Below are 72,089 nucleotides of genomic sequence, written 5' to 3' on the forward strand. Positions count from 1 at the left end.
GAAGAGGTACCACAGCAAACAGGTTGAGACAGTAGCCACCAGGTGAATACTTGACTGTGATTGGTTGTCTATGGCATATACTCATGACGAGTAATGAGTAATTTTATAAACGTTTTATATCCGCACAATTTACCAAAACTTTCTTTCTGAGAGTTAGAAGAGTTCGATTCCACTGTCACATCGGCATTAAGTACAGAGCTGGAGTCAGGACATAGTTAGCTTAGCATAAAGGCTGGAAGCAGGGGGCAACAGCTAGCCTGGCTCAAGTTCAAAAATAAACCTACCAACAGCTTTAAAGCTTACTAATTAACGTTGTATCGTGGACAGACTTTAGCTCCCTCTAGCTTCGCCAGAGTCTCATCGCCAGAGACATTAGCCACTTGCCTGTTCACTCTGCAGTGTATTACTTTCATTTAGTAACTTCACTGTTGGCTACTGGTCCGTCATAACGCATCCCAATCTCTGAACAAACTGCCAGTGGTCGAGTTGCATTGTGGGTAATGAAAGACAAAGATAATGTGTGGAATGAAAAACATCATCGATTTGATTTATTAATTTTTTTTACTGTTTATGAGTCTGACAGTGTCGTAGGAGTGCAATGATAAATTAATGAAGTACTCTTTTGAAACTGATTTTCCTTTAAACTATAGTTTTTTGAAACCTTTTATACAGCAAAAATACACATTTACAAAACAATATGTAACTTTGATAATATTGATGCACTGCTAGTCCTATGATTAAATGATATATTATTACTATGAAACGTGCTGTGAAATACTATTAATGTGTACCAACATCTAGCTCTAATCAAGCTCTCAAAAATATGATTAATTCACAAAGGGTCCTTTAATTACATAAGGACCATATAAAATAATTTCAATGCATATAAGCTCATTAAAAAACATAAATGCAGTACTTTTATGGGGAATAAGTGCATGGAAGGAGGGGAGTGTATCAGTATGCATGCCCGTGTCTTTGTATTTAACATGTGTGTGTATGAATCATAAGCAGGATCCGTCTTTGAATCCCTCCACGTGTGAATCTCCAGTCCTCTGGAGGAGTGCCAAATGAGATCAATTGCTGTGTTGAATTCCTTCACTTCCAGAGACACAAACACGTCAATTACAGCCCACCCCGGCTCTCCTTCTGATCCCTGCCATCCCTCCCTCTTCCCCTCAACTCACAGCGCTCCTCTCCTCGGTCATCTCCCTCTGTCCATCATTTCCACAAGAGGGACCACAGAGAATTAAGCAAACATATGCAAAATGCGCAAACGTATGTGTTCTACCCGCCGCTTTCTATTAAAGGCAGCTTTAAATATGTAAATTAAACATGTAAATGCGAGGGTGGGTAGACATCTGTGCATGTTGAAACATGGCCTGTGGGAGTATCTGCACACTTTAATCTTCAGTTTAAACCTCTTACCATTGTGCGTCTGTTTGTGTGCACATACATTAATCTGTGCTTTAAATACATACATGTATATTTTTACACACTAAATAAACAGAGTACACTTAATAAGCATCATTATGCACTTAGAAATAATCACCAGCATGTCATTTTTTCCACGGTTTACATTGGCATTCAAGAGAGCCATGATCCCTGATGGCCTCCATTCTTCACAGGAGAAATATTAGCAACTCTAGTGATTGTCAGTTGAAAATGTTAGCATGCCCTTCATAATGCTCACCCTGATATTACCACCGCTGCTGATCGAGAAACCACACTCGTATGCAATTACATAGGCGTATATTTCTACACATCCTGTGCTAATAAATGCACTAGATTCATGACTGCTTCAACTCAAGGGACAGACACGCACACAGAATGAGATCTTGAATACAGCGGAGCTGAGGAACCTACTTTTTATCACTGGCCATCCACGTATTGGCTGTATTCGAAACCTACTATACTAGCAGTACGTACTGGTTTGGCCAAAACGTAACATGCAGTATGCAGTATGCAAACAAAAGCAAAATATCCAGTATGCTGAAAATACCTGGATGTCGTACTAACTCATTCTTATTTTCTATCTGCCAATAAAATTAATACATTTGTATGTTGTCAGGAAAGTTGTCAGATTACCTCTGGTAGTATACAGCTGTTTGTCATTCTCTCTCTCCGTGAAGTCTAATAATGTGTCAGGCCATGTTATCAACTGACAGATAGCAATGTGTTTGTTTTATGCCAATAAACTTTAATATTTATTGTAGGTCCACTTTAACAGAATATCATTTGTCCAAATGTGGACATGGCCACATGTTCCCCAAACATTTTTAGCTATTGTACTGATAAGGCTGTAATGAACAGGGGGTACCAGTATACATAAAACACAAAACTGACCTACTAAACAACTGCTCAAGAGCTCCAAATAAGGCACCATTTAAAATGAAAAAACTTTGAGAGCAGAGTTAAACATAATACAACTTATTGTCTATAAGACAAACCACTTAATGGGAGGGGGTATTGTAATATTTGGGTGAAGTAATTGCATCAGCTTGTTACTCTAATATATAGTATATTTTTTAACCAATTTTCTTGTGGTGGTAGAGGAAATACTAAACAGACCAGGGAAGTAAAAGGAGGCCAATGTTGGAGAGGGTGTGCAGCAGACTGACAGCAGTACCATACTATACCTGGCACTTTAATATACATACACACACCCGGACAAGCGCACATGGACATCGCACTGATAAACAACTTGATATTGTAAAACCCAGCTCCTCTCCCCTCCCATCCATGTAAATGATCTCAACTTCTCTCCTCCTCCATACAAATAACCTAAGTCTCCTGTTCTTCCTTCTCTTCCATACAAATAACTCGTCTATTCAAAGGCGCATACTATCACTCCCTTTCTGTCCTTCCTGTGGCCTGCTAATAAAGATAAGAACAGCACTAGTTATTCATCCACACTGTAATACAGCATTTATGGCTCAGAAAAGCTGTTATGGATGTATATGGCTTCATTAGAAACTGGGGTGTTTGCGGTGCATTGAGAGTAAATGTCTATACATAGTACCAGTGGTGTATCAGTGTAGATATACACCATATGGACAAAAGTATTGGGCCACTCCTCTTAATCATTGAATTCAGGTGTTTCATTCAGTCCCATTGCCACAGGTGTATAAAATCAAGCACCTAGCCATGCAGTCTGCCTTTAAAAACATTTGTGAAAGAACGGGTCGTTCTAAAGAGTTCACTGAATTCGAACGTGGTACTGTAATAGGATGCCATCATTGCAACAAGTCAGTTTGTGAAATTTCTTCTCTCCTAGATATTCCATGATCAACTGTAACTGGTATTATTGCCAAGTGGAAACGTTTAGGAACCACAGCAACTAAAGACCACGTAATGTTACAGAGCGGGGTCGCCGAGTGCTGAGGCGCATAGTGTGTAAAAGGCGCCAAAGCTAACTGCAGAGTTCCAAACCAGCTCTGGCATTAATATCAGCACCAAAACTGTGTGCCGGGAGCTTCGTGGCATGGGTTTCCATGGCCGAGCAGCTGCATGCAAGCCTTACATCACCAAGAACAATGCCAAGCGTCGGATGGAGTGGTGTAAAGCCACGCCACTGGACTCTGGAGCCACTGGACTCTGGAGCCACTGGACTCACGCTTCTCTATCTGGCAGTCTGATGGACGAGTCTGGGTTTGGTGAATGCCAGGAGAACGTTACCTGCCTGAATGCATTATGCCAACTGTAAAGTTTGGTGGGGGAGGGATGATGCTATGGGGTTGTTTTTCTGGGGTTGGCCTCGGCCCCTTAGTTCCAGTGAAGGGAAATCTTAATGCTTCATCTTACCAAGTCATTTTGGACAATTCTATGCTTCCAACTTTGTGGAAACAGTTTGGGGAAGGCCCTTTTCTGTTCCAGCATGACTGTGCCCCAGTGCACAAAGCAAGTCCATAAAGGCATGGTTGGATGAGTTTGGTGTGGAAGAACTGGACTGGCCTGCACAGTCCTGACCTCAACCCCTTTGAACACCTTTGGGATGAACTAGAACGGAGATTGCGAGCCAGGCCCTCTCGTCCAACATCAGTGTCTGACCTCACAAATGCTCTTCTGGATGAATGGGCAAAAATTTCCCACAGACACACTCTAAAATCTTGTAGAAAGCCTTCCCAGAAGAGTGGAAGCTGTTATAGCTGCAAAGGGGGGGCCAACTTCATATTAATGCCTATGAATTTGGAATGGGATGTCATAAAAGCTCCTGTAGGTGTAATGTGTAGGTGGCCCAATACTTTTGTCCATATAGTGTATGTTTGTACTTTTTTCACTCCTACACTTTTGCATTTTGTAACGGCTCTAGGCAGGACCGAGACTCAGGTGCAGAGAAAAACACGAGGCAGAGTTAAAAAAAAAAGGCAATACACGGGAGATCAAACAAACCAGGCAGGGAGCAGGCAAAATCCAAAAACTGAGAAACTTGGCAAAGTCCAGAAACCAGAGAAACAATCACAAAGAAATTACTGGAAAGCGATGAACACACGAGGAGAACAAAGACAATCTGACAAGGGAGCGGTGAAACAAGGGGAGTATATAATGGGGTTGACCAAGGCCAAGACCAGGGGCAGGCAAGTGGATGCAGGTGTGGATAATCAGGGGCTGGAGAAACATGAAGGCAGGAACTGAAAGACAGGAGCGGTTAATGTCAAAATAAAACAGGAAATACAACAGACAAAGACTAACGGCTGTTACAAAAACATGTGATCATCTTATAAAGTTATAGATTAAATAACCCATTTGTATATTAACTAGTTGGAATTAGCGAACCATGGCGTCATCAGAGCACAGATCTGATGTTTTCAGCTCTTCAGTAATGTTTAAGTCACATGCTACATGTACGCCATCATATATTCACTCCACCCATCAACTTACCCCTAACCCTTCAACAAGAGAAAAAATGTTTTTGCAGAATTATTTCTCAGGTTTTTTTTAATGCAAATTAAAAATGTGCATAAAACAGGTTGGAAGCACACTAAACTAGAGACCATCTCGCGATGGGGTCACAGCAGCCAGGACGCCCGTCAACATGTTGAGGTTTCGAACAATGAGAACTCAGAATTCATTATATCGTAATGCATGAGTACTCAGCAGTCATTACTGCATTATTACATGAGTACTCAGCAGTCATAACGGCACTATTACATGAGTACTCAGCAGTCATTACTGTACTCAGCAGTCATTACTGCATTATTGCATGAGTACTCAGCAGTCATTGCTGCATTATTACATGAGTACTCAGCAGTCATTGCTGCATTAGTACATGAGTACTCAGCAGTCATTACTGCATTAGTACATGAGTACTCAGCAGTCATTACTGCATTATTACATGAGTACTCAGTACTCGTGGGTCGGACCACAGCCACACGCTGTCACGGCTGGTAATAAAATAAAACCCTCCCTTTCTGTGTCATCCTAACATATTTTGTATCAAGATGGAGGACATTTAAAGGAGAAGTAGTGAAAGAGTTAAACAAAAAATTCAACATGGAATAAACTCTGCAGGCACCACTAGCATGTGCACACACTTTCTTTCCTTTGTTCAGTTTCTGGTATATAAATCTGTGTCTTTGTTTTTGTTCCATGTAAGACAATGTGTGTATGGCCTGGTGTGTTCAAAGGAAATGAAATGACAAATGGAAAAAAATTGACTTTGTCTGTGACAGCGGACTGCATGCAGCGTTGTCATGTTCTACAGCAGAGACTCTGTGATTCTCCTTTGATCATCTCTGGGAGGGAGCACGTCTTACTGAGAGAATCAGAGTGGTGGTCTACCTCAGTGTGGCTGATTTGTGTAAACGTGTGTGTGAGTCTGTGTGTGTGTGTGTGTGTGTGTGTGTGTGTGTGTGTGTGTGTGGCAACACTACATTACAAATGACATGGAATTCACCCTCCAGCACAGAAATGTACTAATCCTGTGGCACTATTTCTGCCTTTGCCTACCCACCCACTCTCCTACACACTCACACACACACACACACACACACACACACACACACACACAGATATATATACCCAGAGCAGATTGAACAAAACAAGGGAAGCATGCAGTTTTCATACAATTGACCGCACACTGGGATTGGACGACTGGTGTCCACTTCTTAAAACCATATTAAAGGACCCTACCTGTTGTTTTGCATGTTTTGTCAAGTCCTACTTAATGCAATGCAATGCATTCATTGATTGTTGGCCTCTTGGCGCAATGACACAACACTGACATATTATCACCTTATAAAGTTCATGTATTAAGCTTGCTTCATGCTTTCCACGTCTGCATGTAAATGTCGTTATCTGCCAATGTCCACAGGGACATCCGAACCTTCTGGTGAGCTGCATGGTATCATTAACATGATGACATCAGTTTTATTGCTTTAGAAAAAAAACCCATTACATTTCATTTCATACGTGAAAGTTGGGGAACAACTTTGTGACATTTAGTAACAACAACAGCAGCAGCAACACGAACAGAAAGGATTTTAGTAATGAGACGATGGCAAGTTCAGGTGGTTTCAGGATGATCAGTTTTGTTTTCTGGAAGTCTCACATTCTGCTTCTTCACCGAACTACATCGTTGCTGTAATTATGTAGAAAGAATCTATTAGACTATTCCAGCTTTTTCTTTTCTCAGGCCATCAAGATGGTGAACTCTGACCCCGCCGCAGCCCCACCGATGCATTCTCCCACTGCTTGTGGCATCAGAAATAATGGAAAAGCAACATTATAAAAGATAATCAGCATTTAAGGGGCGGATTTTAGCATTTGTTTTTCAAAAGTGGCAAACCATATTTTGTAATTAAGCACTTAAACTTCACATGCCATTTATTTCTCCTAATTATTACGTAACTACAATGTGCACCTGAACAATATGTGTATTTATGTGTCAATAGTTGCCATTTAGCTCATTTTAAGTAGCAGCGCCTGGAATTATGGTCTATATTTTAATTTTACTCACAGCTTATACTCAGTCGACATCCACTGTTCTTTGAAGTGTAAGCCAACAAGCCTGATATGACACCTCTCTGATGTGGTTTACAGAATATGGATGCAGTAGTGTTAGTGATAGGCACTATCTTTGTCCCTGCAGATTAAATATGTGCTGCATGTGTGTGCTGCATGGGTTTCCTCTAGTGTCTTTGTTTTCTCTGTGCAGGAGTGTGTGTGTGTGTGTGTGCTTTCCTTATATATGTATGTGTGTGTGTATCTCCCCACACTTTGATCAGCTGTGGCAGCAGCGAGCTGACAGGCCAACAGAGGCTTGCACACACTGCTGCTGACATCGTTGTCAACTCAGCAGGAGACACATTTACACACCACCAAAACACACGCTCTGGGTGTGTGTGTGTGTGCGTGTGCATGTCACTGACACTCTTATTCTGGTGCGTGCTGATGTGCAGTTGAAAGCATGTTCATGTACACACATGCAACAGAATGTGTGTGTGTGTGGTGGCATAATAATGGCAGTAATGTCCATATTGCATCTCGTGATTTACTGCCAACATTCAGTGCCATTGCAGGAAGTAGTGTGCTCTTGATGTAGTGATAGTAGTGAAGTAAGGCTGTGGAGATCTGGGTGGTGGATGGGTGTGTGGTGCTACTGATGCCCTGTCCCAGACCTGCACCATCTAATGATGCAGCCATCATGAATGTTTTTAGCTCCGCCTATTATTTACTTGTACAAAGCAAAATGTCTGCTGGTTACATGTCAAGGCTGTTGAAGTTCTTCTGTCTCCTATTGACCACAAATATGCACCTCTGTCTGTCTATCTGTCTGGCTGTGTCTGTATCTCTATGTCTCTCTCTCTGTCTAATAATATATGTAATATTATAAAGAGTACGGTCTAAACCTGCTCTATATGTAAAGTGTCCATGGGATGACTTTTGCTGTGATTTGGCGCTATATGAATATAATTGAATTAAAATAACTTAAGTCGCGGATGATGGAGGAATCCAGGACGTGCCAGCAGGGCACCCAGATGGGCTCCTCAGGGCTGTATCCTTCCCAATCAACGAGGTATTGGAACCCTCGCCCTCGGTGGCGCACATCCAGCAGCTGCCGGACAGTGTAGGACAGGTGGTCGTCGATTGTGCGGCGGAGCAGCAGCAGCAGCAGCCGGGGGAGACAGCTGACTGGTGGACACAGGTTTAATCTGGCTTGAGATCTCTGGAGCCTGGATGGTAGGTGAGGGTGAAAAAACAAATCCAAATAAGAACAATTAAAGAAGACCCTTTTGGTCAAATTTCTTCAGATTTTGTGACCCTGCATTCTGAGCACCGGGTTTATTTAACTCACTTGTTTCTAAAAATGGCCCTGATTGTGCTGCCATAAGAAAACCAAAGAAAATGTAGGTGTTAAACTCTAACAAATGACTTGAGTCTGTGAAAAGTGACACAGACCCAAGATTAAGGGACTAAAGGACAATGTGGCCGACTGATCTGACCTGCAGACACTGAGATGAATGGGCTGAAAGCACAACATAGACTGCACCAGTATTGTAACATTTTTCTACAAACAAAAACGTGTCAGAATGATTTGAAAGATGTAAACATAAAACTTCTGCAAAAAGAGACTTTAAGAAACAGTTCCCTGATCATTTTGGAGATGTGGCTAGTAGCACTGATGCAGTATGTACTTTGACGCTAATCAGCTCAACCTGTAAAAAAGCAGACAAGATAGTTTTTTATGGGCTCTGAGATGAATAAATCCTTCAGCCTTTATGTCGACTCTCAAACCTTCCACACTCGAAAGTGGAACCTTAAAGCAAAGTGACTTTGAGGTCAGAGTCAGAGACCTCCAGCGCTTCGGCTGAACAGGCTGCGACCGATAATCATTGAACTAGCAGGAGAGAAAAGCACAATGTCTTACAGAGTGAGAAAACTCACTTCTGAGGCAGATGAGATAAATAAAGAGTAAAGGGAAGGTCGTCGAGATGTAGATTGAAGAGGATTTTGCAATGAAGTGGAATGTTGTTTAAAGGTTTACACCTCACACACTCCAGCTGCTGTATTCAGCTGACAGAATCCTTCACCTTTGGACCAAGATGTCAACGCAGCAAACAAGATACAAACACTTACATAGCGTTCTGGCAGATGAACCAACATACTCGTGCCATGAAGCAGTATGTTTGGGTGCCAAGTGTTGATAACAATGAATGAAGGAACAAGTAGAAGGTTTTGAGGAGTTCATTGTAAATTGAAAACACACACACACACAGTCCTTGTACTCAGCTGGCTGGATTGATTCGGCTGCACTGGTGAGCACAGAGGAAAGTTTGTCACTGCTGCTGCTACAGTGAGCGGGGGTGGCCTCGCTCCGGTGGGTCCAGCAGCAGCACGGCTCTCCTCCTCATCCATATTAATGCTGAGTGTTGTCATCTGTGACACTGGACCCTGTGGTTTGGTTGGAGTGGAAAGTGCTTGTTCCTGTAATCTCAGCCCTTTGGTGAGTATTGATATTTCTCTCTCTCTCTCTCTCTTACATCCTCTTGTGTGGTTCGGCCTCTGAAGCTCCTGTTACAGCCTGACCTGCACAACATGGAACACTAGTGAGGCCTGATATGTTATTGTGTTTGTGTGTTAAACCAGAATATTCATCATTACCACGGGGCACAGAATATGGAGATCTCATATTTATAACTGAAGGTGAGGTATATATATTAATCTTACAAGCAGTGCAGGGCTGTGACATCCTCAGCCTGATTTACTTACCAACTTACCGAAAAATCAAAGTAGTTAATTTAGAGATTTTCTTTTTGTATGCCTTGGGGGGGGTGGGGGCAGTGAGGTGTTTCATGACTTCAGTATAAGTACAGGCCCTTGTTATTTTTACCAACACTGTAAACACTTCAAAATGTATTAACAATACACTTGTTGCACTTTTGAGAGATACTTGCCGAGCTAACGTGTATTCTGACACATAGACACACTGTCATCCTTTAGTGAAGAGGAAATGGGACAGGCTTTAGTTCCACTGTGGAGAACTATGAAGAACAGTTAGTACTGCTTGACTTTGCTGGAGGGTCCCTCTGGAAGGTCCCCTCTAACAAGAAGGGCACCTGAATGTGAAAATCGGTGAATGGTACTTGTAGGAGAGCATCATTGGATTGACTCACTCTGTTCAATGGGATGCCCATCAAGGAAAGATGAAATAAAAGAAAAGATATATTTATATCTACGTTATATTGATGTAATTTTCAGCATTTATGTTGAACTTACACCACAGCTTTTATGCGACAGATTCAGGCAGGCCTGCAGGTTTATTTACTTTGCACAATGTCATTGGACTCCCACACACTTCATAGCTTCAGAGAATGGTTATAATAAATTTTAAAGGTTACAGAGTTTATGCAGAAAAATGTTAATATGTATGCAGTTTGTATTTGTTACTGCCATGAAATGTGTCTTTAAATGTCATTTTGAAGGTATTTCTGACCAGAATTGATGGACCACCGTCACCTTACTGCCCCCAGACATAACTGACCGTGGGAGGGCATCCTGCTCCAAGAGGGGGGCCCATTGAAGATAGATTACATATAAAATATGTGTTATCTAATTAATGTTTTTTAATCTATTTTTGTGGACTCACCGAAGCCATTGTTGGATACCTGTTTGATGGTTTCTTCAAAAATAAAATAAAATTTCAACAGTTTGTGCTCCAATACAAGGAGGGTGAGGCCATTGTTTTAAGGAAATTAAAATATGTTTATCTGGGGGGCAACTGTCTAAAAATTAGGGCATTTACAAAACTGGTCGTTTGCAGCTGCCAACTTCACTGCAGGTGCAGGATTGCCTGGTCTCTGCCAGTCAGGTATCGTAACAGCAGCGTAGTGTGAACAACAGCACTGTGTGTGTGTGTGTGTGTGTTAAAGACGGAAACGGAAATTAAATTAACTGAACAAAAATACAAATGATGGTGCAATGTAGGACGAGGATAAATCTTGGATCACGGTTTTGTCATTCTGAGATCTCTCCGTTACTTTCGGACGCTGGTTGTTACATTTGAGCCAGTAACATTTGAAGTCTACAATAAGGCGACAGTAGAGCGAAATGAACCTATTGTCTAGTGTATTTTCCTGGTTTTAAAGGCTGCATCACAGTGAAATGTTGAATTATTTTCAACCTATTAGACAGTTGTAGCTGAGTGAAATGAATATTAAATGGCTCTACCAATTTTAGTTCTGTAAAACCTTCTGAAAGCACTGTTAGAGCAGGAAACAGAGCGAGGACACATCAGATAAGAGACTTGGGATGTATTCAGTATCATGAACAACCAATACAGCAGCCTCTGCAAACTGCAACTGAACATTGTGTTTTTATGAAGGAACGAGGCAGGAGGAAGATCATGATAGCTTTGTACGGATTTATTGATTAATGACCTTCTGTCTGTGCGGTGATAATGCTAACCATTGTACCACTGTGCTGCCCTCAGATGTATTCATTCTTGTTCCAGTCGTGTTTCAGGGGTGGTATTTCAGTGTCTCCAGGGTCGGTCGAGCCTCTGGGCTCTTGACCAGACAGCTCTTTAGAAAACCCTGGCAGTCTGAATAGCGAACAGGAACCACATTTTAATACCAACGCTGTGCTCCATGAGTGTGCTTGATTTTACTGTTAGGTGTGTGTTTATGACTTACCGAAGGAAAGGCCGTCTCTGATGTCAGGATCGTCGGAGATGATCCCAGTGATGTTCCTGAAGGGGAGACGTCTATGCAGCATCCCAAACAGCACTACACCCAGCTGCCACACTGTAATTGGTTCCGCCCTGTACCACCCTTTCTGGAACCACTCAGGGGTGGTGTACTCAAAGGTTCCTACAATACACACAGCCACTCAGAGTTTAGTTTAATGGCCAGGTGGAGGACAGAGACAGCAAGAACACTGGGTTGGCTCAGAGAACAGGACTATAAGAAAGACGGCATACCTTGTTCCATAATGTATGTCTCCTCTGTCAGAAATGTGCCACAGCCAAAGTCGATAAGTCTGGTTTCAATTCAAATGTTTTCCAGCTTGATGTCCCTGTGGAACACACCTTTTGAGTGGACCTCAATGAGAGCATCCACCAGCTGTTTTGTTATGATCTGAGGGAGAGAGAAAGAGACATGTAGACTGTATGACATGGTGGGCATGGACACACACACACACACAGAAACACACATGCCATGAGATACTTACTTTAGCCTCATGCTCCTGCAGGAAGGACCGTCTAGAGTTCATGTAATCTATCAGGTCCATGCAGGGGACTGGTCTCTCTTGGACGAGAATCAGCTCATCGTCCAGATCGTACCAGTCCAGGAGAGTCACTGCTGCACTGGTCCCTGCTGCTGCTGGTTTGACTTTCAGCAGCAGCGCCACCTCCAGAGGGACCATGGTAATTTTCTCATCCAGAAGCTGTATACATAGAGTGAAAGAGGAAAACAAATAACACAACCTTCATGTATACATATATACGAGGTACAAGAGGAACATGTGCACATGTTCCCTTTGTTTTGTACTCAGATTGTTTAAATAATGTAGATGCTTGTTGGGTATTAGGAGGAAGAACAAATCTCTTACTATTGATATGCGCTCAATGTCAAACTGGGGGATATGTTTTATGGCCACCTACAGGACAGAAACACAGACATTTGGTTAGCGGATACTTCTTTTTTGGGGGGAGTTTTTCCCTCCTTCTAATCGAGGGTCTAAGGACAGAGGGTGTCGAGTGTGATCTGTGGCTAAATAAATAAAACTGACTAGACCTGACTATAGCATGTGTATGAGTCTTACAGGCAGATTGTTGTCTCTGCGGTGGCCAGCAAAGACTGACCCGAAGCCTCCTGAACCCAGCAGTTCTTCCTCCTTATATTTGGCCTCAAAGGCAGCTGCAGAAACAAAATACAAACACAAGCAGTTTGATCAAACTTGTTCCGAACTTTCATTCATTACACTTATAAACGTACCCCCTGATACTAACTTGTACCTGTAACATCTAATCTTCTAGCAAGAAAGCAAATACATGTATTTCCCAAAAACTACTAATTTTTTTCATTTCTTTCATTAAGTTGTGGGACTCACAAGAGACACATTAAAAAACGAATGGTACCAACGGACCAGACCGGCACATACAGGCACACCCCCGCGAAACGTCCCCTTTACCTCTTTTTTTGCAAGATAGAAAACTGAAGATTCTATAGATGTCAATGATATTTGACATGTTTGAATTACAATTTTGTTTACAAAGTTTGTTTGCATTCCTTTCGTGTTAAACAAACCTTTGCTTTATAGACATGTCTAATAATTATTTTGCAACTTCGCAATACCCTGAAAAATTAAGGATGATCTGTCAGCCAACAAGGTTTTATAAGTCTGGATCCTACACACTGTTTTATAAATGAGACCCCTGGGGTCTAAATGTCCATTTCTTTTAAACACTATGATGACATAATTAGGGTTAGGACATCCTCCACCGCCTGAGTAGAAGTCATCATGAAGATGAACTCAAGTACTTCTATCTCATCTTACCTCTGCTGTCAGGTGGGGCAGTGTTTGCTGACAAGGAGGTGGCAGGTTTGTCACTGGAGGAGACATCAGTGGTGGCTGGGTGGCTGTGGTCCGTCTTTCTGCTCCCCTTCCTGGGTCCCCCTGTCTCCTCGGACTTCCTCTTTTCGCTCTTCCTCCCTTCAGCTTCAGTACGGATGCTGACAATGGCCGGTGTGGATGTCCCAGCATCCTCAGTGGATGAAGACCTGATGAAGGTCTGAGTGTGGTCCTCAGCTGGACTAGATGTCCCTCTGCTTCTCTTCCTTGGACCCTCTTCACGCTCATCAGTGGTGGACTTCCTTTTTCTGCTCTGGGTTTCTTCTGAGCCAGCGTAACAATCAACAAAAAATAGAAAAAGCCAAGAAACATAATAAGCATGTTAGCTTTCTCCTGTAGCTGGATTCAGAGTCTCGAGTGTGAGGAGTTAATACTGTGCATGCTGGTACTCAGACCAATCAGACACATTTATCTGTGAATCACTCAGACCTCTAAAACATTCAGGTGATTTCAATAACCTAAATATTTCATCCCGTCATTAAGTTCAGCGCAAGTCTGATTTCAGATAACTTTGTAAAATATGTTTTAACTTTACTGAGAACAAAGTTTAAGGAGTCAACTCCAGTTGCTGACTCTCAATATGGCCTTTGGACAAACAACAAAATACCCTCTAACTAAGGTCTGACTGAATCTCCCCTTAAAGTTTAACATTTACTCAATAGAACAAAGATATAATGAATCTGTCTATCAGTATCTAACCTGTCCTATCAGATGGGCCAGTGTATGCTGAGACAGTACTTGATGAAGGCCTGCTGAAAGTCTGGCTGCAGCCCTCAGAGGGACTTGGACTTGTCCTGCTCCTCTTGCTGGCTCTTTCAGGACTCTTCTCAGAGTTTCTCTTGGAGGTCTTCTTTGTTTCATTTGATCTGCAGTCTTTTATCTGCATAGTTGACATTGCGTAGTTGACGGGATCAGTGTGGCGTCCTGCGAGAACAGGAAAATATGTGCTGAATGTAATCTACTATATGATTTACTGTCTGAGTGACTTAAGTAAAAACTCACATTAGTAATCATTAGCCGAACAGCTAAATCATATGGATTAACAAATAAGAGAGACTGCAGTTTTTATGCAGAATGTCAAATCTAAACCAATAAACACATTGAATCAAACATAAACACATTATGTACCTTCATTCTTCATTCATATCCAAACATGGGGGCAACTCTTACGATCTGTCTACATTATAATAGCCAATGAACAGGTTGAATTTAAGTCTTTAAGTTGAAAAAATGGCATTTATGTTTGTTTCATGTATGACATTAATGTGAGGAAGGTCACAGTCTCCTCATCCCTCCACACAGATCTGACGTTTTCATCTATTTTTCATCTCTTCGGTAGGCATTTAAGTCACTTCACGTACATCATGATTTATTTGCTTAGTCTGTTTCCATTATAAACATTTTGCTTTTATCGAAACACCAACTTTTCCACGTCAGCCAAGCGTAAAAACCTTTTTTAAGATATTTTGATATTGTTCCACTTCGATTTATATATACGCAAATGGAAAATGCAGATAAAAACTGGTGGACGGAAACCCACCTACTGAGAGACTTATGACCACCTCTGCAGACATGCAGAAAGACTCTTTCCCAGGTGTATTACAAGAGAGGACAGAGGGTGTGATGTGATGAGAACTTGTGGGTTGAGCAGCACTCTTGTATTTCTGTATCTGTAGCTCTACTATACCAGTATGTATAGTGAATATGTATAGTTGTGTATTTCACTTGAATTACTCTAGTTTCATTTTGTGCAACATTTCTGATTCATTTCTGTGACATTTACTGTGAGGCAAATGAGAAATACTTCAAAGACAATAATGATACATATTGTAATGCTGCCTGTTAGTGATGTTTATGGTCATTGTGTAATGGGTGACAAAGCGTTACTGTTAAAACAACATGCGTTAGAGTACTAGTTAGTGCCAAAAGTAACAGATCCTGTAACGAGTTACTGTGGCTATGTGTTGTATGTGTGTAGTAAATGTTATTTATTAGTGCCAGCACTTGTGAGCAGTGGGGATTGAGAATCTGTGACTTGTTTTTTAGGAAAAGTGTGTTTCCTCACAAAAATATGTAATGAGCAATGTGTAATGAGCTGATGATACTTGGCTCTGTCATCGCCAACAACTGAGACTATATTGGATTCACACTAATAGACTTGGTTTTATCTTGCGACAAATTAAAGCGATGCCAACATCTCTTACAATTAAGACTCTAACTTTTAAATACAAACATTTATAAATTTCAATTTTTAAAATTTGTGCATGTAACTTTAAGGGTTGGCAAGGATTTCACAAACTAAATTCAATGCGATTTCCAGAACCTTTTCTCTGCTGTTAAAGCGCTGTGAGACAAGCTGTTCACAATGTGTTTTCACTTGGCTGGGTTTGTTTCTCTCTCTGGTGAGAGAGAACATTTCCCCCGCAAGACACGATGCATAGACAATGAGCTGATGCTTTTTCATGAGCAGTTTGATAAATGATGTCTCATCTTTAAATCAACAGATGAAGCACTTTGTGTGTATATATATATATAATCACTGTAGTGGTTTCAATAGAAAGATTTCTCAGAGAAGAGACAAATAGACAAAATGTAATGGATGCTTTTTATTGTAAATAAACTGAAATTGTAACAACCCAAGTTTTTTATTAACAGATAGATGAAACAGAATTTTTGTTACGTAGCAGAACCGACTGTGAGCATCTGGTTTAGCTCAGCCTAGCTTAGCACTGAAGGCAGGGGGCAGCTAACTAACAGCCTGGCTTTGTCCAAATGTAACATATATAATATACCCATTAACACCTCTAAAGATCACAGATTAACATGTTGTAGCTTGTTTGTTTAATCTGTAATGTGAAAATTATAATTTATGGTTTTAGGGGGCATTAATAGCTGGAAGTATTTCTTGACAAACAACAGCGTATCCACCCACCATTATTTCTGTGCAGTGTCTCCGGCTATAGTGCCGTCAGTTAGCAGTGCAGCCGCCAGGCAGTAAGATTAATCTGAATCCGTTTTATCAATCTGTGATCCGCAACTGGAAGTTACAAGATAGAGCACCTGGCAATACACAGGAAAAGCTTTGTACAGCAAGCAGGACATACCTTCCCACCTCATCTGAGTGTGAGAGGGGGTTTTCTGCCGTTAATGATACTGACAGCAAGACCGACAATAGGCTGCGTGAAAACAGCCTCTCATCACTCCTTTTTGTGGATCTTAATAGCCCCCCTCTAGAGAGATTTGACCCAACGCCCTTTATCACATTTGGATAAAATCAGGTCATCGCCAGTCCATATCATGGGCCTCTGAACAAACAGCAAAGCCAGCTGATCCCAGGTCTGTGTGGTCTCTTCTGTTTTAAGGGCTATTCCTAATTAACTGTAGCCTATTATTCACTGTTAGCAGTAACTGTATTGTATGTGATGGGTGTTGATGAGGAGTGGATCCCTTGTAGTCAGCCCTGCCTATTTTTGTTGGTATTTACAATGCTCATGCATGTATGTGTCATAGGCTGGTTTGTTGATAAGTGAACCTCGCATTTGATGTCTTAATTGTACAGAGCTTCTGCTGTGCTCAGGGCTCAGAGGCGTCTCCCTGCCCCTCTGCAGGCTTCTGACTCTCTATATTTACGATGGATGTATTATATTTACGCGCTCAAATGGCCTGACGCGAACTTCCTGGACGTGAATCATGTGACAATCGAGCATTCTGATGCGACTCTGTCTCTACGTGGCTCTGCTGCAGCCACGGCAGTAGCCTCCTCCGTCACTACGGTTGCTCTCCATTAGCTCTGGCAAACCAATCCTTGGTGGTTGACGTAAAACGTATCGCTACTGGTGCACCAGCGCAGGAATGTCGCCACAGACACCAGATTTAAAAACTCCGGTATACTGTGACATACAGACATTAACCTGGCGGTGATAGGGTTAATCAGCATTGTGTGACGTCGCTTGGCAACGGCTTGAATGTAACGGACATTCATTGATCACGGGACATTCATTCAGTGATCTCTCCGTCACTGAAGTGGCCAGACAGGTGAGATCTATACCGTGCTCTCACTGGAGTGCCTTTCACTGGGTTGACCTGGTTAAGAAACAACACAAAGACCCAGAATTTAGTTCTCTCAGTTGACATGTTTTTCACTAAGATGGAGGTAAGTGGCAGCTGGCTGTCCAAGTTCTGAATCTGTTTTTTTTTTCATTGATTTTTTTTTATGTTCTTTCTCTGCGTCTCATTTGATTTGTTACTGTATAAAGAGAGATAACATTTTATTTCAAAGGACTGAGCTTGTTTTCCAATGGCATACGAGGATGACAGAACAGAGGAGAAGCTGGTGGAGACAGGGAGGAAAATAACAGGTATGATAGCAACTGTCAATCATGTTGCATGCTTGGTATTTATCATACTGCCAGAGCCCAGCCGTAAACCTGATGTCTGCAGGAGACAAATACACACACCAGAGTACAGACAAACACACACTAATACATACTCTTTTTTTATTATACACAATATAACCACAGGTTCCCTTCTTTCTTTCACAACAGGACACACAACAGCACTTATGCACAACAGCATTTAAACGTAACAGCACTTATACACAACAGCATTCACAACAGCACTTATGCACAACAGCATTCACAACAGCACCTATCAAGAGTAAAGTGGAGCAGCTCAGTGCCTCCATGATGTGTTCTGCTGAGAGTTTACAGAGAAACTTAAAAATGTTTGAACTATTTAATTAAATACTGTTTGTTTTCATAGATCTGTAGATTACGTCCCCATTGTCTAGTACACATGTCCAGACTTTTCATATCAGGGGCCACATGGAGAATAACGTCTATAGTCCTGAGTCATGAATCTTTTACTTCATCTTAATGAGTGAGTTTAAAACACTGTGCTGCACACTTTAATCTGCAGTAAGAAGATTTTATCACTATTAACGTTCACTCTGCTGTAAATATCACTCCTAATGGGAACAGTGATGTTAGGCCTTGGACTGAAGAATTACTGTCAGGTCAGCTGGAAGTCTTGGAGTGGAGACATCACAGGGGTGACTGTCAGACGTCTTGGACTTCAGTCTGTTTTTGTTCAGTGTCATCAGCAGTGGGAGCTGCTGTTGGAGACTTCAGAGTATAATCACATTACATTTCAATAAGCTCCAACTCCATGTCCTCCTGTACTCCTTCCACATCAACAGATTCATGTCCTTCTCAATGGCAGCGAAATCTGTGGTGAGAGCACAGTCACATATTTCGCCATTTTCACAGAAATGTTGACGTTTGGGAATTTCAATTTCAGATCACAGAGCATATAACCGCTCCAGAACTGTCCCACGACTAAGCCAGCGCACATCTGAGTGGTAGATTATGCCATTTTTTTGACAGGAAAGCCTGAAACTCCTGGTGATTAAGCGCTCTTGGTTGGATGAGATCAATAGTTTTCACCAAGGTACTCATCACATCACCCAGCTGTCATGGCCAGAGCGCTATTAACAGGGGGGATGGCCCAATGGGAGCACCCCTCTGCCCCCACACCACCAACCAACACACACCCATGTACACCTCCCAAAGGACATTGTTGCAGGACACCTTGACCATAGTCATGTCTCCCCTGTTTTATTACAGAGGTGGTTTGGTCTGGGGGTGTATTTTCAGCAGCACAGATGCTACTGAATGATCATAGGAATATTCTGGGAATACTACAGGCAGCAGTGTGTCTCCACGATCCTCTCGCTCTTCCACTTGTTCGACACGTTGCTACTTCACGTCACTTTGATCATGAAGGTGACACAACTCTATAGAGTATATAGGCTACAATACAGTATAGAATCGGGTATTTATGCTATGTAGTTTAGAGAATATTATAGAGCCAAGATGAAACTGACAAGAGAGAAAAAGGCGCAGTTACAAATCCATCTGCCGCTTCAACACCACGGACAGCGCCATGGATTCATCAATACACAGCACAGTCAGGCTCCTGATGTTTCAGGGCCGTGGTCGGGGCCACAGATTCTAACTTGCAACAACCTCAGTCCGATAAAGGATCAATGAGTCAGGCAGACTAAACTAAAAAAAACCTCTGCCCCTAAGGGATGGCAGGTTAATAAGGGGGATGCATTTTCAAATGACCTACTGGTTTTAACTTCACACAATTTCCACTTTTCACTTTCTTGGTATTGCCACAGTGTGTGGTGTCTGTGACTGGCAAAGCCTCTTTGGTATAGAAACATCTGCATCTACGCGTATGGTGACATCTGGCCTTCACAATAGGAAATGATAAGAAATTAAAGTGTCGGGTCGCAGGTAGCCCTTGGGCCGTACTTTGGACACCTCCAGTCTAGTAAAAAAAGAAAGACTGTCTATGACTCTAGCTCTGCTAAATGCTGGAAAGTAATTTTGTTCCTTTTCAAAGGTCAGTCTCCGACTTTTTTATTATATGTACAACATGGACTTCTATATACTATATACCATATGCAGGTCAATTTGCTAATTATTTAATAATGTAAACCACCCTCATCTCCATATATAAAGAATATAAATTAATATAATATATAAAATAAAAATATATGTTATGTAATCTGCAATTATGGGGTCAGAAACCTAAGAAAAAAGGGGTCTAAAGTGTCTTCTCCAGAGGTTTTCTTAGGGTCAACAGCTAACTACACTGGAGGAAAGAGGTTGGGTAGGGTGAACTGAAGAATTGCTAACACTGAATGTAGACAGCCATGCAATATGCTTCCTGTAAGTCAGTAAGTCTGCAGCATTGGTTGACCTATTACAATCATTTTCTAACAACAAAACATTGACAACAAAATTATTGTTGAATGCTGTACATATTTCATTCTGACCTGTTAATAGTGACCTGTGAACTATGGTTGATATGGGAAGGTAAGACATTTAAGGTCTTCATGGAGTTTACTACCCTCCAGAATGTGGTTGGATTTAACCAGCAGAATATTCATAACACACCCATAATAGGATCACCACACCCAGCCCGTGGACCAGTGCCCACCAGTTTACCACCATGAAACTAATTACATTTGCTTGTATGGGCTGAGCAACATATAGTATGATACAGGGACTGTTGTTTCCTCCATGAGAAGACTGCCTCGACTTACTCCACATTAATATCATACTCATGCTTCAAATAGTTAAGATTTTTGAATTAAGAGCTGCTTCACCTTAACTTCCCTGAAGAAGATACTTAAACAAATAGCAAAGAAACTGAGAAAAAAAATACAAATAAGAGATCTAAACGATCTATAGTGGTTAGAATATCTCAGAGACACACAGATGATACAGGCTGTAAGGCCTCAGGGTTGATACAAACATGAATGACCATATATATACTGCTTGATTTATCTTCATGTCCTTCACAGCTGGATGTTGGTTCTATCATTCAACATATGCGTTTGGGAGGAATGCATTCAGACTCTTTGATGACATCTAGAACCTTGTTCCTATGGAGTCACATTGGACGAAGTTATATACTATTTAATCAATTACAAAATGCATTGAAAGTTTTTTAAGAGAAAAACTTTTTAACAAGCTCCTCAGGAAGCTCCTCTTGTTGGCTCATCATTCTGTGGAGGCACCTGAGCCAGGCTGTGCAGCCTCCTCTTCCTCCACACACACCTGGCTACAACGAGCTGCCACATTCAGGTCCAGGAACAGCCACTGCCATCATGGGCTACATTACCCAAATGTGCAGGGTTTAACCCAACTCGTGAGTCCATCAGTGCAGGAGGCTCAATAGCTGGCTCCCCCCCGATGTCTTCAAGTGGCTGCTGTGGCGTCTCTGATTGTAGAGTGACAGTGAGGTGTGACCCAGTGAACAGGCTTACATGAGTTCCATTGTGTGACATTACAAAAACACACTAAAAGTATAACATCACACTATGCTGAGCACTTACAAATACAAGTTGAGGCTCAAGTGGTGTGACAGTATTCCAGAGGTGCTGGGCAAAAAAAAGAAAATCCCATAGAAGAGAGAAAGAAGCGACTCTTCGACCTCAACACCTTATTATGCAAAAATAACTCATTCATGACCAAGGCAATACATTCAGATTCCTTTTGTCTTTTGATTATAGTTTAAATCTGTGTTAACTGTTGGTCTGATTAACAAAACAATACACAACTTGCATTAGAAAGTTTTTTCTCTTCATGATCTGTTATTTCCCCTTTTAATCTGAGTCATGGACAACGTTCTTCTTTCAGAGAATCACTGCATCAGGTAGAAGTAGTTTGATGTGAGAAATATTTACATAATTTCCACTTTGTCTGAAACATTTGGGCTGATAAATCATTTTACAAATGCTGAGACATTCCAATCATAACCTGGATTACTGAATAATGAATAAAAGCAAATGCAAATTATTATAACATTTAAGAAACACGGTTCACATGCGTTCAGCATCTATTGACACACTGTGGTTGGACTGATCTGAGAACAGTATAAATCAGGAATGCGCCGATCCAACTTTGGGTATTGGCCGATACCGAGTAGGCCAACCGATCTGATACCAGTATTTAATTAATAATCTGTGTACCATAAATGTAAACATTGAATTAAATTGAATAGAACAGCCCATTGTCATGATACCCAATCCAGCTATTTGAGTCAGTATCAGACCGATATCTGATATCAGTACCGGATCGGTGCATCCCTAGTATAAATACAGAATGCAGCTTTTGAATAAATATGCAGATGTTTGCTACTGTTTAATTGTAAGGAGAACCACTGCTGTGCATCCCTATTTGTATTTGGACATGGCAGAAATATGCAAATAACTCCAAACCATCACAGTCGACTGACAGCTGATCGTTGTTTCCTCTTCTCCTGCATCTTTTCTTCATCTCTCCTCGAGTCTTCAGTGGGAGGGGCTAAGATTCAAGCAACAGACACATGTTGGGGGAAACGTTGATTGAGATGGACTCAAGGTGCACGTAAAGGCACACTCACAGTCAACTCCACCCTCAACACCTCACACAGTGTGAAACACTGAGACATTTGTCTCTCAGTGAAGTAAAAGACAGTGTCAAAGATACATGACATCTCACCCAAATAAATAAAACATATTCTAACATGTTTTTCTCTCTCTTGGTCTTATTAACACTGTTGATCTCGTTCTCTCACCTTCAGATATAACCGAGCTGTGAAGTCATCGAGTTCACACACCATCTTGTTATAAAGAGAAAACTCAGGAAGCCACTAATTAAAGTTGAGGAAGGCAGTTTCCTGTGATGCTTCCATCTGCCTACTCTAAACTAGCATCCATGGTGTTCAAGTGTCCAGCATCATGGCAAAGTGCTGCATTTAGAGCTTTGAATGGGACTAAGTCAGCACTGTAGCATGTAGAGGGCCCAGCCAATATCAGGCGTCTGCAGCCTGCATGAGATTTATGCTGAGGGTGGCAACGGAAAAGTTTGTCCTGATGCTGCGAATTTGCTGCAGGACTGTGAGTCAGATAACTAACTCCTCCACCCACATCCACAAATGTAACTTGATTCCAAACTTCTCTGTCAATTTCCCTCCCCTCTGCACAGGACTGCAGCATATTAACAAGCAAGACACTGATCTCAAATTGTCCCTGAGGGTCAGCATCTTGCATGGCAGCTTGCTACCATCGGTGTGTGAGAGGCTTTAGATAAAAATATACATGCAGCCATGACTGTATGCAAACAACAACAATGACTGAAGCTGTGTACAAACTGTGTACAGACATATGTGCACACAGTGGTTTGTTATTTATTCTTGAAGTAGAGAGAGGTTTTGAGAACGACATATTTCTGACAATTTTGATAGATATGCTTAAGTGTTTGGTTAGTTTAACAAACTGAGAAGAAAATACAGAACACAGGATGTGCAAAAGCCTGTTGCTTTAGTGTTGAAGGTCTTACATGTCAATTGATTCAGCAGACCTTCACTGAAGCTGCACTAATCAATATTTTTATATTAACAATGGATCACATGACTGTGTGATGTGAAAGACGTCCCTTAGGCGTAGTGATGAACCTGCAGAGAATTATCAACAACTGTGCACTTCCCCTCAGCTCTGCAGAGCATTTTAGCCTCTTTCAGCTCATTGTTTTGGATTTACAGCCCGAAAATCTACTGTTTTGGTTCACTCTCACAGCTCTCATCAACCTGGTTTCCAGCAGCAGCAGGCAGCTGTTTTCTGATAAACCCACTGTACACTACCTGCTTGAGCTTGTAGCAGCTGAAGAGACAGACATCTTTTTCAGGAGGTGGTGGAGACCAAAAACAGAGCTCAAAGAGAGTGAAGGAGCTTGAGAGAGACAGATTTTAAAAAGAATGGCCAAAAGTGGCTCAACAGACATCAAGATATCCTGACTTGTAGTGCATAGTATGAGTAAACAACGTTTCCCATAAAAAACTATATTTCCTGCTTGGGAAATACATGTCCCTTTCAAATGCAGGCTGCAATATTAGAAGTCTGTCATTTCCACTGGTGAGAGAAAGTCGTTCTTTTGCCAGTCACAAGTGAGTCTCAAGTCTTGGCTATAAGGTCCTGAGTCAAGTCACGACCAACAAGTCCAACTTTGTGTTGCAAGTCCCAAACAACTCTGCCAACTTTCCCTCCTGCTCACGTTATGAGACTGGCTGCTGTCGGACTTCGGAAGATATCAAGTCATTCCAGTCATGAGTCATGGGTGTTAAAGTCAAGTTACAACTTTCTTTCGATCGTCAAGTTGAGTCTAAAGTCACCAGATTTATAAATCGAGTCTGAATGAGATCCAAATCATGTGACTCATGTCCACACCTCTAGTTATCCCCAAGGCCCAGCTGAGATTACTCATGTGATGTCATTTGAGTAACTGAATGAAGCCCAGGATGAGTAGTACTCCCTGTGACTGGGAAATTCACTTCATGTGTAAAACTGGAGGTGTGTTTTCTTGAAAACAACCAAAAGTTCTGTTTATATTCAGCGTTACTCTGCAAAACACACCGTGCCACACGCCTTGAGGCCTGACAAACATGTTGAATGCATTTCCATCTTCATAAAACAATTTTCAAATTGCATTGTCTACATCCACATTTGCCATCATGCAGTCTTCTTCGTCACTGCTTTTGCTGGAGCACTGCTGTGTGTCTTGGCACATTGGCATCACCTGCAGATAATTGAAATAGTGTGAAACCATTGGCAGGAATGTGTATTGAGTCTGTTCCATGCACGAGACAAACACAAGGGGGACCCACTTGTAAAAAGCTAAATCAGTTGTATTAGTGTCAATTTTGGCTGTTGTTTATGTTGAAATGCTGACAATTTTCCACAGTCTTTAAATGTAGCTTAGCTTGATTGTAAATTCAATATATTATACATCCCCACTGGAAACTATATTATGTTGTTTACCCACACTTGCTATAATTAACACTATGTAAGTTGAAGTCCTCCTTCATCGCTCTCAGATTTTTATAAACATTTGGGGATGAGGCCAGAGGAGACAGAAACTTAGAGACACATGGAGAAAGATTTAAAGTAAGGGATGAAAGAGGAAACACCGATGGTTTGGTTTTGTTATTATTATATTACAAACATTAATATATAATAACGACCATAGGTGTTTGGTTTTTGAGATACAGACCGTCATGTTCATCCATCACAACCCCTCTGTGACAGAGTAGCTGAGGAAGGGGCTTACCACCACAGCCCACAACAGCACACGCTCTCCAGCCGGCACTCACTCAAAGCAGTGCCTTTGCCAGATGGTTTATGTTTATTCCCAATCTGTTTTTGTTCTGCTTGTGGGGGGGCATCCCTTTCTGTCTCTTGAAATGTGACTGCCTCCCCTGTAACAACTGTATTTTCATCACTGACCAAGTAAAGATTGGCTGTCCTCCTCCATCTGTGCCTCTCTGCATTTGAGTCTTCATTCCTGTGCTAGTTTACTGAGCTCTCTCAGAGGGTTACACATCCACGTGCTACCAGCTTGTAATTTCCACTGTGAAGTCAGGGAGAACTGTTGATATCAAGAAAACATCTGGAAGACCATGAAAAGTCTGGAAGGCAGAAGAAAAGAACACTCTGCCAACTGGTGAGCTGGGGGCTGGATCTGTTAGGCTGTGAGGTAGAACTGTGAGAGCAGAATGATGAATGGAAAGTAAGTTTCAATGCTTCCTGAAAGCTGAAGAGGCTAGGTGTTACAACAGAAGAATCAATCCTAAAGTACTCAAACCAAAGTTTGAAGGTTGTACTGCGGCCTTCACAGTTAGCCCTCAGGCTTGAATAGTTTTGAAAAGTGTGCCACTGTCTTCCTGACTGGAGAGCAGTTTCTGATCTACCCCCACTGGTGAAGGGCCTCCAAAAGTCCACACAGAGCACATCATTTGAGACTGTCAACGCTTTCCAGGCTGCTGCAGCACAGGAGATGACTTCAAGATGACAACTGGAGACCAAGGTATGCATTATTGCAGCTGCCATTGACCCAAGATTTCACAAACTAAAGTTCCTGCCAGCAGAGAAGAGCCTAAGTCAGCCTAAGTTCAAGCTCTTGTACTGCAAGCAAAAAGAAGGGAGAGGGAGGAAACACAGCAACGTCACAGTGCGGAACAAGATTACTCAACAAGTGCCAAACCACCAGTTTCAGAGAGTGTCTCTGCTGGACACTTTGCTTGGTTGTTAAAGATGATGCTAACACTGAAATGGTGAGGAATGAGGTACTGATATACTTTGGAGAATCGCCTATCCCAAAGGATGAGAACACACTCAAATGGTGGAAGGAAAATGAAGCAAGGGTCCCACCATCCTGACAAAGTCATACTTATCTGTCCCTGCGACATCAACCCCATTCGAACGCATCTTCTCAGCTGTAATGCTAACTGAACTCTTGCTGTCCCGTTTGTATTGAGAAATGTTCAATACTGAGATTAGTGCACAGTGCTTCTTTAAAGTGAATGATGGCCTAAAATATCTTTTGCACAATTCATGTTGGGCTGAATTTATGTCGGACATAACGATAAACATTCTTGTCAAAAAATGGTTTTAGATTAAAAAGATTAATGGTAGAAGTTAAGGTTATTATTTATTGGTACGTTTACCAAAGGATTAATCAACCAATCGGAAAATAATCGATAGAATAATCAAAAAAATAATCGTTAGATGCAGCAGCCTTTGTCTTGGAGAATCTATTTTTTGGGCTTTTGCCTTTAATGGACAGGTACAGATGAGAGAGACAGGAAAGGTGGGAGATAGAGAGGAGACGACATTCAGCAAAGGGCTCGGACCGCAATCGAACCCGAGCCGCTGCAGTAAGGATCTGTCTTTCTTTTTTCTTTTTAAATGGCTGTAATGGCTTATATAGCATGCCTTGTGTTCACCCATTCACACACACACACACACACACACACTGATGGCAGTGAGCTGGTTCAACTGTCAGGAGCAATTTCAGTGTGTTCAGTGTCTCGCCGAGGGACACAGTCAATATGTGAGCGGAGGGAGCTGGGGATCGGACCGCCGACCCTGCGATTGGTGGATGACCTAATCTACCTGCTGAGACAAAGCCCTCTTCCTTTTCTGGTGGTGGACCCCATTGAAGGCAGTAAAAGCACACAGAGAAAGATAGATGTGACAAAGAGAGGATGGTGGGTGTAGGTAGAGGCAAACAGATGGAGAGAGTGAGTAAGCACTACTCCTCAGGCCTGACAGCAACACAGCAATCCTCACATGGTGGTAGTTCCCTGCCTCATAAAGTTTGCACTAGGAACCAAAAACAGCAACAACCAAACAACACCATCACTCAGAGGATCTCTGCTGCACTGCAGTCCCAACACAAACCATAAAGCAGATTTATTGACATGTCGGGCAAAAGTAATCTCTTTAATCAGAGCAATCTTATCGCCTGATGAGGAAGTGGCGGCGCACAAAGCAGAATCGTTTATCCTGCCGTTGTGTGGGCCCCGAGCTGCTGATGGGGGAAGCCAGGAGTAAAATTGAATTGGGAATAGAGCTGGGATAATAAAGCTGATTATAATGCATGGAATAAAGCACTTAGATGTTGACATTATTACAATACCCGCTACTAATTAATTACATCCTAGGGAAAACTTTATATTGTCAGAGGAGCACACTCACACACGTACTAAACGTCTCTAAACAGATTCAGAGATACTGTACAGCAAAGAAGCAAGGAACCATTTATTAGGATAAAACATGTCTTATGTAACACATGACATCGCATCTCCTTTTACAGCCGGACAAACAGTTTAGAGACATTCTGGATATGAATGTAGATGAACTTATGCCAAAAGTTATAAGTAACAAAATAAATCAGAATTTTGAGACAAACATTCAAGACCGTAACCAAGCAAGCTCATATTTTATGTGCTCTGGCAGATGCATCCGGCCCCCCTCCTGCTCAAACAGTTTTCCAGCCAACCTGGCCCGGGTCGGGCCAATCACAACCATTTGCCTAATATGGGGCAGGACTGACTGACAGAGGAGCGCTGCTGATGTGGAGGGCTCTGATAAATCTGCTATCGCGTCAGTATTAAACAAACTGGACGGTATGTTTCCTCTAAAATTAAGTTCGATTAAACATTTAGCTTATTCATAGAAAAGCTTCTATAATAAATAAAAGAGAACTAAACAACAAAAGTTTTTTAAATTGGAGGAAAATAAAATCTGATGCTTAGATTCTACTGAACAACACAAACTAGTGATGGGAAGTTCGGCTCTTTTCCGAGAGCCGACTCTTTTGACTCGGCTCCCAAAGAAGAGCCGTCTCTTTCGACTCCCGAACGGCTCTTTATTTAGGATCTTTTGTAGGCTGTATTTTACCTTAACTTTGCAAAAAAATCATGGTTTATGTGTTGAAAACCCTTTTGCTTTCAGTGTTTTTATGAGAGACCTTATAATTGCCTAATTCTGTGCATTTATTCTGTGACAAAACCACTCTTACATTTGTTTATTTCAATTAAACTTTTTTATTGCACAAATTAACAATAAATTTCAAACAAATCCACAGAACAGAACCAAACTCAAGCTAACATTAATAATGTCCTCAATTAAACTTTTTTATTGGACAAATGAACAGAAAAACTACACACAAATCAACAGAACAGAACCAAAACCAGAACCAAACTCCAGCAAACAGCATTAGTCCTCAGGGCAGGTTGGCATTCAGGAAGATCAGATGCCTCAGCTTGGATGGGCTGATACGATTTCGCCTCTCCGTGAGTATCTGCCCTGTTGTTCCCAATATCTTTAAACTGCAGCCAGATGCTGCTTCGCTTTCTAGTGTCACTCATAGTTAAACTACACGACAATGCAAGACGCACACACGCTCAAGTGGAGTGTCTGCCCCGCCCCCCTCTCTGTTTACACATCCTTGATTCTCACGTGAATGCCACATGCTGGTCGCCATGCTGGCCAATCATAGCAAAGCTCTGTCGTAGCCAGAGCTGGGACTGAGCACTGAAAGTGAAACCTAAACAGCGAATGGAAAAAAACTGGGAGCCGGCTCTCACTCGATGCGAGCCGGCTCTTCTGATTCACTACAAAGAGCCACGTTCACATATCCAATCAGTACATTTCTTTAAAAAAAAAAAATAATAATAATAATAAAAGGACTCCCTCTTTATGGTTCCGTCTGCAAATTCACTTTATACACAAAAACAGGAAAATAATCCATTTTCTCCCTATGGATGAATCATGAATAATGATTGATGGTACAGCCATAAAAAAAAAAACAAGTGATAATAAAACTTAACTGCACTTTTCTGAACACACTGACAAAGCGACACTCGCCGTTTCCACTCTGACTCTTGTCTGCTTGACGTCACAAAACTCGGCTGTAGATCCAAAATAGTTAACGCCAAGTCCTGCAAAGAGCGGCTGAGTGAATGTGGTCTGGACTTTGTGGAGGCGGGTGGTAGTTTCAGAGACGTCGTAGAATGACAGAATGCCTGCCCTGTGATCCAGGAACACTCCTACTCTGGAGGACTGAGGGCCTGGGATGAGGATTTTTTTACGGTTGTGTATGAAATTATAATTTTTTGCCAAACACTGTAATACCCAAGACTTGTCGTTGTTTCCAAATACACTGTCATCTCCTGTTCTGGCGATATCCTTGTATGCGACTGCCACTGAAACTCCTAATCCACTCCACTGCACTTCCCAGTAACAACGTCCAGTCAGACCTTTTCTGCTCAGGACCTGAGACCTGGACATGAACCTGTCTGGGTGACTGGAGTGGAACAGGTGATGATTCACTGAGGCCGCTTTCCTGTTCTCTTCAGATAACACCACCTGCCTGTTTGCTGTGTTCGGATCCAGCTGGAAATGATTCTTGTGGACTGCATATTGGGAAAGTTCCGCTTTCGTCTTGGGGTCTTGTGGCAGTAAAACATCCACTTCGGTCACCGTCATTAAGATCTTTTCCCATTCCTTTCCACAACTGTCCTTTAGTTTGTCGGCGGCCTCTGACACAGCTGCTGTCGCATCCTCAAAGTATCGCAAAGGGCCGCTTTTGATCTTGCGGAAAATGGTAGATTTAATGGGACGTGACAGCGAGACGGAATTGTTGAGAAACTGGATTTGAACGTCTGTGTGCGAGAGCTTCTCCAGATCAGCGTCCCTCCCCCTCAGCTCAGCGAGCTCCTGCTCCAACTTCCTCTGAAGCTCTGTGGCTCGACCTGCTTCACTCTCCTGCTGGGATCTGATCTTACTCTTTACACCAGAGCTTCTTTTCTCAATGAGACGGACTAGCTTGGTGGACATCTTCTCGCTGTCCCTCACTGCTTTATCAGCGGAGCGGTTGATCGCCTCCACCTCCTGCCGGAGCACCCCCACGTCTTTCTCTCTGTCCTGGATTCTCTGCTGGATCTTTTTGCGACTCACCCCGAGCTCCTTCTGCCTCTTGGTCCATTCTGCTGCAGCTGAAACTGTGTCGTGGCCTTTGTGTTCATCCATGGAGCACAGATAACAGATGCAGTGCTTATCGGTGCGGCAGAAAATCTTCATCACCTCACTGTGACGAGTGCAGATGTTCTCCTGAAGCTTCTTGGAGGGGTCGACCAGCTTGTGTTTTTTAAAGGCGGGGGATTCGTAGTGAGGCTGGAGGTGCTGCTCACAGTAAGAGACCAGACACTGCAGGCAGGACTTGGACGCTTTCCGCTTTCTGTCTTTGCAGGAATCACAGGCCACATCCCCAGGTCCGGCATAGCAGCGATCGGCTGGAGCTGAATCTCTTAACATGGTGTTTTTAGCCAGGAAAGTGCCTGCACTGAGGACAGTTGTAGTTTTTCTTCTGATCCTCCCAGTGGATTCTAATACAGAATAGTCACTGGATCCTTCAGTAGATCCAGACAGATCGAACAGCAAAAATTTTTCCCGGTTGAGCTGATCTACTTGCTGCGCTATTTCACCTCTGACTGTGTTTGTGAATAACAACGCCCTGGCCAAGAGGGAGTGGTTTTCAGGTTGTGCTTTATTCCAGAGAGAGGAGGGGTTAGAAACACCAGGTGTCGGTTGCCCATTTACATTGGAGCCTTTGTCATAGAGAAAAAAGCCTTCCTATAAGAGGCTGTGACAGTCACTGACTCAGAAAAAGCTGTGGCTACAGTCTGTTTTGGAAAAGTGCCACTGACCAGTCTCTGAGGGACACCTCGGGTAGGAAAAGTTCGGCAGGGGTATTTCCTTCAGGATGACCTCTTACTTAGGAAGTGGGCTTCTCGTGGAGAAGCATTCCGTGGCGATCCTACTGCGCAAATTGTGCTGCCTTCCAAATGTAGGCATCAGTGATTCAGACAGCTCACGGTAACGTTGCAGGACATATGGGTGTAAAAACATCTGCACACGTGTTTCTGCGTGTCACGCTTGCATCCAGTACCTGCAGCGTGTCAGCCGTTGTTAACTGGTGATTAACAAAAAGGAAAGGTGCAGTTTGAACTTTGGTATTACAGCAACAATACAAAAATGTGACAAACAGAGGAACTATGCAGGAGGGGGGGGGGGGTCTGTAGATTGACTTATATAAGAATTTGAAATAGTCACCTCACACCTCAGCAGCTGCACCATTAACAATTATTTGGTTTTGCACGAATTGAAGGAGAAGTTGCTTTTAGTGCACCACAACTTAAAGCTGCCTCTCTCTTGTGGTAACAGTTGTCACTAAATCAGGCTAACCACTGTGGTGTTGTCTGCAAGGATCCATCGCCTATGAGCAGCGATCCTCAAGATGTTGTAAGACAAAGGAAACAGCATCACCCACAGAGGACTAAAACTTTACGTGCAATGTTGTTGCACATGAAAGCTTCGACAACACGTCGTCATCGCAGACGTCAGAGCAGCTGGTCAGAAACCGTCGTGTCGCTGATCAGGTGCCAATAAGTCCGTTCCACACACACACACACACACACACACACATTCACGTCTTCGTGGGAAAGGCCACGTGTGGCTGACACCAGACAGTGTTAGCACGTCACTTGTTTATTTTGATTCTGGTTTGTAATATTGACATTATGTTTGTCAGAGCGGTGAGAGATGTGTTAATGTGGTGTACCTGGTTTTCTCTTTGTTTCTCCGCATGCTGCTGCTGCTGAGTCGTCTGCCCAAAACATGAGCTGAAGGTTTGAGGCAGCCTTTTATGCCAAAAACTGGAAGTGGAAGAAGCCAACGACCGGTGCTGGGTTGGGGGGGGGGGCTCTGGACTGCACAAGACATTCTTAAAGAACGGCAGCCTGTGGATACTTCTTTTGGGTTTGTTGGTATTTTCAGTATTTATAGTAACTGTTTGTTTTATGTGTACTGTGCCATGTGTGGTTGTTGGGTTTATCTTTAATTGTATGGAGTTATGTCCCCCCCCCCCTTTTGTGTTTGAGTAGGCTGGCCTATGGGTATATATACCCCTCTTTTTGTGTCATTCGTTAGGTCAGGTTTGTTCGCCTCTACTAGTGATGGGAAGTTCGGCTCTTTTCCGAGAGCCGACTCTTTTGACTCGGCTCCCAAAGAAGAGCCGGCTCTTTTGACTCCCGACCGGCTCTTTATTTAGGATCTTTTGTAGCCTGTATTTTACCTTAACTTTGCAAAAAAATCATGGTTTATGTGTTGAAAACCCTTTTGCTTTCAGTGTTTTTATGAGAGACCTTATAATTGCCTAATTCTGTGCATTTATTCTGTGACAAAACCACTCTTACATTTGTTTATTTCAATTAAACTTTTTTATTGGACAAATTAACAATAAACTTCAAACAAATCCACAGAACAGAACCACAGACCACACTCCAGTATGTGCTGTATAGAAATAATAATAATTGCAAAAATGTTTCAGTAACACTTTCTATGAAGACCACATCTGTAGTGCGTTATGGGGGCATTCATAGTGAATTATAATGCAATCATATATACCTGAATGTTCCATTCATACAGCAGATAAAGTTTACTTGTAATTCTCTGCATTTTGGCGTCGGACATAATATAACAGAAATGTGACTAATAATAATAATTGTAGCAGCGAACCACAGCCAGGCGTAGGAACCCACAAGACGAGAAAGCACAAAGAGACTCTGAGGAAGATACAAAGCCAGTAACATGCATTAATGGGACATGAAAAATACAGATGAAGAGGGAAAGGAGGACAGAGGAGCTCAGTGCATCATGGGAAGTCCCCCGGCAGTTTAGGCCTATAGCGCCATAAGGATGGGCCAGCCCTAACTATAGGCTTTATCAAAGAGGAAACCTTTAAGCCTGCTCTTAAAAGTAGGGAGTGAATCTGCCTCCAGAACCCAAACTGGGAACTGGTTCCACAAGAGAGCTCTGGGGCTTTTGCAGAGAAGCTAATATGGGAGAAATACGATCTCTTTTCCCGGTTCTTGTCAGTACCGTAGTATTGTAGATCAACTGATACAATATACAGTCTATGGCTGCTACACATGAATGTCATAAGTGTTTATGACATTAAAAAAACTCATCATAAAATGACCTGACAGCCGGATGGAAACAGTGTGCAGCCACTCTCACTGGGATAGGAAGTGCAACTGTGTGTGTGTGTGTGTTTCCTGCCATCTCCTAGCAGGTTCTCTTCACAAGTAAATATGTAATGACTGCCAATGCACTTACACACTGCCCCATCCTCATCACTGGGGCCAGAGTTATCAGTGGCTTCTCTTCCCCTCCGACAGCTCATCAGTATTCTGCTGCCTCACCACCTGATAGGACACCTGATTGCTTTAGACAACATCGTACATTTTGCATGCAACAGCTGCATCATTGCACAGCCTTACTGTCACCGAGTGGTGAGTTCCTGGATTCTTTCATCTTCATACACACAAACATACGGCATAAACACACACACACACACACACACACACACACACCCTAAATTTCACATCATCTGGTACATAATTCACAGTCGGGCAGGATTATCCTGGTGATCCAGGTGAAGTGGGTTCACTGGGATCAGGCTAACCCAATAATCCACAGCAGAAATGGAAATTGTCTTCAGAAGACATCTTCTACAACGGGAGCATTTTCCTACAATTCTTCATTATTTAAATTGATGAATAATAACATGTAATACCATCACACTACTTCTTCCTGTGCTCATAGTTCCTACGGCTGCTAGAAGGCTTTGTCACTTGAATGTAAACAGAAGTCTTTTTGGGGCACTTGCTGAAACGACGAAATACTCTTAATACTAATAATTTCTTAGGAGGACGGTCTCGGCATTGACCACTAACTTTAAGAGAGGGCTCATTCGGTGCTCATTCACTCAGTCAAATAGAGCTCTCTCAGTCCTCTTTCTTTTGTTGGTGTTTTGTTGTCAATCATTTTAGTGTTTTTCTTTATTTTACAATATCTAATCAAGTCGTTTTTTTTGTTTTTCTTTGTTTAGTGTAGAGACACGTGATACCTTGAAATGCATGGGGATCCACCTACCAGTAGGGGTGCAATATGAACATAAAATGTATACGTAGTAGACACGAATTTCTTAGTAAATAAATATTTCTCTGCTTCTGCATCTATCCACTGAGGCACAAATGACTGCACAGACAGAAATGTAGTGAATCAGGACCTGAGAATATGATTAATGTTGAAGCAATAATGGAAAAGCCTTAACTTCTCTTTACAAGTCAGTGTGTTTTCAGCATCAGAGAAGCTTTCCTGAAATTCAGTCCGTCTATGGCGAGTAAGCCATCGGTACGGTGCGAGACAAGGTGACATCACTGTGAGCACATTACATGTTTCAGGAAGTTTGCTGATTGCCTTTGGGAAACCCTGTGCATACGTGTGAGCACCTGTTTAGATGTTGCGTGTGTGAGTGCATGGTTTGAAGGATAGAGCTTTAATGAATAATTGATTCTTACATTCTCCTCTCTGTGCTTCTCTAATTAAAATATCCAGCCTCTGATCCCAGCTGGAAAACTAGGGAGACTGCACCATCCTATCCACAACATCACACAAGGCAGAGAGGGTTAGAGACAAAGAGCGAGAGAGGGAGATGGAAAAAGGACACAAACAAAAGGAACAGATAAAAGAATGGCCAATGGTGGACATCACTTGTCCTTCAGGGAGTCTTCAATGACAAATGTTGATGCATTTGTGAGGCCAGCTAGTCATTGGTTAAATGTACTGATTCATCTTAACCATTTGAAGCCAAATAAATGAAAAACACACAATATATAATCTAACGGGAGTAGATTAAAAGGAGTATACAGCAACATCTGGAAACAAAAGACTCAGTGATTGCTCCCCTCATGTATGGCGAGTACTCAAACTGCATTGAGCAAACACATGATGAAAGAAAAATAGAATATTACAAATTTGAAAAGATAAATGAAATGTTTTGTTGTAGGAGAATCAGCAGAGTTGGGTGTCAGTAAAAGGCTGCTTTTTGACAGTGAGTCAGTTTGAGGCCAGTCAGTCAGCACTGGGTGACCTGAAGGCTCACATAGGAGCATACGTAACTAGAGAATGTGTAGACATTTAGGGAAGTAATGTGCTCCTATTTCCTTAGTCACAGCTGTGCAGCTGAATGGGCTACACACACAAAATACATAAATAATGATTAATCAAAATAACATCACACAACTGAGTATTCTCCCTCGTCTCTGGTGGGAGACAGACCAGTCTGAGGCAGGTGCACTGTTGGAGTGAGATTAGCCAAATAATAAAAACAAAAATAAGAGTTAAATAGGGAGCCAGTTATTTTTGATTTGGATGGACAGCTGAGTCTCATTGATTCTGACCAGTCAACATGAATGCTGCATATATAAAAAAGAAATGACACCAGGCCCAGCGTGTTTACAGCATTTCACTTCTCCTGGTGACAGAGTCCTGCGGGAGCGATGAGGAAAATGATGAGGCAGACATATTAAACACATTAAACCGTTTTCATTATGACAGTAATCTCTGTCCAGATTTAAACTAAATTATGCATACTCTTCCAGTTATTACCTTTGACGAGGGAGGAAATAAATAATGTAACACTCTGGAAATAAGTCATCTGTTTGCAGCCAAAATCATCTGACACTGTGTTGGATGGTTGCCACTGTTCTTATCGTCATATCCCCAGAGCAGAACCCAGAAGACGGAGAAGGGCTCCGTTTGTACTTGGGCAGGCTCAGAGCATTTGTAAGTTTAAGCAAGCAAACTGTTTAATGTCTGTGGTCTGTCACAAGAGGTTCTCTACACCAACAGACTGTCTTATGTGCAGTACAGACCAGGACTAAGAGCCCTAATGTACTCCACAACAAGTAGAGATGTGGACAGCAGCAGAGGACAGTGGAGAGTGGACACAGTTTAAAGGCAGTCGACACCACAGAATGTGGTTTAGGTCCAATACTAAGTATTACTGGGGACCACAATCACCATCATCTATCCAGATACAATACTCACAAAATGAGATCGAACATGACACGGATCTATTTTTCTGGTATCAATCCTCTTATTTTGAGTATTGGTAGTATTTTTAAAAATACGCTAAAATATAAAATACAACTTTGTTACAGTAACGAGAGTACATGTAATTCATTACATATATATAAGTTCATGATTTGAGTTTTTTCTATAGCAAAGAAAACTCTGTTCTGTAATTTGGCAGAATTTAGTCTCAAAGACTAAACAGTCACGTGACATGACTGGGTGTCAGGGCCGGCCCTCGCACTTTTGGAATATATCATAACTCTGCATCCTCTTACTTCCCATGCACACATCGTGCATTGAGAATTAAAAATGATACTGAAACTCCTTGCTTTAGAACACTCTCATTATCCTATATTACTTAAAAATGTTTAAATTAAAAATAAAATACTATTGATTACAAAAAACTAAAGCAACTGTTAAAATGACCAGCACCCAAAAGTATTGCACAAAATAAAATACACGTGATGCCGTTTTACAAATCAATAATCAAACCAACCAGTAATGTGTTAAGGGTCCTGCACTGCAATTTTAGTGACTGGTGGTATAATTTGTGCACCTGCAGTACCTGCAGGCAAAGACAGACATGCATGCGCATAGTTATATACCCATTGTGTATGCTGCTCAGAAATATAAAACATTATTGGTAAATAATACCAGTAAGTATGCAACTGTGATTTGCAATAATAAGAATAACTCAACCCAAGGTCACAATAAACAAACCAAGTTGACTGACTCACCTGCTGCAGGCAGTGATGGAGTAGCAGAAGATGAAGGGTCTGTACTTTGACACCAGATAAACGTCCACTGTGCATTTAATTCATTCAGCCACTGGCCTAAGTCAATCCTGGTCCAATTGCGAAGTGAGCATGCTTGAAGGTTTCAGCAGCCAGAGAACACTCCGTGTTGATTTACATTTGAAAAGACAGAAACACTGTGTATGATCCTGTTTGATCTCAATCTTGAACAGGATTCAATTCGTTCAGCTCTTGGACCCGGTCTTGTCTCAAGCTTGACGGGACCTGACAGTTTGGACTGGACTTGGGCTAGTCTCGATTGCTCTGCCCTCTACACTGGACTCTGTCGTGACAATGGTAGGCCTCATCTCTCCTCATCCTGAATATAACAGCACTGCCGCTGATGGAATGCGTTGTAAACAAGTGAACTTAATGAAATCTCTTATCGGTGGAGCTCACTCGCCACTGGGGACACCCGGCGTCTCATGCAGCAATTAATTCTGCAAATGAGTTATGAGTGAGTTATGCAGGGCAATATTGCCCATTACAGCTGGGCTGATTGCATTATAGCTGGGATATAATTGAGATGCCAGACCCACAGAGGAGAGGCTGCTGAGGCTTCACAGCAGAGGAGGAAACACAGAGACTAAGTCTGTGCTCACAATGCAGCATTCATGCATTTTAGGATCACAGTGAACATCAGCTGTGAGATACAGTCCATGTACAACAAACAGGATAAAGTGACAGCAATGCTGAAAATGACACATCCATCTTTTATGGTGACAGCATAATCCTTCAAGATTCAAAGGCTCACGTCATCCATTTGTCTGTATTTCCACTGTTGTGCCTCATTGTCAATCATGCGAAAGCTGGTTCAGCTAAACAGACATCAGGACATTTATCAGCGGAGAATGACATGAGATTTACTCGCTGCATGTATGTGTCACAGTAAGATCTGGGTAAATATTTTACATTTGTTAGCTGAATGCTGCAGTATTTCTTTATTTCTGTTTTTATATTTCTTTGTATTGGTTATGTATTGTTTAAGAAAGTCTCTATATGTCTTTGTTGTGCAGGTGTAATGAGGGAGAGCTCAGATGGGCTGTGGACATTGAAGCCTGTCCTCATCATATTCATGTTTGCGACAGTTATGCAGTCTGATGTGTGGCCGAGATGTGTTGGTCTTGTTTTTGATCATGTAGCCACTGTGATGAAGGCTGTTTAACTTTTGGACCTTAGTGAAGCAGTGATTTATTTTGTAAATTCATCAGGGGGTTACAGTTGTTTAGACCTCCTAAAATGAAAGAGCAAATCTCTTTTTGTAGCCGACTAAAAGACATTTGTTATGATTACAACAAGAAGAGAAGAGAGTCTGGTTCAGCTTGACATTCATCCATGATACGCAGACTCATTAGGGTCCACACTAAATGAGCAAGAGACTATTAGACAATGTGCTGTCTTCATTAAGTGTTTAGAACATAAACCCTGGCCTTAATTCACGATCGTTAACAGATGCCAATAATACACTGACAAACCTGTGGAACCAAATCTTCTTACACCACATGTAACCATCCTAAACCGAACTCCAGCCACCTCCCAAAACCAGCCTCAACCTGACGAGTACCACAATAATGAGCAATGACCAAACAAATAGCTCCCTAATGACAGTACATGTTGATCATTACTACTGTTAATATTTCATTTATCATATATAAATTCACCATTTCATCATGAGCCATTTCACTTGCGTCATCTAAAATCCTGATTTGAATAAATGACTTCCTGATCCAATCAATCAATCAATCCCATGAAAGCAACAGAACCAACAACGTGTTCGTCCATCTCTCAATACTTTCTGACTTCCCTACTCCGTCACTGCGGCTGTCAGCTGCAAGCCCATTGGTTGCGGATCAATAAAGTATTTCTGATTCTGATTCTTTGGAAGCTGAAAAGTTTCAAGCGATTTTTACATATTTAATAACATTTCACCACATAAAAAAAAGGTGGCGGCCACATTAACGACACTTTTCTATTACGATTTTAAACATATCAATATGCAGGAAATACACAATAAATATATTAAAGAATCACAATATTAAAAACACTGCAGCTAATGACAGCTCACGGTCGCTGGTTGACCAAACCTGAGCCGACCAAAACAACTCAAATCACACATTTATCTACTTGGTTTACGTTTTGGCTGCTTGAGAGTCACAGATGTGTGATACTGCTGTTCCTGACATCATGTGTGTGTGAGTGGGCTTTCATTGAATCAAATTGTTATAAAATTATGAAGCTGCTTTATGGAGAGGTACTGTGGTTCAGAAAAAGTTTGGTCGCCACTGGTTCAGCCAACAACACAGGTTTTCTGGCTGAACTACCTCAGTTAGCAGTTAATCACATGCTTTCAGAAGTCAGAAACATAAGAGTAAATCATGTAGGGGACCTGGCTTAGAACAGTGTAGAGAGACCACAACCTTGAAAGAGTCACTCCTCATTCAAGCCTCCACACAGTATAACGTATACAGAATTCAGAGCCTCGAGATCCATCAGACTAAAATTCACAAAGCAATGCTTTTTACAGATGCTTTGGATTAATCACATCCTGTATGCTACCAGGAAAGACTGCGGCCGAACCCTCCCACCCCAGACACAAACTGAACTGTTTCCATCAGGACCAAAACCTCATGGACCTCCCACTGACACTGACTCTATACCTCTATATACGACCCTATACACTCAACACAAACTGCTCCAGAGTGCTTTTCTTATCAGCCTCTGAAACTCCAATCAAACCCGTACCGTCTATTAAACAGTGGCAGTCCCAGTGCTTTCAGCAGCACTCTCCTTACTCCATCAGCACAGACTACTGAATCTGTGAGTGTCAGTCACCCAGGCTGATCACACAGCATGTGGCATCTGTCAGCCTGCATCCATCAGCGGCCAAAAGTGCTGCTGATACGCTATTTTCTTAGTTCGGTCTCATCGGATAATGAAACAGCAGGGTATTGTCATGCTCTCCCTTTAACGTTGTCATACATACACAATTTGAGAAAATTACATTTAGAGAGACATGGTGAGTTTCTGGTGGTGCTCTCTGTGCTTTTTGCTCTGACAAGCCTCACCACTAGAAAATCAACAACTGCTCTGGACTACATGCTTTCTCCATCTCCATACAGCCCGTTCTTTATTGATATTACAGTGGAAAACACACCCAAACACAACAACCTCCTATTCAGTAAACTTTAAATTAAAGTTTTTCTTCTTGTTCAATACCTCCGCTGTCATCAGCAAAGCCATCTAACTGAAAGACATTGAACACAACCAAGTGCCTGCAGACAGTGTTGTGCCTGAAGAGGAACAAGCTCAATAACAGCACAACAGATACAGAATATCTGAGGGCAACTCAGTGACTGTGTACAAAGTCTTACATCCACAGCAGGTTCTCTGCAAACTTGAAGAGATGTCTCTGAGAGCCTCCTCTATATAGTCTGTTCAGGCCTCACCAGACTTTCATTATTTTCCACTGCGACATTAATAGAGTTGTAGTTGAGTGAAAAAGAGCCGACCACAGCTGGCAGTGTGGAAGTAAATTGAATATATCTGAGGCGAGGAGAAGAAGAAAACAAAAAACCCTTACTTTACAAGCATGATTTCTTCATAGTTATATAACGTGGAAAAAGTCAAATAGTAGCTCTCATGCTCACAATGACAGTTCACACATGCTGATTAGCATATGTTTATGTTATCTAATGTTTATCAGTTGAGGAGAATGTCATTAGTTTTAAATTAAATTAATTACCTATCAAATTAAGTCAGAAGTCAGAAATTCATCTTGTTGGGAACATGAACGTCTGTCCCAAATGTCTTTTTTCTGCAATTTACTTTGTCTGCAGTATATTCACAGGTGAACAGTGAGCTTCCACTATTAAACTACTGCGCCGATTTACAGCAAGTTCTTCTTGTAGTTGTGTGGTTAAAGGTCAAATAATAAGATTTCCTGTAAGCCACAGTTCCACCAAGCAAGAGACACTAAATAATGACACAGAAATCCATTTAATAGTTGTCAGAACATTTCATCTTAAGCCAAAAGTGTCAACCTCATGGTGTCGCAAGATGAAAAGTCAGAGGATGACCAGAGTCAGTCGGATTCATCCTCTGGTGAACATGAATGTCTGTACAAAACTGTGTGCCAATTCATCTGGTGGATGTTACTCTAATAGTCTAGATGGCATTGTCCTGGCCTACAGCACCATAGTCTCTGAGTTATCTTAGATCAGGACATGTCCTTTAACTCCCACATAAAACAAACTTCAAAAAACTAAACAGAACGAGTCCATTCATTTGTTACTTCTAGGCTGAATTATCTGCTGTGCTTGCACTGGAAAAGTGACTATATATATACAGACAGTTTCAGGACTATTTTATTCTGCAGATTCATTTGAGTGTGCTGCTGATGAACACTATTATTCCACAACGCAATGTGCAAAGAAAATGGACGCGCTACTCACAGCTGCAAAAAAACAATAAATCAAAAAGTGGTGGAGAGCGGGGAGACAGCCTCAGAGAAAGCGTGGAAAACGAAAAAGTATTAAATCTTAAGAAACTAAACAAAACAAAACAAAACAAAACTAAATCAGCAGTGCTGGGGAAACGTCTCCAGGAGAAAGACAAAATATTACATCTTGAATGTTGGATATTCAATCCTTGAAAAACACTTTCAAAAAGTTACAGTTCGATTGACACTCGTTGGTGCAAGTCTTGTACCACTTGCTGTTAGTACAAAACTGTGAGGTTCATTGATTTCTTTCTAACTGCAAGAACAAAGGACCATGTTTTCTTGCCTTGCCACTGGCCATGAGCCTGGGAACCAGACGGATCTACAGATCTTATTTTGTCTGGCAGATACGTCTGGACCCCCTCCCATTCAAACAGATTTCCATCTGGCCTGATTCAGGTCGGGCCAATCACAACCTTTTATCTAAAGTGGGGCGGGTTTAAAGCGTTTTTTTTAAGCGTTTTTTTGCCATAACTCAAGAACAACATAATTCAGGAACAGAAGGGGAGATTGTGACCATATTTCACAGTTGGTCGGACGCTGAATAGGTGACACTTTAGACTCAAAGGTCACTGTGACCTCACAATAGTATAGCCTACCTCTCTGCCCTCTATATATTATGTATTATCTATCTTGGGTTGCTCTGGAAACCTTATACCTCCCTGATATAACCAAATATCATGAGACTACAACATCCAAATAATTGTGTGTACACAATAACACGTACAAACCACCACAGTCCTTTAACCTCTGCAATAACAAAACACACCACAATAAGATATATCTATTTCTACTATATGCTTCCAGAGAGCTTCTACAAAAAGCGTGAGGGGAATAATTCTTGAGGGCCTGAGGCTGGAGAGTTCTGAGGCGGAGAATCCATCAAGATCCCATTTGTTGAATTGATTTTTGTGCTCGTGTGGATGAGAGATTATGTGTGCTACCAGCATATTAAGATATACAGGCTAATGAGCTGACTGATACCTAACTGGGAGCACCTAAGATCAATATGGGCTGCAGCTCATTTAGCAAGTGTGTTTGCACACACTTTGGGCATCGTATGTGAACATGTGAGTGACTTTTAGCTTTTGGATTTATATTTACATGTCCTGGTCTGAAAGTACAATTGATCATAACGGCTTATACTCGACGGTTCTTTATGGGATTCATACAACATGACAATAAAATTGCAGAGTGAGATATTCAATCACAAGTCACCAGGCTGACCTGCCTCCAATACGACTAAATGATGGAATGAGTGAGAGAAAGAGCCTGAATCTGATCACAGCTTTCAGCACAGTCTTACATATCTGGTCATATCAAAGTGTCCTGTCAGGTCACATGACATTCTGCTATAGGTTGCTGTAACATCATCTGCATGTTATTGATCAATACCAAATTCTATCCCATGCATTATGTATGACTATCAAATCATATTTTCTAGCCACACAAAGCAAGAAGAGGCTGAATGATAATAATAATAATAACAGTTATTATTATTATTATTATTATTAATAAAACAATATTAATTATTACAATCATAATAACGCACCAATAAACACAGCAATATGCCCATAAAGCTAAAGAAGAAGACTGCTAGCAGGTGAACACAGGTGTAAATGATGTAAACAAGGAAGGAAATACATTCAGTAAAGGCTTGGTCACACCAGTATTTAACAATGGAAAACATTTTCCTGCTAAATGAATTCATACCAGTGGAATTACAGCTATTATTTACAGCAATGACCTGGTGGTTTGAAAGTTTTAAGAACTACGAGATTGATTTTTCTTAACTCCGAAAGGTGTTGGCTGGTTGTCACTATCAGTCTGCAGTGTATTTCACATAATAAACCACAGAACTGCCCTGAATTAGACCCGATAAAAAAACAGATCAAAGCTTCAATTTCAGTTTCACCTCTGTCCATACGCATCTCTGTGGCTCTCCTACACATGCAGGCACACCATTCATCTCTTTCTTTCTCACCTTTTTCTGTCTCGATCGGCTCAGTTTATTTAGCGACATTTCGTGCAGTTCAGATCTGCTGCAGCTCATTTACATCTGCAGTCCTGGTAAATACTCCGCAAAATGGAAAAGTTGCTGTAACACAAACTGTTGTGCCCCTGATGATAAATTGTGTTCGGCTTCCTGAAAAATCAGAATCAGAATCAGAAATACTTTATTGATGCCTGGGGGGAAACGATGTTTGGGTATAAATATTATATTAAAAGTTGCTGATGCTTTGTGTTATTTTTTATGAGGTGATGCATCATTTCCTTCACCTCACAGTGGTGGAATCAAAGCTGATACTAGTAATTCTAATGTAAGGCTAAAACTGTTAAGTATATATAAATCCATCAAAACATTTTTATAAATTGGTAGTTGCCTGTTTGTCATAAATGTATGTAGAGATGTAGGACACAGTGCTATTTATTTATTTGGTCTGTCAGTGGAGCCTGTACTGTAACTCCACCTAATTATTCTGTGCCCCAAACTAAATCTTGCCTCCAGCACACCGAACAGCAGTGGAAGTTCAGCTCAGACAGTCGTGTGCTCATCACAGCAGCACATAGCTCCAGAAGTCTGACATGGGTTGACAGATGATCTGACAGTGTGTGCTGAGAAATACGGGGGGAAACGTCACTCCGCTCGCTTTCATCTTGTGACAAATGCTGTATTTTTTGGTTAAAAAATGCTGTACTTCTAAGATGATGGAGTCCTCCGTTCTCACCTTGGTGGGTACCGCTGCTCCACCCTCCTCCTCCTCCTTCTCCTCCTTTGTGCGTCTCCATTCATCTGGCGGTAATAAAGCCCCTGGAGAGCTCTGCACTGAGATCAATACCGGCGAGAAGAGAGTTCCTTTAAGCTCCACCGTGCCTACCTGTTTATTTACCTCCCCAATCAAAATGCAGGAACTTCCACGGGCACGTTGCATAATAAACACATGCACACAACAGAAACCACTGTACAGCCACACGTACACACACACACACATTTCATTCAAGTTTCCTCTTCACTGTCACTGCTGCTCTTGTTCTCTCTAGTCTCAGGTGTGGGAGGCACGGAGGCCTCTAGCTCATTGATTTAGTGTGAAAATAAGGCTCATTGATTTTGCACTGAACAAAATATGGACAGATGTGCACACTTGAGGATTACACGATACCTGTATTTCAATTTACTGATACACTGTCATAATGTCCAGAATCGATCCATCCACTTCCTGCTGCTAAACCAGGTTCAGGTTGCGGTGGACGTCCACATCCTTTCGCTCCTCTTGGGGGATCCCAATAACTTCCTCTAGTGTGTTCAGGGTTTACTGCAGGATTTCCTCTCAGTCGGACATCCCCAGAGTACCTCCACAGGGAGCATCCTAATCAGGTCCTAATCAATGCTAAAGAGCAGCAGTTCTACTGCTGGGTAGTCAATGCATACAACAGAATCAATATACAACTGCATTAACTTTATTAGACACAATAAATAAAAGTACAAAATAAAAGTAAATAAAAGTACAAAGTACACAACACATAATATAAAATACCCACAGAGCTTCAGCCCACAAACACACACACACTTAGGGGGGCTTTCACATCAGGGACCCGGGCAAAGATGGCAGCGGCCGGATATTTTGGCTTCATTTTTGTACAGTGGGAGAAAGAGGAGACACGTCATCCATCTTTATATACAGTCTGTGGTACAGACATGAAAAAGCAAAGGAGAGAGACTGGAGGGAAACGTCAGTAAGAACCCGTGTCTCTGCTAAGTTCTGAGTTCAGTCAGAGGCTAAGCTGATTACAAGCCCACTCCCAGCCTCCCACAGACGTGGTCGGTGCATATGTTGCTTGCTAACAGCTAACATGCAGTTGGTCCAGTGGTTGTTCGGGGTGAATCAACACAAGCGGTCCAGCGGTCAAATTCATGACAATAAAGTCTTGACTAGAGCCAGGCTGCTAGGGTCACTAAAAAAGATTTAGATTTTAGAGACCACTTAGTTCATACATACAACATTACACCACTATACAACATAGAGGTTGTTGGCATGGTGGGTTACAATTCGTAAGTGACTGTAGTATACGTGTGTTTCTGTACTCAGATTTGAACAGTAAGATTGTGACGGGGAGCCACAATTAACTGAAGAGCGCAGTGACCGCTGGATAACTGACTGGCCCTCTAGCCACTTTAGGAGGCAGACCCACACTCTACCTTTAAAGTAGACTTAAAACTTTCCTTTTTGATAAAGCTTATCGTTACGGCTAGCTCAGCACGTTGACCAGCCCGTCTGTCTGTCTGTCTGTCTGTGTCTGTCTCTCTGTCTCTCAAGGCAGATCGAGATTTCTGCCTGTTAAAAGGGCGTTTTTCCTTGCTGCTGTCGTGGTGGGAACGGTTGGGTCTCTGTAAATAATATTATCTCCTTGTGCATTTTTGTATCATTCACAAATCACTAATGGAGGCCCACATTGGGTCTGGATCAGTTCGTGGTCACACCCCCCCCCCAGCACCCCCTGATGCTCAGTCATTGCTTATCCTTGAGGGTGAGCCCAGACACCTCGTGAATGACACTATATCCAGAATCTGTCTCTTTTAGTCATTACTCAAAGCTCATGGCCATAGGTGAGGGTTGCAATGTAAGTAGATCGACTGGTAAATCACAAATTTGGCCTTCTCACTCAGCTCCCTCTTAAGCATGATAGCGTCTCACATCACTACAGATGCTGCTTCTGTTGATCTCCCACTTCATCACCTAAAAACATTACCCAGACATATTTCTTTCACTTGGGGCAGCAACTCATGTCCAACCCGAAAAGAGAAATCCTTTTTTTTTCCAGGCAGAATACCATGGCTTCAGACCATAAAGTGTTTATGATGTGGTGGTGCTGCTGCGGTAAATGTGCACCAATGGAAACAGAAGTGGAGTCGCTGTGCTGCAGCGAATTCCACAGAGGCCAGTTTCTTTAGAATGAAGTTGCTGAATCAGCAAAGGAGGGGGCACAAGCATGTGTCACGTTACACATGGACAGGGGAGTGCTTGAGACACACTTCAGGATCCCGAAAAGAAAAAAACAACCCCTTTAACTCAGGTCACTTACTAGTTTTCCCTGCACTTTCAACTGTATCCCATGGTCTCAAGTCACCTTTGGCCTCAAAAACCACACACACACACACACACACACAGACACACACACATACACATGAAACATCTGCTATTGTTACGAATGCAAATATAAGAGCTTTCATCTCACTAAAGTCATTTTGATTTCTCCCATTTGTTATTGCCAATTGAATTCCATCACTGAGGTAATGGGTGTTAACAGCCGACACAAAGTATATGGCTGATATTTTCAGACCAGCTGAAACCTAATCATAATGGTGGGAGGAGAAGCAGCCAGCATCTAGCATAATGGAAATACAGTAATGAGATAATTATTTCCTCCTTCCCATCCCGCTCCCTCCCTTTCACCATCACCAGCGCTCACTAATTATCTCCTGTCTCCCAGAGATTACTGATTTATTACCTGTTCCCGCCGCACATTTCTATTACCTTCTGTATCTGATGATAATGTTTGGGTTTCAGAACATGTCGTAGTAGCTTTCTGTGTTTCAGACCCTGTCACCTCAAGAGATAGACTGGACTCAGATCTTATTTTGATCCACTGGTGGACCTGTAGCCTGAGACATAATAGGCATTCATTTTATATACTATGCTGTAAGAATCCTGTTTTTTTTCCCACTATGTGTCTCTCCATAGTGAAGTCAGAAACTTCAGTGTACCATGCAAGGGAAAAATGGTGAGAGCGTGAATCATGGTCATCATGGCTGTGGACATGCATTACCCATGTTGTGGGGACATAAATCTGTTTACACAACACAGTCACATTGTGTGTGTGTTTGAGCCTAGCAGGGGATATGGGTGCAGAAACTCATAGAAATAAATACCATTTTGACAGTTTAATTCTGTATCCTTGGTCAACAAATGGCTGATCCCTGTTATTAAAGGTTCAATGAATAAATGCTTTACTGCCTCAAACCACAAAGTGACCATAAAATGTTTGGGTGTTGATGGGATTCCTGATCAGTACCAATTTCATTTTTAGGATCCTTATTAGCTCGAGCTGGAACAGCAGCAATTCTTTCTGTGGTCCAGAGAACAGATTACATAAATAACAGGATATAATAGACAGGTCGTAATGTAAGTAAATCAACATCAGTGGGTCAGGACTGATGTGCTGTCTGCTGTATTTAGTTCACGTGCTTCCTCACTTGTCTCACTTTCCGCACTTTCTTGCAGTAGCCCGTCTGACTGGAGATGTTGGGCAGATATGTGATTGTTATTATATTATGTTTATGTTTGTGTTTGCTTGATGATATGCACCATGCATTGTAAGAAAAGAGTTGGGAAAGTATTGTTGCCAACTTTCACCACAAGAGGGCACATAACACTGGGCAATAGCTTCTGTGAGGAAAATAGATTAGTGCCAAAAAGCGTGTCATTTGTCTACAGCCATGCTAGCGGCTATATGAAGCTGTAATGATCATGCAAAGAAAACCAAAATGTTAGATAGATAAAAGGTGAGCACCAAAGCTTGTTTTTGATCATTAGCAGTCCTGGTGAAGTAAAATAGAGGGTGGGTGCTAAGATCTTTGGTAACCAGTACAAGTGACTAGAGGTACCCCAGGGGGTGCTTCTGCAGTTACCGGGGGATACATGGAAAGACTTTGGATCTGATCTTTAGTATGTTTATTGTCACAGTAGCTGTTGACAGGCTGACTGTACAGGACATAACTCCCATAAACCTGAGTCAGTTGGAGCACTAAGGGCCTTATTTTAATCACACAAGCACAATGACAAGTGTAAAGTGGTAAGTCTTGGTCACAAAGACTGTGTGGGCGTCTTCAAGGTTGGTTCTGAAGGAGAAGCTTTTCATTCAGTACAAAGCAGCTGTGGACAACAGGTACTGGAAGAATACCTCATTTTTAGAAAAATGCTTTCACCACAATAAATGTTATTCTTATTGAGTTGAATTTATCTACTGGCTGGAGAATGTTTTTTGCTGCATATTTGTATTTAGTTAGCTCCACCTCTGCCTTTTTAACATTGTAAAAATCAGACACATCCTGTCTCAAACAGATACAGAAAAACTAGTCCATGCATTTGTTACTTCTAGGCTGGATTATGGCCATTCCTGATTATCAGGCTGCCCCAATAACTCCCTTAAGACTCTCCAGTTGATCCAGAATGCTGCGGCACGTGTACTGACAAGAACCAGGAAAAGAGATCATATTATTAGCTTCTCTGCGCTGGCTCCCTGTAAAATCCAGAAGAGTTTAAAATCCTTCTCCTCACCTACAAAGCTCTTACTGGTCAGACACCATCATATCTTAAAGAGCTTATAGTACCCTATTACCCCACTAGAGTACTGCACTCCCAGAATGCGCAGTTTATGGTGGCTAATGTTAGCCTATATTGCTGTGCAATTGACATCATTGAGTTTTAGCGTTTACCATTATCCTGTAATTGCCTCTTGTTGCCAGGGTGGGCGCTGCATACATAGACTTGCTTCAAAATGTTTAATTTGGATACAACCTGAAGGAAAGTGAGTGCACAGCTGCTGCATGTACTGTAAACAGCCTATGTGACTGTGTATGTGCTGAGTGTGTGTATTTGTGTGTTGCCAAGGAGAGGGGGGTGGAGATAGAGACGTGAAAGATGTGCAGGTCATCTCCAAACAGACACTTCCCTCTATCAGATGTAATTGGCTAAAGAAAGTAATGAATCCACTTTGTTCCTCCCTTCTTGATTGCTCTTGAAAACCCTGGTGTCACGGATCCACAACACATATAAAGCACTGAGAGAGAGAGAACATGCATACACATACACACCCAGGTGGGGGGGGGGGGTGATAGCTGAACAGGCGGCTGCTTTTAAGTGTACAGCTAATTAAAGCATTAAAAATAGCCCAGGTGATAAATGGGGTGTCAGAAAGAGTCTGAAAGATGTGTGTATGACTGTATGAGTGTGTGCATGCATGTGTGTGCACACCAGGTGCTCATGAGGATTGTGTTTGTGTGTGTGATGTGCACTGTAGCTGTATTGAACAATGTTACTGATTAAATTCCTCATTAAAAGAATTGATGGCAAACTGTGTGTTTAATGTGATGGAACTAATTTTACTGCATTACCTTAATTAACTCCAGACCTGGCCACTTCTCAGTGGTGTGTGGTGTGCAGTAATTATGTTTGTGCTTTTTAATTAATATTATACTTTTTCAGTGTATAATTAGAATCAATTAGTAAATTGTTAGATTCAAAAAAAGCTAATTTTAAAATAATGATTTACGTTTTGATTTAAATGATGCATTAAAAAACTAAAAGCCCCCCCCCCACAAAAAAAAAACAAAAAAAACAACTAAGAATTGTTAAAGGCCATATACAGCACATGATATAACATATGGAAGGTGAGGTGAAATACAGAAAACACAACCACATAAAGAAAACGCAACCAAGTACAAACAACGCAGCCAAGCACAGACAACGCAACCAAATGCTGACAACCCAACTGAATTTAGACAACATGACCACATACAGACAGCGCAACCAAATACGGAAAACTCAATACTAAATACTAAAACTAAATACTGAACATGCAAACAATATATACGTCACAACTAAATACAGACAATGCAACCGAGCACTGTCAACACAACATAATGAAGGAAACTCAACCAAATACAGATAACGCAACTAAATACAGACAATGCAACTATATAAAGAAAATGAAACCTTATACAGACAATGCGACTAAATATAGAAAACATATGATGGTTACAGCCACAAGCAACATGATGGTTCAAAGACACACTGACTACGGCTGTTAAGTTCCCAAAAAGCATGGCTAGACATGATTCATTGATGTGTGTGTGTCCCTGCTTTGGGCTATTTCGTTCAGGTAATGGCAATTGGCTAAAAGTAATTTCATGGAATAAATGGCTAATGCCTTAAAGGGGATGCTTGAGATAAAAACCTGCTCCCTAAATTATCTCTCAAAGCTTGGCACACCAGAGGGCAGGAACTGCTACCATCTCATTTGAAACCTTTAGATACACAAAAGACAACACTTAGAGTTATGGGTTAAAGCCTGAGAACAGAGTTTCCTGCATTGTCTCTGTCTTACCTGAAGAACTTCCACAGCAAACTGTGAATCACAGTCTTAATGAATGACCAGTGGCCTTCATTATATGGGGAGACTGGAGATGGGTTTTACTGTAGCTCAAGTGCTTCCATGTATAATCATTAATTTCTTTTCCAAATGACTGTAACATCAAGCCGACTGTCTATTAGGCGAAGTGCATTTATTTCACATATGGCTGATGATAGGTCCCTGGGCGACGCAGTGCTGCCCCCTTTGTCTCTAGATCTGAGTACAGATGATGATTTTCTGTGTGTGCACGAGAATTACAGCTATGTCCTATATGGTAATGACTTGTAATTGGACCGTGCTTCATGTTCATCTGCCTTTACCGTTCTGGAGTTTTGACATCATTATGCAGCCTAATGCTAATATGCTAATATGCTTGCCTGTTCTTGAGGTATTTTTCATTCTATTTCATGCCTGAGTCCATTTCTTTGCAAAGCTGAGCTCAAATTATTTTGTGAAAACTGAGCTGCTGCTGAGGTGTCAGGAGGTGAAGTGTGAAGGCAGACTGTGTGGGTTTTGGATAATGGCTAATCCTCCAGTGACATACAGCTGCTCAGTTTCAGGAAGTGCTGCCCCTTAATCACACACTGCACATCAAACATGGAGTCACAGGCAATAAGTTTACTGATGAGCTTTAAGGCTCCTGCTTCATAAGAGTTAACTTCCAAACACACTTCTATCTGCATCCTCTGCTCCATTCCTTTATCTGAGGGGTGTGAGAGGTTTTGTTCTCACTGATATTGTGTTAGCGAGCACAGCTCATGCCTTTCTCTGCTTGTGTTTCAGTCTTTTGATCAGTGCGAGCCTTGAGTTATGTCTGACATTGCTCGAAATATGAATGAAGCAGCCGCCTGTGATATCGCACTGCAGTGAGGTTCTCAATGTGATGCACACACAGAAGGACAACAGCGTATCAAACTAGAAAATGCAATTTCTGAAGAAATTGAGGTGTGAATGCTGAATGTCGAAAAGCTGACGCTAAACTGGATTGCTGGCTTCACGAAGAAGTAACTGACTGAGTATGGAGAGTTGGAAAAGTGAAAATTGGTCTAAATTCAATGAATAGGATCGAAAAATTGAATAATCTCACATTATATAAAAAATGTAATGTAACATTTTAAGGTTCAAATGGAGTTTCTATCTGAAAGTATGAGTGAAACCTTGAAGATTTTGAGATTTTGAACATTTCTTCATTCAAAACCTTGAATATTTTGGAAAGTATGAAAGTTATGAATGAGAAAACTAGCAGTGCACAGGTCCTAATCGAAATGAATATGTTGATGCTTGAATGAAGTTTCTACAGGAGGAGAACATTTAGAAGAACATTTCAGCATTCACACCAATGAAAAGAAAAGAAGGGCCTTCAGCTGCACTGTGATGGATTATGTTGTGATGGATGCTGACTGGCCTCATGCATTGGGAAACTTTGTGCCACAGTGGTCAGGACATTTGGGAATCATGACCACCCCATTCAAAGATATTCCAAATGGCAAAATACTAGGAATTAATCAAATCTGCCATTTGGATTACCTTGGAATGGGGTGGTCATGATTCCCATATGTCCTGCCTGTTGTGGCAAAAAAGGATTTAATTTATCAGAATGGGACTTGGCGTTCAGATGCTTGCTGGAACCTAAGGGTGTAAAAGAGTGCAACACAAACCTATTCCAATGAATGTCTATCTGGGGATCCGTGATTTGAAAATGTTTGAGAACTCCCGCCGTATGTACTTGACCACAATATCAATAATTATGAGATAGATCTGTGCTTGGACCAATTCTATTCAGCTTATATACGCTTCCTGTCTGCAATATTATTAGGAAACACTCCATAAACTTTCATTGTTATACAGATGATAGGTAGGTAGACTCAACAAGCTGGTGAGGAAGGCCAGCTCTGTTGTTGGTCTGAACATGGATTGTCAGGAGGCAGTGGTGGAGAGGAGGATGAGGAACAAAATTATTTTCATTCTGGAGTTCACCTCCCCTGCATGATGTCCTTCAGCCGAAGGCTCATCCCCCCAGGTGCAAGACAGAACGGCACCTGTCCTGTTCTTTGACTTGATGCTATTCTGTAACATGCTGCTGTAACACCCACATTTCCTCCATGGGGGATAAATAAAGTTTTATCTTATCTTATCATAACATTTTGCAGTTACCCAGTTTCCTTCCCTCTGGACATGAATGCATTCATATTTCAGCTAATGTCTGGAAGGATGTGTGTCAGCCTACATCTTTTAGAACCACAATATAGGACAAGTAAAAAGGAGGAAATGCACTGAGGGATTCATAAAGCACCTTGCACAAGCTCTGTTACTGGCTGTCTCAATTAAAATTAAATCAGCATAAAATCTTTTCCACTATCGCCCCCAAACCAGTTTTATTAATTTTTCTAACCACTGCTAGCCCTGCTGCTCTTAGTTTAAACTCATCTCTTTGCATGTGGTTAACTCTGTGACCTTTGTGGTGCGTGCTCAGAATCAAAACTCTGAGCACAAACAGACTGAGCTGCAGACGCGCCAACAATCATTTGAAAGAACGATAAGTAATCCAGCTTTGTGAATCCAGTTATGCTTACTCCGATTACAACCTTAATGCGAGTTAGATAGCCAGGTGTTTACATGAGTTGCAATAATCACAGTATTGCCTTACTGTGGTTGTAATCAAATTATTAAAGTGCACACTGTCTGACTCTGTCTGATAAGCCTGGAGCCGCCGGGGGCTGGGGAGTGTGGGGAGCAGGCTTCGGATTTACGAACAAATCACACTGCATGACATACGGTTATGGTAGCATACTGCTGAGGCCAGCAGTTACACACACACACACACACACACACACACACACACACAGTGAAGGGAGTACAGAAGAATTAGTCAGATACATTGGGTTGATATTGTCCTTTGATCAAAATAGAACCTGGTCCCATCTGATATAATACACATGGGTTTGAAGGAATGCAGTCTACTGTAATGCCTATGGTTTGTTACAACTTGTGTTTTTCTGTTGGTTATAACGTTGTACTCACCAAGTGAATTGCTATAAGATGTGGGAACTCTGAAACATCTCTAAAAAGACGTCCAACAGATCAGAAACGCGAGCAGTCAGCCGATTGTTTGATCGTTGTAAATAAACCTCAAGGTCAGGCAAACAAAGAAAAACAGCAGAAGAACAATAAATTATTATTACCTAAATAATCCGTTTACAGACCAACTTCCTGGTTCAACTTTGACCTACCATACTTGTAGTACAGCCTGTGTGATCATCTCACTGCCCATGTTTCTTTCTGTTTTGGACCTATTCCTTGCATTGTCCCTGTAGTCAGAGATCACAGATATTACTTTGGTTAAGTTGTAATAAACCATATTAAGAGAATACTGTTAAAATATGCAGATGTCATTTCTAACTCACAGCACATCACTGCATCAGATCTTAACTTGTACTCCAGCACAGGGTGTATGTAAAATGCACTCTGATCTATTACATGCCCTGTTGTTCTCAGTAAACCAGGCTGTTGTTGTTCTCTTGTTAAAGGAAACTAGCGAGCCGAGCTGAACAGAGAATCATGACACCAAACCATCTGGGAAATAACATGGGGAAGCATTTTAGATTTGACACCATAGATGGAAAAATCTTAGATAAGAAAAGGCTGGTCTTTTAGAAATGCAACCTCTGTACTGAAGTTGATGTAAAGCACTTTGTAACCTGCTGTATAAATAAAGTTTACTTACTACTTACTTAATTACAAACAAGCTTGTCATGTGATGTGACCTACCAACCCTTCCCCTCACCTGATGATTGACCAAGCTGAATGAGATATTGGTCTGGGTTTGTGGCAAAGAAGGGGATGTGCAGTGCTGGAACCTGTAAACTTCAGGTAAGGAATCTGAAGGGCTCTGACAACATCTAGTGGCCGAAATGTGAACTACACAGAATGAAAATGTGGCGTATGGCAGAAATATGAGATAAGTCAGATGCCAATTACAGACCTAGGAGGGTGAAAGACCTTATAACTTTTGCAAAGTGGCAAAATGCAGCGTATCCTCCAGCATCGTGCAGCAGAATCAGGGGCCTCAGAGCAAGGACATCAAACTTCAGAGGGAACAAAGGAGTGGAGAACACTTGAGAACAGACATCTCAGAACCACATCTGTTTCTGGAGCCACATCTCAGTTGCAGTCTGGTGATTTTTTTCCACAAGATCAAACTAAATACTTGGATCAATAACACAATAATGCTTAAATGTAAATTAACTTAACTACTTTAAAGAAAGATGTTTTTAAATAAACATAGCATAAAACAAATGTGTTTAAAGCAGGAACGTCAGTAAATCAGTCTGAATTGATCTCTAAATGAAGTGAGTGATTCTTCCAGTATCTGTTTCCCAGAAGTTTCTCCTTCAGTTCATTAAATTTATCAAAATATGTTGATAAATCTGCAGCCACATCAGTGTTTGGAGACACCCGCACAGTTTATGCACCGATGACCTGCCACTTTATGTTTGTCTTTGAGCTTGCGTGATTAAAATTGGACCCACAGTCTTCATCAAAGTCAAAATGGACAAAGATTGTATTGAATACCCTGAATCTGTTCTTTAGGTTTTTAATGACAATGTAAATGTGAGCCTCTTGTATGATGAGGAACAGAGACTCAGTTGTAGAAGAATTCTGACAAACAAATCCTACTGTGAAAAGTTGTGAAAGTCACAGCGACTTTGACACAACAAGGAGAGAATGCTAAGCTTGATGGTACTAGCTTAAACAGCTTAAACAGGACTGATACTATGCTTATTAGAGGAACAAATGACCTCTGAAGGACTGCAGATTCAGGTTCACATGGTGGGAAGGGGAGCTTTTTGTGACACCGACCAGCCAAAAAAACTCAGAAAGTAAAATCTGTCGCTTCTCCTCTTTTGAATTGGTTCTGAAAATGTATTCTTATCGATAGGCTTTTTGAAAACCTTATTTAATTTGAGTGAAAGCCATCCCATTGCCTGTGGTCAGGGAGGCTAATTCTACAGATGGATCTAAACTTCAAAGAATGACATTTCCTGTGTTGGCTGTGACATTTGTGATAACATTTGATCCTCAGAGGTTGGCATTGACCTAATTCAGTCTGATATGCAGGACCTCAGGCGTCGCATCATGTTGATCAGTGCTGAGGGTTGTCAGCTTAATGTGGTGGCACCTGGAAGGCCTCCAGGGATTTCTGGCACAACTTCACCTACTTGTGGGTGCAAGGACAAGGCAAATAGTTTTATAGTAAGAGCCTGCAGTTGGTAGTTGGTAATGGATTTTATTGTTGAGGCACAGAAACTAGATCGCACTGATGATGGATCTCCTGTAGACAGTGTCCCAGCATCCAGTTGAATATTTAGTGCAGGAGGACTTATAATGAGGCCATACCAAGCACATCCAGGGTCTGCTCTCCACCTCAAGTGTAATCAAGGACTTCTCAAGCACTGCAAAGGATGTTGAGGACGCAGTATACATGTTGAGTAGATGTATGAATTAAGATACAAACCAACATTGTGTATAGTACAGTACAGGTGTCTGAAACAATGCACATCTCGTAATCTGAGTAATTGAATGTTTGTGTTTATTACTGTATTCCAATATTCCTAATCGCGTGGTAGTGATAAATATACTGATAAATATACTGAAATATACTGGTTTTCAAAAATGTTTTCACCCCACCTGGGGGCGCCACAGGGAGGTAGCACGGTGGGTATGTAGATTATTTGCTGTTTATGTAGTTTCAGAAGGTGAGTGAGCAAAGAAACCTGCTGTCTTTATAAGAAGTCCTTCCAGTTCAGGGGCCACTGCTATGGCACTGACATAAAACATGAGATGCAACATGTCACAATGACTTGCCATTACAGGATGGAAAGATATGGCAGCCATCTTACCAGGGTCCAGTTTTAAACTTGCTGTAATTGGAACCTATGGTGAAAGAGGCTCATATTGTCTTTATAATCCTCAGTATTTTTCTACCAAAACACCAAAAGTGTTTTTTAATGAGTAAGTAGTGAGGAATATGCTGATTTCTAGCAGCTTTAGCATGTGTATAGTGCGTGGGGGGAGCAGAAGAATCTCAATTTGGTTAGCTCTGCAGATGTAAGTCAATTATATAGCGGCCACAGTGAGTTTCATGCTGGTCCACTATTTGGACCAAGGGGCGTGCTTTGGGGGCATGTTTCATAAAATGGTCCAGCCATTTCATGAGTAGCTCAGTGGTCATATGGTAAATGGTCTTCACTTATAGTGCTTTTCAAGCTTAAGGGTTCCCAAAGCGCTTTACAGATCAGGTCTCATCTACCCATTCACACACTGATGGCGACGTCTCCATCAGGAGAAAGTTAGGGTTCAGTGTCTTGCTCAAGGACACTTCAACAGTGCCGTCTGAACCTTTGGTGTAAAATGCTGCCTTGTCACTGTCACTTTTTACCCAGCCAATCACAGTGGAGGAGGGGCAGGACAAAGACCACAATGATATTATGAGACAATGTCTGATATAATGTCAAATCAGATATTATATTCAAGGTCCCTGATATCAGGACTTCACTGCCCCCTTCTGGTCGCCGGTACAACAACATGAGAGCAGGACTTGAGACCATCCTACTTCCTCCATGTGTGCTCCTTCATACAGTTGTGGTGTTTGGAGTTCAAACATGCTCGGTTGTGATAAGTATAAGAGAGCTGGTAGGGCGTGTACAGAAACGTGTTTTTGCTATGTTGTCGGAGGTACTTTTATTTGTTGTTTCCACTGAAGAGGAATAATTGTCTGCAGTTGATGCCATTCCTCTCTGCTTCACTTCCTTCTTTGAAATAAGTGTTGTGTCTCATAGAAGCAGAGACACTGTCTGAACTACCCTCTCAGTTTTTTCCCCTCTTCAGTAGAAAGTAATTCCAGGGAACTGCTGAGAGTGACATATGTGGAGTAATAAGACAATATCCCAATATCAGACAAGTAATTGTTTCAGCATTGTAATATTTTCTGAAAATGTAATGTCTGAAAACAAGAGTAAAACAATGAAAAGCATCAGATAGGTCATTTTCATCTTCTCTTTAAAGTCACAGTCAGTTTTCTGGTTAATAGAAGATATACAATTTATTACCAAGCTGGCCGAAGATCATCACTACTGCCATGTCACTCTACCTTATTGTTATAACTTATTTTTGTTCTCCATATCTCGTTCCATACCTCTGATATAAGACATCTAAGATATCACTTTCTATTTTCTGCCTTTAGTAATCCATAGATTGTGATTTGGAAAAAGGTACAATTTCACCTACAACATACATACAACAAATCAATGGAAAAAACTGTAACAGTTGTTCAAGTCAGAGCATGTGTTATAAAATCCATGCCAGGTTGTGCAGTCACAGCCAATCTGCAAAGTGATATCAGACACGTACAGACAGGCTGTTGTGGGCTTAAGAAATATGTTGTTGCGGTAATATGCTACCACTTTTACGACTTTTGAAGCACAAATGGAATCGGCAGAAGTAAAAAGCTACCGTTAGATATATAGACAGATAGATATAGAGTATAAACAAAACAAGGCTGTAAAAGCCGACTAGGTGAGTAGATGACTTTCCGTGTTCGTCATGAAGACGTTAATGTCCGGGGCAACCTCTGTAGTCTCATTTAGCCACTTCTAAGCCACCGCCTTTTCTAAGACATGTAAAAGCTTCAAAATTCATGAGTGGGGGATCTACTGAGGTATTTCATGCCATAGAACAAAACATGAAAACCTCTTAAGCTTGTGTTAACCACAGACCTTATCTGACCAAAAACACATTCAAAAAACCCATTGACTTCAGGGCGAGGGAACCGGAAGTGTAACAACGCTAATTAATTTCCAGGTTTTAGGACTCATTCCTGCAGCACTCTTTTACTACTGATATTATTTGCATGGCCTTCTTGAAAACCAAACTAGAATTGGTATGTAGTGTGGATTTGGGACACAGTTGTAAATATGACAATAAGGATATATATCACTTGTGTCAAAGAACTGACTGTTTACAGTGAATTGTTATACAGTTAGATTTGGCAGAAAAGGCTCTTCTGTCTAAGGACGCTCTAAAAGAATCTGGGCAGCAACATACAGGAACAATAAAGGAATAGTCTGACACTTTGGGAAATAAGATTACGCACTTTCTTGCTGAGAGTTAAATGAGAACATCAATACCATTCCCATTTGGCAGTACAAGATATTGATCTTCTCATTTAACTCTCAGCAAGAAAGCGAATAAGCCTTTTTTCCAAAATGTTGAACAATTCCTTTAAATCTTGGGCTGCAATCTCCAGCAGTTGCCCTGGACTTACGTGGACACGCACATCTCATTGTCATATATATTAATTTAATTTAGTTTGAATGAACATAGTCCCAATACAGAGCATGAAAGGGATGTGCTGCACGGACTAAATCTTGTCATCATGTGTGAAATGAAAAGTTCAGCAGATGTAAACATGCTGTGTTTCACAGCTTTGTTTCTACTGTAAGAACTGCACTAAAATATCTATAATCTTATGAAGCTAAGACACAGCTTATAGAGCGTGGAGACCTGAGAGTCACAGGCTCAACTCAGTGCACCCATAATGAGGTGTTTGTCTGTAACTTCAGCCATGGGGCTTACTCGGATGTTAAACGACTTATTTTAGAATGTGTGGAGGATGTAGGGGAAGTGGAGCAACATGATGCGTACTGGTTGAACCAGGTGGAGAGACAATAGACAGATAAAGAGCTTGAGCTGTTGCTGCTGTCTGTCCTGTTAAAAGAGGAAAGAAGAGGGGCAGTGCTCTGAACTGCTGAGACTTACTGTGCGTTGCCAACTTCTACACTCAAGCAGTGTTGCTGTGAGTCCTGGCTGCATTGCAACATTCCTACAGATGTTGTTGGAGTTGTTATAGTTTAAAATCTAACCACTGACTTCGTGCCTGACATCTGGTATCTAGTGGAACAAAACATTCCTGACGTCTGTGTTGCAGTCTCATCAAATTGTCACAAATGAAAGGCAACGCCCAGTGACCAGACACAGTTGAAACTTTCCCACACACGACATGAAGCTGACTGTACACCATCAGCCTGTGGCACAGAGAAGCTAAGAGAAGACAAGCTGCCCCGACAGGTTGTTTACACAAGGTGATGATACCCGTAGAACAACATGTTCAACACCGAGCTCCCCGTGGCTTCAACTCTCTCAACCTTTTTTGACCCATATGTTTCTTTACACATTAAGAAAAGGTTGTTTCCTCGATGTGAGGAAATCCAGCCTTAAATGTCTTCAACTAACTACTTTCTGCTCTAATTCACACTTCCCTCAGTAATCTGTGATGCCGCTGAAACGAAAAGTTTTCTGTGGACAGTGCGGTCTTTGTACGAGTGACTGACCTGAGCTCTCATGTTACAGTGCTACAGGTTTCCCATTACTAAAGGCTCATGTTTCAGTCAGGTGAAATCCAGAGAGAGGGAGGGACGGAGGCTGGGCAGAGAGAAAGTAGAAGAAGGACTGTGGGGGAAACTGCCTGGTAACAGACCAAGGCCACGACGACCAGGAAAAGCAGACAACTATAATGAGGAGCCCCCCTTCTTCTGTTCTGGACCATCAGCCGTCCTGGGACCTCTCTCTCTCTTGGCTCTGGGTCCTCATCCAGTCGCTGATCTGGATCTTCATCCCCCAAGGGTTTCAGCCTCTTCCTCTCTCCTAGTTTGCACGTTATCATGGCTCCAGATAGTCGCGTCCTGTTGCACCGCCAAAGGTGTCGAAGTATGTATTAATATCTGGGGCACACATATTTTTATCTCCCAGTCAGTTTGGATTCTCCTCTCTCCTCTCAGCTAATTTTCACATCTTGCCTATGGCACCACCTGGGCTGGAGCCGGCGCTGGACACAAGGACATGAGGCCCATGCTTTTTTAAGTTAAAGACAGGCCTTCATGCATCTCACTACTTTGGGGAGATGATAGTTTCAAACCTGATGGAAATTCAAACACTAAATAAATAAAAGACAAAGTGATATAAAAACCTGTATCATGAGAGAGTTCTACTGCCCTTTCATAATCTATAATTCCCTAAATTAGATCCTTTTTTGTCTTCCATTGAACAGTTTACAGTTTACTAAATCCCCTTCCTGACAGAGGTCAATTGTCAATATCATCATTAGCGGGTTCTAAAGAAGACTGTCTGTCTGATCTACCTGCACAGGAGAATGATTCCAGATAGAAATCTCCACAGAGGAGCAGGAAGAGACATGTCTTCCAGCCCAGACCCAAGCTATTAATACCCAACCCTGTTTCCAAGAAACTATGTTTATGTATTATTATTAATTTCTTTTAAAGGTTCTATGTGGAGTTTTCAGAAAGTCCTCTTTGGAAACTGTGACAAAATAGATGGATACTCCAGATATACAGTATATTCCACCTGTTAAAATACACAATTGTATTCCTAATACATCTGATATCTGTGTTGAATATCATTAGGAAATGGCACAAGTTTTTATAATATATGTTGGAGTGTCAGAAGCTGCAAAAAAATTCATTCTCACATTCAAGAAGAATTATTATTTAGTGCCAGAGACAGAACAGCTATACAAGGCATGTAACAAATATTCAAATATTCCAATAAATACTTAAAAATGTACTTATATCTGCTTATAACTACACTGTAGGGTTATGATGTCTAATGGATTCTACATGTTTTATGAGGAACCCCATGGCTGACAACATTAGCATGAAATGCGTCACTCACGTAAACATTACTGGAAATGTTTGAGCTGCTGTCTGTTTTGTGTGTGTGTGGTTGTGTGTGTGTGGTTGTGTGTGTGTGACTGCTCATGCTTTTCAGTGGGTTGGCAGCAGACAGTTTCCGGTAGAACCGGTTTTCACCCTGAGAGCACTGAATAGAATCACTCCACACCTGCAGTCGGCAGGGTTAGTCACATTAAAGAGGTCAAACGGAGCTGTTCATTTGTTGGTTGATGGTTACTGCAGTGTTATTCAACCACCTGAACAATTCCAATATATTTGATCATACATTTATTTTGGGGTATTTGGACTATGTTCAAATTGGTGAAAATATTCACCACCTTCTGTTTAGCTGTATTGAATCTCAGGAGGAAATATATATCAAGATACACAACATTTCTTAATGATTCTTTATTCTTTGGTTATTGTTTTATGATGTAATAAACTTTGTTTCCATCATTTTTGGTCATTTCTGTCTTTTAGCTTTTCACATAGCTCCACTGCTACCACTTTCTAACTAGGCATGGTTATTAAGGGTTCATAAGTTGTAACTAAAGGCTTTATTTGTGGTTATGAAAGGATTTACTATTGTTTTATTGGTCAGTTAAAAGTCATTAATAAGAACAAAGATCTGCTACTGCTCTGTTGCTTACAGCTCTGGTGAGGATCAGTTGATCACAACAGTTTTGTTTCTTTTTCATCTGTGTGCACTTTTTCCTCTTTTCCATCTTTTTGTCAGTATGTCAATGTTCAAAAGGAACTTTGGCATCATTTAAGCTCTTTTTGGTGGCTCTCTTTTTATAGTTGTAGGCTTCTTACAATGTTTTGAGAGAAAAGTTTGAAAAGTAAAACAGAGAGTCTGTGGCTCAATCACTCAATGATCTGAAGCAGCACTTTTACCACATTTTATCTTACATGAACCAAATTTCCAAAGGCACAAACACTGTTAACAGACTCTGAGTGACATCACAAACATTTTCATTTTCTGGCTCTATGACTCACAGACACACCTGCATTCAACCGAAAAAGCACCACACCCTACCTGTCTGTTTATGCCAACTAGTGTAGAAAAGCCCGCTGGCACACACATAAACATTCGTCCTTTGAATCATTTGTTTTGTTGCCAAAACCCAAGATGAAAGAAAAACGTCTTATAATTCAACAGTTCCACAGAATTTCTTTCTCCCTCAGTTCCCACTGACCCTGTATTATCTAACAGCTTCAATCCAAATATTACTAATCTAATCCATCTGAATCTAAACCAAAAACCTGACATATGATCTGAAACGGAAAATTATAGAAAACCCTTATATAAACAGATGAATTCATTGAAATGAAATGATCTCGAAGCCTTTTGTTCAGGTCGTCTCTTTTGATTTAAATGGGAGCAAATCAGAAAAGAAGTTACTGAATTAAAAACAGCCCACTTGAACTAACATCGATGACCCAACAACAGAAGCTTTGACAAATCTAGTTCCAAATATGCTGCGTAAGCTCAATACCTGCATAGTTGATGTGGTAACCAATCAGACAACAAACACAAGGTGTGTCTGTTAGTGCTGATGATATCTGATGATATCAGAAAGATAGATAGAAAGCTAGTACATTGACTTAAGATTACTTTGTCAAACAGTAATAATGGCTGCATGAGTTCAAGGACCCCGAAATAGACCTTCTTTTTCCAGAAGATACTTGGACGTATAGTAGGAAAAGCACTTATTATTAATAACATTAATGATGGTTCTGTTCTATTAAACTGTCCCAGTAAGTCTTGACAGACCAGAACAGCCACTGCTGACTCAACAGGGACCACCAGACGCATCCCAGTGGGACTCCCTTATGTGGCTGGACTGTCAGAACATCTAACCTGACTTCAAGTCAGAAGCAGTCAGGCCTTACTACAAACATTTCAACACCTTAAGATCCCTGCTGGTACACCCTAAAGACAGGACCAAAACCACTCCCAGCTTCCACTGGAGAGGTCAAAGGTCATGGAGCAGGAGTCGTGGGCTGTTATCATGTGATCACATTTCTGTACTATACTGTAATGACAGCCAGCTCTGTTGATGAAGACCATGAAATGTGGCTGAAAGGTCTTAAACTGCTAGTAAGGGGACCTTTGAGTTGACGTTATTATTATTATCTTACAAGACAGAAATGGATTGTCCTAAAATACTTTGGATTTTAGCAATAATTCCACACTACCGGACGGAGACAAAAACAGGTACAGGGACAGTACATTATGTAAACGTCAAGAAACGTCAAATGCTGAGGTTGTTGCACAAGAACGTGTCGTAGGGCGCACTGAGTGGACTTCAGTAAAACAGGTCCATTCACACTTGTTGACTTGTGAGACATTTCAGAGGTCACACTGCTGCACTGGTGGTGTTCAAAACATTCCACAAGAGGACAGCTGACTTGAAACAAGCCTGGTTCTTTTCTTGGTGAAGACTTTGACAAATTGAGCTTCACTACAAACAGCCAGACAGACAAGAAACAAGCCCGCTGTATTGTGTCCTTGACGACTCACTCCTGTCCAACAAGAGATGTTGGCCTTCACCTGTCTGCCTCTCTGCCATGGTTCTTTACTAACGGAAACTAAAAGTGAGGGGGACATGTAAAACAGTACTGTAAGCCACCTGTTGATAATGTATCATCAGTATGTGAACATGCAAGAAATGGTAAAACAGTATTTTATTTTGTTTAGTAAACATTAGGGTTTTGTCACTTGTTTTCCACAATAAGAGCTGAGTTGTTCTTTGGAATAGGAGTGTACAAACACTGTACAAGTTCTGTGACACACTGGTAAGACTCCATGTCTTCTCTGGGTGTGGCACCGTCAGACGCTAAATCTGTAACTATTACCTCATCATATCTAACTGCGAGAACTGTTGTATACTTTGCTGGGGATATTATCTGTGCGTCTATACAAGTGAGTTACAACTAGAAGCTGCAGGGATGTGAACACTGCAAAATACCGTTCCAATCTGCCCCCATTGAGTATTCCCACTAGTCTGAGGCTGCACTGATTCTGTTTCTTGTATCTGCCCATTTGACACATGAAGGAGATTTTTTGGACCCAGGCAACACACTCTCAAAGTAAGTTCACCTATATACACTTTAATAACCCCCTAACTTCATACGGTCCCTTACACATTGGTAAACATTAACTAAGCCCACCCTCAGATGTTAGATTTTAGGGCTCTCTGTAACTGTAGATACAGATCATAGATATAGTCTGTGGTATACAGTATGTACATATATCAAGCAGAATTAACAGGAGAGCTGTTAATAGTAACAGGCCTACAGACTCCTCACAGGGCTGTCTGGAGATCAGTCTGTATTGGACACACGCTGACTTGTCAAACAACACAAATGTAACTAATCTAATAATGAGGTCTGGATTAGTTCAAGAGTTACCAGCCACAGGTAACGTGTTCGTACGTCCCGGCCGGCGGCAGGCTTTACTGAAACACACACACACACACACACACACACACACACTGCTGTCCTAGGGGTGTGTGTGCGGTGGGAGGTGGGAGGTGGGGCACTCCTCCTCCTTCATAAGCCCACTCTTCGCCTCCATCAGCTCACAGTCCGCAAGGATCTCTTGTCGGCACCATCTGGACTCTATCGGTTCACTCGATACGGATACCGGATACTTTTCTTCAGTCATGATTCGGGTGTCCTCGCCTGTGTTTGTGCTGCTGCTGTGTGCGGTGAGTACGGAGGGACTTCCTGTCTTTTTCTGCTGGCTTTTAGAGACGGTCTTGTTCATTGTCAGCGCTGCCTGACAGTCCAGTCCGTCTCTCTGAGGCTCTCCTCCTATTTAAACTCGTTTAAACTCGTTTAAAAGCGAACAACCAGAGAAGAGCCCAATCTGAAATGTGCCCGTCCATTCTGTACATAGATCATTGAGTGCAGCCCTCTCTTCACAGGCTGGTTATCTTGTTCATGTTGATCCAAACACATACCTGGCTGCCATGACTACACAGGTGTGGGCTGTGCTGACAGAGACTTGGCATCCACTGTGATGTACTGTACACAGCTTCTGTACACAGCTTCTGTACACAGCTTCCTTGTGCTTGTTTTACTCTGGCTTTGTATTAAATCATGATCCGATCATAATTCTGAAATGCTGGACAAAACATATTTATAATTTATGATCTCTTGAAATGTTACAAGCCTCACATGATGCCGTGGAGAGGCGTGTGCATCTTAAAGCAGTAACTAATATAGTATCACCTTGAAATGAAATCAGTAGTAGATTACTGGACAGAAAATGATTGAAGACGTATGAACGAAAGAGGCTCCAACACAACGGTTCAGCCTGTTATGCTGAGTTTCACAAACTACAGCTCATAACTGAGCATTATGTGGCCACACAGGAGTTCAGATATCAGTTTTCCATTGCTCAGGTTGTCACGTTTGTTTTTTCTTACCACACTGCAAGACATCACGAGGTATTCCAGATTGAACAGTTCACTGTTGACTTGTTTTGTCCAACAACATGACGTCATTTATTAGTGAATAATTATCCAAGTGAAAGATACAGATAATCTGAATATTATGGTCATGTGAGTTTGTCAGGTACCTGGTGAATGAGACTCGCTTCACTACTCGACTCTCACTGAGGGATACGAGGCCTCAGGAAGTGTTATCCTGACATGCCCTAACTTAGACTGAATAGATGATTCTAGTTAAATCTAGGAGTGGCAGGGTGTGTCGGCCTCTCTCATTTTACTTGCCAAGTTCGACTTGACTGAAATAAAAACACAGGTGAACGTGTCTCTCCGCACCATCTTGTGTATCTTCACTGTATAGTTAAAAGCCTGCTTTAAGGTGCAGTCACACCAGAACATGCCGCGTTCTTGATAAGTACAAGCAGCCGAGTGGCAAAAGTGTCAACAGACTGAAGCCACCGTGTTAAACAAAATCTAATATGACTGCTAATGAGCGTCATACAGCTCCGTTTGTTTATATGTGGTTGAACATATTAATAACTGAAACGAACTAAGTTTAACTAGTAGTAAAATATCTGACACCATTAAAACAAGCTCATTCCTGCCCTCTAATGGGCCTCGCTGATCTCTGCCACCAATAATGAAGCCTATTTGAGGGCAGCACACACACTCACAGAACTCTATTTCTACATCCAGATGGTTCAACCACAGGGTCTCCAATGTGAGCATCCATTTTGGGACAGTGTTTGAACAGGTCATAAAACTTTTCCCATTCTGGACATTGACCTCTTATATAGAGTTCAAACTGCAGAGCACCGAGGACTGATGACCACTCAGTGTATCATCATCATCATCACCTGTAGAGAGCTATCGTTGACCAGCCAAGCAATAGACACGAGAATCAGAATCAGAATCAGAATTACTTTATTGATCCCCGGGGGGGAAATTGTACAGTACCGGTGCTCCCATTCAAGAGTAGAAAGTAGCAAAAATTTAGAAATAAAAGTATGTACAAAATATAAACATAAGAAATATAAAACAAAAAATATACACATTTACAATATTTAAGTAAAAAATTAAAGTAAAAAATATATACAATAACAATGTATATGTATGTATATATATATATATATATATATATATTGCACTGGTGAATTATTGTACAGATTATTGTAATTTTTAAGTCAGTAACAGTCAGTAGTGCACAGTTCAAGTGTAAATATAAATATGGAATAAATAATGAGGTAGTAATTATTGACCGAGGGGAAATTAGTCCAGAACCTGTCTGTTTCTTCTGAGTGTCAGTGACACTCAGAGGGAGGAGTTGAACAGTTTGATGGCCACAGGCAGGAATGATTTCCTGTGGCGCTCAAGGAATGAGTCTCCCACTGAAGGTGCTCTTTTGCCTGACCGAAGAAAAGGCCACAGTCAGTACTTTCTGAACACCAGATCATTCCCACCCTGTTTTTGTCAGAGTGGCACACCTTACAGATTTCATTCCTTTCATGACCGTAGTTCATTTTCCGCATAACTCCACCAAGTTCAAACAAGGTAGAGCACTAATCTGCCAGAACAACAACACAACTGAGACTCTTTCATGTTTTACTGAAACTAGTTCAACGAACCCTTTCCTCGTGTATATCACTTGTACACAGTGTAGGGTTGAATCGGGACATAATGCGCATTGTGAGGTATCAAAGTTGTTTAATGCATCATTTTAATGCTACATGTCATTTTTAAATTGACTTTTTTAACATACCATAATTCTGGGATGTACATAAAACATGATTGTCAGTTGACAATGAAGAGATGCTGAAAATATGAACTAGAGATAGAACTTATATAACTGATAGCATGTGACTGTGGCACCAGCTGAGCCACAGAGACGGTTCTGTGTTATCACTGCTGCTACTGTCACTATTCTTTCTAACATTTTCTTGCTTTCAGGACTTTTTTTGCTATAAGAATATGTTCATCATTCTGTTTGATAGATATGTATCAGTCCACTGCAGGGAAAACCTACCCTAATAAGATACACAAAAATATAAACACAGGAAAGACAAATGAGAGGCACACAATAAACAATAATAGAGGACTAATTAGGCTTTTTTATTAATTATACATTAAGAATATTATTTTTCAATTGCTTTGTAAACATTTAAAATGTTTGAGCACTTAATAACACATTTCATTTTATAATTTAATTATAAATTCCATATCTATGCACCGCAATATTTCAGGGAATGCTGGCCGTGTCGAGCTTTACAAACAGGAAGGTAAAGATTGTCAACCTGTCTATTATTATCTATAATTATTTTAAAAAGTTACCAAAATACAGTTAAAGAGGCAGGAACGTGACTTTTTTTGCAGTAGAAGCTGCTCATGGAGATGAGAGGGGTGTGTATTGGCCCAAACAAAATGTCCATAAATGAAATAATCAAATCAAATAATAAACATTTGTCAAACTTTGTAGATTGCTAATGATCCCTATAGACTTCACTGTTATGTGATAAACAATGTTTGTTGGAAACTTCTGCACCACTTGCTAACACTTTAGCATAAGACTTAACAGATTTTTCTCCTGCAAAAACTGCAGTTTTAAGTTGAGACCATGTTGCATCTCTGACTATTTCTTTATTAGTATTTTTATTGGATTCAAAATCACTAATATAAATAAGAAATAATAAAGGTCCTCAGGTTGATGCTCATGGTACGCCATCTTAGTTTATCCCAGTGAAAACTGTAACAGTTCCACAAATGATTGTTTGCACTGTAAAACTCTAATATGATATGCAGCTGACTGTATAGTTGCGGACCACAGGTTCATCTGTCAGGTAAGGGTTGATTGTGAGGTATTTACATCTATCGTTTTACAGCTCCAGGCTGTCGCTGCGGTGAGGGTCAACTCCAGAGACAACCTGGTAAGAAAAAGAAGAGAATGGATTCTCCCTCCAAAGCCACTGAAGGAAAATGTAGACTACACCCAGCTAAAATCTATCGCCAGGGTAAGTCGCTAATCTACCCACTAACTCTAAACAATCAAAACATCTTCTCTGTGCTGCTAAATGTTTCACAGTGTGCTGTAACCTTGGGTGAGGAGTCATTTGGGACCATGAGAATATTACGAGCAATGTCTCACTAACAACTGGATGTTCAATAAGTCACCAGAGAACATTTCAACAAAGAGGGGACTATCTTTCCGCAGAGAAGCATGTATAAGCAGGACGCACTTGTTTTTCTAGTGCAAATATTTTGTTTTGTTTTCTATGGTGCTGTGAAATGATCAGGTCTTCTGCTTTGTGTTTCAGATTCGATCAGATTTTCAAAGTAATACAACTATTGACTACTCTCTGGAAGGCGTTGGTGCAAACCGGTATCCCTTCCATGTGTTTGTAGTTGACTCTAAAACTGGACTAATTCGCGTGACCCAAAAGCTCGACAGGGAGGTCATCGATACCTACAACGTGAGTAATACATGACAGATTCTGTTCTGTTCTATTATACTTTTTGTCACTTTTCGCTGTGTAAGATTCAGTAATTAAAACCGCTTTCCATATTTAATGTTGAGATATCTGGCAGTCATTTGCTACGCATTAATGTCACAGACTATGTTTGTAAATGCACCTGCTAAGACAGATGATGAAGACTACAACATTTGAGTTTTCTGTTTCAGCTGTCAGGTGTCGCTAAGTACAGTGATGGCAGAGAAGCAGAGAAAAAAATTGACATACGAATCAAGGTTGTAGATGAGAACGACAACGCTCCTGTGTTTGGAGTCATCAAGCCCGGGGAGGTGGATGAGCTCAGTCCTACAAGTTAGTGCTTCTGCATATGTGTACAATTCTCACAAATCCCCATCCTGATATGTGATGGCAAAGTAATCCTACGTGGCTTCATTATAAGTGACAGAAAACATTGTGGTTTTGTATATGCAAGATTATCTCTTTTGTTATGTCTTTCTGCTAAGCTGCTTAGAGTCACAATCAGACTGTGTGTGTGTGTGTGTGTGTGTGTGTAGAGGAGGTCATTGCTCCCAAAAATGAAGTTAACAGTGAAATCTTAAAACCTGAGGTGCAGACAAAAGTTAACAATGAACAATATTTTCAAGATATCTACTGATTCCCATATCTTGCCTTAAACTACATGATGGTTTCAGCTATCTTGCCTTCATCAGGGTTGTGTCTGAGGCTGGTTTCCTTATATACAACACATTGATTGGTCATGTGATCGAGATATCACCTCGGATACCATGTCTACAAAACTTTATAGTCATCTTTTTCTTCAAAAATGCTATTTACAAAATCTCATTGTCCTTAATTTTTTTTACAAAAGCTGCAAGATAAAATATCTATATCCATAAATACAGAGCATTTTAACATTACAATCAACTTTTTACATTATTCCCCATCTTAACCCAGCCGAAATGCTTGGCGAGTACAGCATGTTGCACTGGAGAAAAGTTATGTGACGTGTTTTCATTTTGATGGACTTGCATTGAGGCTCACACTGGTCTGCACCTCACTGTGTGTGTACTCTCAAAGTAAGAAATTGTAGATTTTAAGATTAACATTTCTCCCCAAAGCAAGAATGAGCATTTAATTTCAGTCAATATTGATAATTATTAATCATTTTAATAACCTTTTTTTAATAAAGACCAGGAGAAAAAAAGTTGAATTTAACCATCTTACTTTGAATGTAACTATTTTCTCTGGACATTTGTTAAAATGAGCTTTAAACTAAACTAAACATGCTTTATTTCCAGAGCGAATTCTTGTTCAACATGTTCAACAAGCACAAAGGTTTCATAAAATAATTTTAAAAAACTGCTTGTAAAGGTTCATACAGTATTTAAATAGCTTTATAAACTGCTTGAAGGTACCTAGCAGCTCTGGAGACCATTTTACATCACTTGGGGCAAGTCATCATACAGAATCAACATTAAAGTCAAACTGTTTTATGAGCTCACTTTGTCTATGTCTTCTGACCTTGTAGCCAGGGTGAAATGTAATGCAACCATTCATTCAATACTGTTTTTTACAGGGACTTCAGTTATGAAAATAGCTGCAACTGATGCTGATGAACCAAATCATGTGAACTCTCAGATCGCCTATACCATCATAGATCAGAAACCATCTCATGACATGTTTGACATTACCAAAGATGGGACCATCTATGTCAAAAAATCTAGCCTGGACAGAGAGGTACTGTATGACACCAACACATCCTAAGGGTCAATGCCAATTGCAGAGGACTGAAATTCTGCACTCTATCAGCTGATCAGTGTCCGCTAATCAAACCACCAATTACATTCAGCCAAGAAGGTGTTGACAAGTTGGTAACAACTGGTTGGAGTCACTCCCCTGTACTAATTTACTTCTTTCCATTCTCGTCTTCATGACTTTTTTAATATTGTTAATTCTACCAACACAACATGGTGCCCTATACATACTATAAGCTGTTCAAAGCAACATTGAGTGTGAAAAGTGAACCCACAGAGAAATATCACCCAACTCTGGAGCTCCCCTCAGCTCTACAGAGCTCTTTAGCTTCTTTCAGCTCATTGTTTTGTTTTTTTGGCCCACATATGTACTCTTATGGACCTTGTTTCCAGCATCAGCACCTGCCCTGCACCAACTCCCACAGTGACAAAGTTAGGAACAAGCTTGTCACCGTACTGGGGCATTGTGAATATTGGACTAAAATTCATCTGGTGGCCAGAAACACAACTCCAAATATTTGCTAACATGCTTCATGTCTGCTGGATGTGTTAATAGGGAATCAAGGAATTGCTCACATTCACCATAACAACATTAAATATTAAACATATACATTATTGTATATTGTCATTGTTGTGTTTACAGCGTATTACTCCACCCCCACAGCGACCAAAACTTTTTTTTTGCCACTTTAAGGCAACATTGATTAAAGTGATGATTTTTGGGGGGA

General features: G+C 41.3%; 1 protein-coding gene and 2 pseudogenes across 1 annotated transcript in view; 1 reads left to right on the plus strand and 2 right to left on the minus strand.

Annotated features, from left to right (window-relative positions):
• Positions 1–11,456: 11,456 nt before the first annotated feature.
• On the minus strand, positions 11,457–19,175 carry LOC139287693 (serine/threonine-protein kinase pim-2-like; annotated as a pseudogene).
• Positions 19,176–29,296: 10,121 nt separating this feature from the next.
• On the minus strand, positions 29,297–44,540 carry LOC139287694 (E3 ubiquitin-protein ligase TRIM16-like; annotated as a pseudogene).
• Positions 44,541–65,286: 20,746 nt separating this feature from the next.
• The window catches only part of LOC139288073 (desmoglein-2.1-like), a 15,337-nt gene continuing 8,534 nt past the window's right edge, over positions 65,287–72,089 (plus strand). The window contains exons 1-5 of the mRNA XM_070909322.1: positions 65,287–65,399; positions 69,020–69,148; positions 69,452–69,607; positions 69,817–69,958; positions 71,184–71,344. Of these exons, the coding sequence (XP_070765423.1) occupies positions 65,355–65,399; positions 69,020–69,148; positions 69,452–69,607; positions 69,817–69,958; positions 71,184–71,344 (633 nt within the window). The 5' untranslated portion in view covers positions 65,287–65,354. The remainder of the gene's footprint in view (positions 65,400–69,019; positions 69,149–69,451; positions 69,608–69,816; positions 69,959–71,183; positions 71,345–72,089) is intronic.

The sequence above is a fragment of the Enoplosus armatus genome, chromosome 7, assembly GCF_043641665.1.
Source record: "Enoplosus armatus isolate fEnoArm2 chromosome 7, fEnoArm2.hap1, whole genome shotgun sequence".
NCBI classification, from domain to species: domain Eukaryota; kingdom Metazoa; phylum Chordata; class Actinopteri; order Centrarchiformes; family Enoplosidae; genus Enoplosus; species Enoplosus armatus.